Raw genomic sequence first — 72,089 nt, forward strand, 5'->3', positions numbered from 1 at the left:
ATCCCAGTAGGGCAAACCTTGAGACTGTTATCAAAAACAAAACCAATGTAATCTATTTTATGATGATTGTTTATGATGTTCTGTAACGACTGAAAATGCCTGATGTGGCTTTCTCGTCAGAAAATTATTTTAAAAACCTTATTAAATCAAAAATGAAAATCTTTCTTTAGTGTCAACTTTCTTTGATTTGCAATTAAGAATAATGACTCTGGATGCAAAACATAAGTTGATATATATGATATTTTGCTAAATTTCATGAAAACACATACCCTGTTTCCTGTGTTTGTTTCCAGGACTCAGCTCTTATATGAATATTTTAGGATAACAGAAAAATGTCTGAGGAACTGTGAGGTATGTCAATAAGAAATAAAACATAAATGATACATAATGTTTGCATATATGTGTGCACTATCTATGTGGCACTGTTGCTTTAACCAAACTGTACACAAAAATCTGGGCTTTGATTATTGGGTTGTTTTCTTTAGTGCTGTGTTCTGTTCTCTCCCAACTGGTTTACAAGGAATGATGTGGTTTCAAAGCAGCCTGCTATCATAACAGATTTTCAGAAGCCTTGTTTTTCCTCACTCTTCACTCCTCCGAGCAGCATTAAGAGAACTGAAACATCTCTAATGATAGCAGACCAAATCGATTTCAAGGTAACAGGAGGGAGGAGGATGGCGGAGATATAAGAGAAAGGAGCATGGATGTATTGCAGTGAAGGGCATTCTTCTCAGTCAAATTCAAGCTGCTCACTCACAGGATTTATGCAAAAAAAACAAAAACAAAACAGCTCTCCGTACTTCCTCAACCAAAGAATGTAACTATTTGTGAGTAACGTATAATCATTTAATGATAAAACATTTACATTAAACATTGAAACATGTACAGTATACATAAGAACATACAAATGTAGGAGCAAAAGCGATCATTAACTGAAGGTATTTCCAACGAACATGTAACATATACAGCACACCAGGTTTCAGCCCTTTGAAATATCCAAGTCTGTCACCTGCCAGCTTCCCAGCGGGCAATGTGCTCTGCAGCTGTGAAATACGCATGCACACACACACACACACACACACACATACACACACACACACACACACACACACACACACATAAATACATGTCATACTCAACATGTTGAATATAAAAACAAAGAAGTGTGATTTGTGTCATAAACCCCCAAGTAATCCTTCAGTTTTATTCAAACATGACTATGAAGAAATTGTTAATGATGTACAACATGACGGAAAACAGTCCATGTTCAAACACAAACATACACATGAATGCACGGACAGTACTCTGGAGAAGCATAGTTTAGTGTCTGCCTCAGGCTGTGTGAAATCCCCTTATCATTTTATTACCAATTAACACAACACAGCAATGAAGGCTGAAAATTACTCTGATGGGGCGGAGGGCTCTGCGTGCTTTTAATCAGCTGAATTTATGCATTTCAACACTTTGTTGCTTCAGTGAAATTTAGTCTTTTATTTAAAGAATATGGAACAATATTCACCATAAGTTTAACTGTATTACTGACCTCTATACAAACTACCTTTGACATGATCCAGTCCTCAAGCCCTATCTTAATTATGATTATTAATGAGTCCTGTTTTACACAAACTGCAAAGAGGGAGACATTAAGAGGTCTTCAAAAAGCAGGTTCTACAAAAGTCATCCTAGCAACACTGCCCCCATTCAGAGCAGATCACACATTCAGCTAAGAGTGATCAATACCAGATTACCTACCAGCCACTTGCAAAGACACACTTAACCGAGCAAAACTAAACATCTGCCACCATCCCATTCCTTACGATCAATGTAAGTGGTATGTGTGTGTCTAAACACTGTGGGCCTTTGTGGAGCTGACATGTATCGATCGCTCAAAGGCTCTTGATGGCGAGCTCTGAGTGCCATTGATTTAGACAGAGTGCCATGTTTAAATGTGTAGGCAGGATCACGAGGAGATTTCAGTGTTGTATGCACGTCATTAATGGACATACTGGATTAATGTTTTACCCTTCACCTCATGGTGGTTATCGGTGACAAGGGGGCTATGAAATAGCTCATGTCAATTGTCCGGACACAGTAGAGCTTGAGTACAGCAGTTACTCAAACAAGCAGCCAATAATGTATCTAAAAAAAGAGAAAACAACAATTCTACCAGCCAAACAAATACAAAATATTGTAAGTAATATTTTTTATTCTAACGTAAAATCAAGTCACTCTGCGTAAAGTGTGACTCGTTCTCATCAAAAACTAGAACTGTGAGCAGACATTTCCAGTAAGGACATATTCATATATTCATGCATGTTCTTCTCCAGGGTTGGTGGATTAAACCAGAGCGGCGCTGAATGAATATTAGACTTCCTTTCTCCAGTAGGATGCTGCTTATGTTTCTCTGTGTGTGCTGGCTGTGTAATCAGGCAATTGTTTTGCTAACAGGTTAGCCATAAAATCCAGACAACTCACTGGTATATAAAGGTTGTGTTTTTGTGAGATTGTTTGTCTTTCTGCCCACTTGTGGTCATTAAAGCTTTCAATAAGGTGCAGCATCTTTTTCTAACATCTTCTTTAATACATACTTTTATACAGTATAATTGTTTGACTCTCTCTCATTGTCTTGTTTGTTGAAGCAGCAGTTTGAGCTCCAAGATGTGAGATTTCCTCATCATTGGTCAAAAATAGAGTACTCCAGTCTACGGTTCAGACACCATCCAGAACTGGGACTACATTTAAGCAGGAAAAGGTTGATGCTTGATGCTGGAACAATAACATGACAAAAGGCAAGTAACAACCATTACCACCAGGCTCGGACATGGAGGTCAGCTACTTTCCTCTCTTGACAAATTTGTCATGAGACAAACATGAGCTGCATTCTGTTCTGCCGGATCACATTAGGTGGTCAGCCATATGAAAGACAACTTTGCCTTCATCCACCAACACTTTCATTGACCTTACCCGGAAGAAGCCTTACCATGCTGGCAGATGTATCGATTCCGTGTTTTGCAGCGCTGATCGTTCCAGTTAAAGGCACTTGATGCCTGCAGCTCTACACAGTTTCCAAAGCTAGAGAGAGAAAGAGAAGGAGTCGGTGACTTACATTCAGTTAGATTTCTATTCTTACTCTGACTAAAGTTGCCAATTTTTAAAGTTTTGTTTGTGTGAATTTTTGTCCAAGTGGTAATACGACCAGCACAGGACACGGTAAATTTAATAGTGATTCAAAGACGACAAACGCATATTTTTGCCAAGAGGACAAGATAGACTAAACAGATTTAGTTAGATTTGACCTCAGTGAGCTGTGCTGAAAGAGCAAGATAGATAGATAGATAGATAGACAGATAGACAGCACAGAGAAAAAGGAAATAGGACACAGAGCAAAAGAGAGAGACCTCTAGTGGTCAGGGTGCAGGTTGCAGGTCAGTCATCACTATCATTATGTGGTTACTCCATATATAAAAATAAATTTCTTTAAGAAAACTTCAGCTTCAACAAGTGGTTGATGTCATTTAAAGACTATTTAAAAGCTGGATTTAAAAGCTTGTAATTCAAATTATTGTAGATTTATAGACAGATAAATCTGCAGATTAAAAAACTTTAAGCTCTCACAGAGAAATTAATCTTCTACCTTTCAGGTAATCTCTACTGATATAGGCCCTCTCTGTTTCTGATGTACTCTGCAGTGGCTTATTTCTGTTAGTAAATGTGGCTCTTACCCATGGTTGTCAGGTTGCCCAAAGGCAAAGCTGCTGAATCTTGAGATCTCACCTGTGTCCCATCGAAATGAGTCTTTCAGAGGCTTATATGTCAAACCTGTGAAGCAAAAACATTGCTGTTATATCGGTGCAGCATCTCCACCACCTGCACCTGGTGGTACATTTGGTCGGTACGACAGCAGAGTCTGCCACCTAATCTAGTAGTGCTGCCGGGTGTTAGAACACATTCTGATATTTCAACATTTATTTGGATGACTAAGATGAAACATTGTACCTATCCAGAAGTTTCGTGTCTCAAAGTCAGCGTTGGTGACCTCATTGCTGGTCTCCAGGCGACTGAGATAAAATGCCAGGATGTCCTGAACCTTCTGATTGTGGATCTGAGCTAGAATACCTCCTTGGTCCTGTTGGTTTAAACAAAGAAAAGGCCACACTGAAAGTAGAATGAAAGTCTTTATATGATGTTTTATATGATGTACTATGGCTGTAAAAAGCTTGTCTCACCCTCTCAGTGGGCAACACACACCTGCCTCTCACCTGACAGTGTCTCTTGGCTCCATAGTAGGTGTCAGCTTGTGGAGACACTGTGAAGCAATCTCCATCTATCATGACATCACAGCGGTGAAAGGGAAACTGCACTTTCTCTGTTAGGACACAACATTGACCATCCATCATGGATCAAGTTCAATGAACATATTTCAATATATTGTACATTTTTTTGAACCATTACAACAGAAAACTAAATTTATTTCTTACTGAGCCAGAAGCCACAGCACAGATTTAAAATTGTGCCACTTCTACTTGATGTATACTGTAAATATCATAAACCACTCATGATAAAATATCTTTGACACCTTCAACAAGTCAGTATGCTGGCATTTTCACCGTGTTTTCACCATTTCACCAGACTTTGCATCCCTTAATTTTATACTAATTTCCTGGAAGGTTTCGGAGTAATTTGCAGGTATGAAATGGTTTTAAGACATTTTCCAGAAAGGGTGGTACAGTGTGGTACAAATTATAAGACAAAAAATGGAAAAATGTGTTAAGTACCCAACTATAATATTTACGCTCATACAAAATTGTTAATTTGAAAAAAAAAAAAAGTATGAATTAGGCATGAGAGCATTTCCCATATACTACCAAATTACATAACTGTTTCAAAGAAATGTCCTGATAATGAACAGTTACACGACAGCTACTTTTAGGAAATTCTTGAAAAAAAATTCTGCTGTAGTTGGAAAAGTGTTATTGAAGCGAAATTGTTGTTCAATTAAAGAATGGTTAATAATCTAATTTATCAAGATTTTTTGTAAATTAACAACTATATATGAACCTAAGTATAATAAGTGGGTACTTACCAACTAAACCAACTTGACACTTTTTTCCATTTTTGGAAACATAAAGAAGCATATATACTGAAAGCACACCACACTCACCTGCACACTCAGCACCACCATAGCCAATATCGCACAAGCAAGAGCATTCTTCTTCTTTGAAACGACCGTGCACACATTGCACACTGCACCGCACTGGAAAAAAGACATTTACATTTTTAATAGTACAGTGAAATCTGCCTCTTTAGTTTGAATATCAAACTAGAAATATGCAACAGACCAATATTAACGGGGCTTGACACCCTTTTATACGATGTTAATACACATGATGTTGACTCGTACCCTGGCAGAAGCGTCCAGTAAACCCCTGATCACACTCGCACTTGCAGGATGAGATGTTAAGATGGCCGTGCTGACCGCAGCTCATGCGGCATGGGTTCCTTGGAATCTCTAATAAAAGCATCCATGTACACAAAAAACATAAACATAATCACACACACACACACACACATATCGCAGCTGTGACTACTGTGATGCTACAGTAGTTGAATGATATGAGCAGATTACACTGAAAATATTTTCATTTCAAATTAATGAAAAACTCTGCATATAAAGTATGGTGGAAAACGTGCAGATTGGATTATGCAGATTCAACTGCTTGCCAACCACAGGAATATGCAGAAATGCCCTTGAAGAGCATATTGGATAACCTATACTTACCATAGTAGTTGGTGTAAAATTGAAAACTCAAGCTTTATCTTTCAAAAGTACTATGACTATGACATGCATTTTCATTTCAATGACTTATGTTTAATACCAAAGAAATTCTTTCATGAAACCTCTTAATTTTTACTGTGAATATCTCACTGAGTGCTCCCTCAGAGAGATATTCTGGATGTCCAGTGACAGCTCAATTTGCTTCTGTAGCAATTTGTTCTGGCAGCTTTGGGGTGTAAAATATTGTCTTACCACACAATCCACCCACATGGTCCCACAGTCTAAAGCAGCCAGACATGGACGAGGTGCAGAGAGAGCAGTACAACCCTGTCTTATAGGGTATCACCAGCTGACCATTCACCTCCCAGTTGCCCCTGCAGTAACACAAATATACAATATAGTGCAGAACACATGTTTATACAGACCCAGTTTCTCTAGTGTGATGATACAGTGGATACAATCATCTAATATATTTGTACAATCACATTAAACACAGATATCCTAACGTTTTGTTTATGTAAGGCTGCAACTAACAATTATTTTCATTATCGATTAATTATTTTGCTGATTAATCGATTAATTGCTTTGTCTATATAATGTCCGAAAATAGTGAATAATTTCCATTATAATTTCAGAGTCAAAGGTGACATCTTTAAATGTCTTTTTTTGTCTGACCGACAATCCAAAACCCAAAGCTGATCATTTTACTATAATAAATGATGGAGAAAATCATGAAATATTCATACTTGAGAAGCTGAAACCAGGTAATTTGCTTTAAAAAATAACTAAAATGATTATTTGATTATAAAAATGTTGACGATTAATTTTCTGTCGATCAGCTAATCAATTAATTGATTAACTGTTGCAGCTCTACATTTAAGTATTGATATTTTTTAGCAATGTGATTTGAAAGCTTCAGTGCAGATTCATGTGATTTATCTGCATTGTCTGTATCTATTTTGTTAAAAACTAATTTCCTGTTTTTGAACTGTGCTGTTTCCAGTTCAATACAATATTCTCATTTTGGGGGAAAAAGTATGTAACTGTTACCCGGGGTAATAAGCACAGACAAACATCTCCCAGGGGTCTCCTTCTCTCAGACACAGATGGCTGGCACAGCCCACGTGACTTGAAGTGGCCCACACCAGCTGCGCAACAACAGAAGCATTAGACACACTACATCTGCATTTTTAAAAGAAAAACACGAAACATCTGATTGGGAGATACCTGTGTGTAGTGCTGACAAGTGGCATTCTCTCTACATTGTCCATTGAAGAAGAGGAAATCTTTTTCCTCCTCAAACCAAATGTCAGTGATGTCAGAAAATGAGGTGACACCATATGGAGAGAAATGTGTATTCCAGCCAATATGAGTGAAAGATGAGGAGTGTTGAGGGGAGGGGTCTGTGTGGCAGGACGCTGCTCTCTCCTTCGCAAGTAAGGCCAACTTCTCATTCCACTCCTACAGAAAAAGACAGTTATGTAATTCAATAATATTACCACATTTTTGTCATACATAGGCCTACTTAAGCCTTCTCTAGCATTACCTCACATGCACACAGAGGAGATCTACTGTTAACCAGACTGCAGCAGAAGCTAACAGTTAGATTGCTTTATTATACATGTACGCTTCAGAAGATGTTTCTCTTTCCATGTTTTTCCTTTAATTGTTTAAATACAGAAAGACTTTAATTTATTCCCCTACCGTTTTCAGGATTGGGGTCAAACAAACCACTATTCATTTTCTTTCTTTTTTTTAAACCTTTTTTTGTGCAGGACTATACAACATTTGTATCAAAGACAGATACAATTGCCTTTGTTCCATCATGGAACAAAGACATGTATTTTAATAAAGAAGTGGGCACCAAACCTGCTTGACCCGGAACAATAACACACACGCACATACCAGCAGGGAAACAAGTATACTGGAAAACAATGAAAACACATAATAATGAGGATGTTCAACAGCACATTAAGGTTGTACCTCTACTCATTAAAACAATAATAAAACAAAAAGGGAAAAAAGGAACAAAAAAAACTCACATTGCCACACCTTACCCCTCTACAATTAATTTATTAGGTTGGAATATCTGAAAACTTGGAAGTTTTCAAAACTACTCTTGATGTGCTTGGTGCTCCAGACCTTGTCAAATTCACTGGACCTTCCTTGGAGAGACGTATTTTCTCCAACTTAAGAAAGTATAGCACGTCCCGAATCCAATGTGTATGAGACAGGGGTTCAGGATATTTCCACTTCATTAGGATCAGTCTCATAGCCAGCAAAGTGGTAAAGATGATTACATTCTTTTGAGATAAAGAGAAAGAGGGTAAAGAGGCTGACACCCCAAAGAGAGCACTGAAAGGCTTAGGGTCCAGCTTTCTGCCCGGTATTTCAGACAAAGTATTAAAAATCATTGTCCAGAAGTTAAACAAGGATGGACAGAGTCAGAGCATATGTATAAGGTTGGCAGGGGCCTGATGACATCTGGAGACATCTTTGTAAATTTTAGATAGGCGAGCCTTGGTAAAGTAAGTGCATCACTTTACATTGTTTAAACCATGCTTCACACAAATACAGAAACTGTGCACTCTTCACAGAATCTCTCCCAAACCTCACACGATATTTCCTCTCCCAAATCTGTCTCCCATAATAACTAAATCAAATCAATCAAAAATGGTCCAACAGCTGTGAAAGGACGCAAAAACATAGTTAATTTATTAATCATTAAAGGATTAAACACCTGCATTGGACCACACAAAAAATGCACCATCAACTAAGGAAGGGGAAAATACATGATTAGAAAGGGGGCATTAATAGAGAATAAATGTAAACCAAAGTAACGCCTAAACTAAAACCAGATCTTAAGGGCCTTGATGATTAGCAAGGTAGAGGAATATCAAAGCTCTCATATTGTAGCCAGTAATTCAAAGATCTAATATTAGCGGCCCAATAGTAAAACAGTAAGTTTGTCCCCCTAGTGACTTAGGTCTCTGTAAGTACTGCTTGCACAGCCGTGGAGTTTTCTGGTTACAAATAAATTCTAAAAGTAATACTCCAACACTGTCCAATTTTCAGAAAAAGGTTTGAGGGAGGAAGAGCAGGATACATTGAAAGAGGTAGGAGAAGCAGGGCGGGACATTTATTTTGATGGAATTAACCTTTGCAGCTACCGATGGCTTAAGCAAAGACCAACAAGTAAAATCATTACAAGTTTGTGACAGGAAAGGTGCAAGATTGTCCTTACAAAAGTTCTCCAGAAAAACACTGACTCACAGATGGGCAAACGCACTGCAACAAGTTTGAATGGTAAATCAGACAATGGGTAATCTTGGGCTACCTTATTAACAACAAATAGTTCACTCTTACTGAGGTTCAATTTGTACCCAGAAATTTCACCAAAGGTTTTAAGTATTTCTAGAGCAGTGGGGATAGACAGAGAGAGGTTGGAAAGAAATGAGAGTAAATCATCTGCGTACAAGGAGGCCTTTTATTTCCACTCCATTCCTATGTACGCCAGAGATGTTGGGGTTGGTCCTAAGTGCAATTGAGAGGGGCTCGACGGCAATATTAAATAACAAGGGACTAGGGGGCAGCCCTGCCTAATGGATCGATACAAATTAAAATACTCTGAATTTGTATTATTAACTCTGACTAAGGCTTGAGGAGAAGAATAAAGCAATTTAATCCATGAAATAAAATTCCCCCCCAAAACCAAATTTTTTTTTTAAGAGCAAAAAAAGGTAATCCCACTCCACTCTATTAAATGCCTTCTCGGTGTCTTACAGTATCAAGGTTTCTGGAAGGGCAGAAGGAGAAGGATTATAAATCACATTAAACACGCACCTAAGGTTGAAAAAAGAGTGCCTATTTCAAATGAACCCAGTCTGGTTTGGGGAAATGATAGAAGGGAGGACTGATTCCAACCGCTGTGCCAATAATTTAGATAATAATTTAAAGTCAGCATTTAAAAGACTAACTGGGTGGTATGATGTGCATGAAAAGGGGTCTTTGCCTTAGTTAAGAATTAAAGAAATGGAGCTTGGGTTAGTGTCTGCGGGACGCAGACTGAGTTAAAAGATTCACTAATCATCTAAATAAGAGGGGGAGCAAATTTGTGTCAAAATGTCCTGTAAAACTCTGAGGGATAGCCCAGGATATTTCCCACTTTGTAATGAAGACACAGCTATTTCGAGCTCTTTAGCTGATATTGTTTTTTCTAATTCCTCAGCTGTCCTCTGTTCAAGCGTGGGAAGATTGATTACATCAAAGAAACTATTAAAGTCAGTAAGGGTTGAGTGTTGTTCAGATGAATAAAGTGAAGTATAAAATTCCTTCAACGCCTTATTGATTTCCAGGGGGATCAGCTTTTATGTCTGAGTTGGTTTTGAGCTTTGAGATTAGATGAGAAGAACAGGTCTGACGTAGACGATGTGCCAGCAGCTTGCTAGCTCTATCTCCCTGTTCATGAAATTTGGATCTTGGACGAAGCAAAAGCTCAGCGGTATATTGCAACATAATGACATCATATTCAGCCTGTAGGGCAATACGTTCTTCATACTCCTGGAGTTTGACATTTCGAGTAAGCCAAGTCCAATTGAGTGAGTCCAGTTATCAAGCTTCTTCCTTCGTCATTTATTCTGATGTGCAGCATGTGATATTATTTCCCCTCTAAGAAATGCCTTCAATACCTGGGGTTTTATTAACACTCAAAAAGAAGTCTATTTGCTGAGAGACAAAGGTAACAAAGTTAAATCCATCACAAACTCTGGCTGGTTAAATTTGTGGGTTTGTCCACAGCAAAGTGATGTGAAGCACCGTGGGATAACGAAGCCCAAACTTGATGTTAACACAAATGCAGCTCCTTCTTCACTTTAGCGAATGTAGCGTGCTTCTTGGCCACTGCCGGGGTAAAATCTGATCCTCCTGCCTTGTATGACAGAAGGGAAGCTTCTCTGGCTTCTCTGGCTCAATGTAAGATGTAGTGTCTGACCTGAAATAGGTTTACTCTGATGACCATTGGGCAAGGTGTTTCTCCATTTCTCAGCTTGGTGCACAAAGTAGGTCTTGCAGTAGCTGGACTGTAAAATCTATGGGGCAAGGACCCTCCAATCCCTTGGACAGACCCCTCAAGTGAATGTTGTTCCATCTTGTATGCCCCTCCAGGTCCTCACACTTCTTGGAAAGGGAATTGACTGCAGCGTTTAAGTGTGCTAACTGTGGCTCGGAGATCTGCTACCTGGTTGTTGTGGTCAGTAGCTGACTCCTCAGGCTCTTTAATAGTCTCCAAACATGAAAACTGTTCATGTTCAAATGGCTCCAGACCAGTCATTGGGAGCACTCTGACTGTCTGGTATTTTCCTGACCTTGAAACTCGCTTTGCGCATCTGTGTGGTATTTAGTGACCAGCACAGAGTGCATGGTGCACAAGTGGAAGGAGAGGTGCAGATAGGTGGAAGGTTCATTCAAACGAAGCAATGGACAGACAGATGTATTTTGGCTAAAATTTGGTCCTAGACGTTGTGCTAAAAACAGACGTCTCAGAACCACATCTAATTGTGGCACAACATCAATCTGCTAATACTTTGGTGATTTTATCAACAAGATCAAACTAAATGCTTCCTTCAGACGTACAGAAAAAACAGATTAATGCTTAAAATATAAATAATTTATTTCAATAAAACACTCTACAACCAAAAAATGGCACCGAAAATAACATTTAATGTTGTTAAAGCAGGAAAGTCAATAGTCTAAATCATTCTGCATTGATCTATAAATGAACGTGGGTGATTCTTACAGTATCTGCTGTTTTATCTGCTGCTTTATACTGTATGAAAAGCTTCTCCTTCAGTTCATTAGATCCCTGCTGCATCTGAAGGCTGCAGGACAGATATGTTGATAAATCCGCAGCCTCTCCCAGAGCGAAGTGCCATAACACATGGATGTTCACTGTGTTTACGTTCACTAAATCACCCGATGTCACCAGTCTGCAACAGTATAACCATACACACCTCTACACACATCAGACTGGTTAGTTACAATGCAATATTCTCCTTTTTTATGGGTTAGCAGGGCTCATTAGCCTCTTTTCCAACTTTTGCACTTGTGTGGTTAAAATTGGGCCCATAATCTCTCTTCTAACTGTCTCTGAGATTACTGAGTTGAAATCATCGGCTATTTCTGCTTGTATGTCATCCATCATCTGCTTAATGCTACATAATATAGCCGCATTAGCATCCTGTGGGGATCAGGTTCAGGTGACTGCCGAGGCTGGGTGCAGCCTGCCTTGGAGGCCTCCAATTTAGTTCAAGAAGATGACATTTATGACAATAGAGGGCAAAAAACAAGGTTGTTTTCAAAAGTGAAACTACTAAAATACATTGTATCGGTTATTAATGAAAACAGAGACAGAAAATATATGTAAAAATTACATTCCTAGGGAGAGACTGTAACACATGTCTACAACCTCCACACCCGTTGTCGGCCTCCACTATTCATTTTCTTTCTATCAGTTTATCTCAGAATATATTGTCATGTACAGTTTTGTCAGATTTGACCATTAATATTTAAAGTTGACAGATGGCCTTGTCACAGCCAGGTCATCTGTCAGTTGCTTCAGGTCACTCAGAAGCACATAAAACTTTTCCATCACTTTTCCAGCAAACATATTACTTATTCTTTTGCAAATTCATGTATATGAAGGCATTCTGATTATGTTTAATATTTTAATGCATATTTAATAGTTAAAACAGAACAGTTAATTAGTAATAACATCAATAATTACCAACAGGAAATGTATCATCATCTCATTTAATTGTTAAAAACAGTATTGGGGTCTGTTAGACTTGGAGCTGCACCTTAAGTCTTATATAAAGGTCATATTGTACTTTGTAGATACTGATTAAGACTGGATGAAAGAAAAACTCTTTGGCATGAAGGTCACTCCTAATAGTGCATGAGTGATTTTCTTTGCCCACTTAATCCTTTTTCAGGGGTCAAAGCCAATCATAGAGTATAGTGGGCAACAGACAGGGAGACTCTTTGGGCAAGCTGCCAGTCCACAGCAGGGCCAACAAACGCAGACTGACTGACACACTGTGTGGTGCAGAGGTATAAACACTTCACTGAGTGGCACGTTTTCCAAGGTTTGCAGTGGCAAACACAAGCTTTCCACAATCACGTGAAGGTATGAACGTCCCTTCAGTAAACTCTCACTGCTGGGAAGGATAACAACAAGGGGGTTTCAGATTCAAGCATTGAAGAAAAAAATAATCAAAGAATGGAATTAAACAGGAAAGGAGTGACAATGAATGAATAAATATTGTTTTTACATTACCAAATCTTTAAAGGACTTGGATTACAATTTTCTATATTTTTCTATTGTTAACAAATCTCATGTGTAGAGCCAAACCAACAATGAACTCATCCTATTTACAAGTATTGTCTGTGTATCCAAAGTCTGATATATGGTATTCCTCTGTGCCGTAGACCTCTATTGTTGTCCAAAGTAGTAGTAGTAGTACAAAGTCAAGAGGTTGTGATATGTAGCACAAGCTAGCAAAGTTCTGTAGATGGAACTGTGTTCCTGTACATGCACAAAGGTCTGCCTTGCACCGAACTACTCTCCAAAGACTTAAAACATGATTGCTGTTATTACTCTTTGGAACCATTTCTAAACAAACTACCATAACCAAATTCTTTGAGGGTGAAGGAACATGTCACCGAGTGCAGCAGTGTAGCTCACTGACATGTTTTTCATAGTTTCTGCATAACAGCAGAGGTCTTAGTTCCAAGAAGAACAATTTTATTGTGCATAATAATTTTCTTAGTTCAACTGACTTTCTTTTATTATTAAAAAAGGGTGTCAGGTGTCCTGTTGGTATTTCTATTCCTATCTTCCCTGTCACTGCCCAGTCTGTACTATCTATTAAAAGGTGGAACATCAAAACAATCTATTAGAAAGTAAGGTCTGTCCAACAACTTTTTGTGTGTGGTTTGACAGATTAAGGACGATAGATGTCAGAGGTATATGACACTGATGTGTGTGAGGTGGAGAAAGGCTGAGCCCCCTAGAGTTCATTGTTCACTCTGCTCTCTGATGTCAGGCACCCAAAGTCATCGGCTCTCACTTTGATGCCACCAGAGGGGTATAAGGTCACCGGGCAATATTTCATCCAAGACATTTCATTTTAAAGCATGTCATGTTGGATCAACTGTGTGATTTGAATGTCTCACTAATCTCAAGAAAGATGTGTTTATATTCTGTTTTGCCTTCTTTGTAGCGCCATCACCAACTAGCTATACTGTTATATTGAATTAGGTAAATTAATGAAGCAGCGTATTTTGTCCTGAAGCTCTGCAAATCAGCTTTTTCTCGCGCAAACCACAATGAAATCAAGCGTTGGAGCTTTGGGAAGCAGGGAAGAGATTAATGAGATAAAATCTCCCAAACAGAGGCCATGATTTACATATCAAAAGTAAATACTGAACTTTAATTTCTGCCTCTGCGAGTGATGGTATGACCTCATAATACTCCTTAGCCTCAAGAGCTCAAGGAAAACTAACAGACGGGGCATTGGGTAAGAAAGGGAGGAGCATCATTTATTCCTAAAATTTTGGTATTTTATCTCATTCTGAAAGCAAAGCCTAAAGGGCTATATTATAATCATTTCAACACAATCTCAGCACAATGCTTGAGTGAGGGGAAAAAAAAACCCTTATTCAGATATTCACAAACACAGCCGAAGCCTTGAGCCTTTTAACGTTTATCAGTAAAGCTCTTTAATATGCCTCTTCAGCTCGGCAAAGCCTCCTCTGAGGGTTTTCACAGGGAAATTACCTGTAATACCGCAGTTGTGAATGCAGAATGATTATCCACATCCTCTTTTTCTCATTACGGCCTTATCAGTTGAGAACAGTTCTCCGAGGCTGAGGAGCAGTCGAAGAAAGGGGCTCAGTCTGTATGGGTGGCTTTGAGGATGTAATCTATGACAAAGTGACAGTTTGCCCTGGCACAAATCTCATATTAGGCCCGCAGGATATACGTATAGTGCATTGGGAGTTTCATAATCCATCGTTACCTCCTGGTCATAATCGCAAGCAGGCGAGACAGTTGTGCAAGTAAGTACTGTAAGGCGAAGCAATAGATGAAATAAGATAGGGAGGGAAATTAGCTCAGATGTTGTACAGAGAGTGGGATTAGAAAAAAACCTGAGTCAAAAATTAATATTAGGAATTGCTGCACATTCAGCAGCACCTTACCATGACCCTGCAAAACATGCACTCTGTCATATTTATAATGGACACTTTTTGAACAGTATGTTAATTATATGTATTAATGCAAAAGTATTAACAGACTAATAAATTAAATATGTTATTATGTTTAATTCTTATTCTGGTTTTAAAAATAAATTTAATTACTTGCCATCATTTCAATACTCTAAGCATGCTTAATTGATTTTGACTTGATTCAAACTGTCCACACTATCATCCCTCTGCCGGCAGAAGAGCAGAACGAATGGTGCACAGCGCTGCACTAACGCTACTATTTCACACTGCTGAGACGAGAAGAAGACAGCTTAACTGAAAACCTTTGTTATCCATGCTTTGTTTCATTATTTCAGTTTTGAAAAAGAAAAGCCACAAAGTAGCGTATACAATTACAGCAGATGTATTAGCAAGAAGACAGATACTGCTTCATCTTGATATAGTTTTGAAAAATAAATATTTTTTGTAAAAAAAAAAAAAAATGGCACAAAAATTTGCACAGGGTCAAATTAAATGTATCTCCTCAAGTGTGCTTCCTGGTTGTAGATGATCCACAACTGTGGACCATCAACATTTTAAGGATTATGAAGTGCAGTTACACAGACTGCAGTAAGACCATTGTGTTTTGCCTGTGACTATGTTGTTACCTGGCTATTATTATGATTGTCACCATCACCATCATCATTTTTCTCTGGGCCTTGTATTGGCAGCTAAAAGTTAGTTTGAATTCAAAAACATATTTTTTGCAACATGTGGCCAAATATCTTCCACTAAAGTAAAAAAACAGTAAGTCTTTATAAGAGACAAACGTTTTCTCCAGAGACAGTAAAGCACCAGCAGCATGGACAGTGCACCATCTACAGTTCTTAACAAGAGTGTTAACAAACAGATAGCCTAATGTTAGACTGTCTTAAACACACATTTAGATGTCAGCATTCATACCATTCACACAGACAGAAAGAATAAAACAGACAATAGATGCCACAAACCATTTTTTGCATGTTAGCTGCCATTGGTTTGACCCGGCTGCGCAGTCTATTGTGTTGGGCAACAATCTGCAAGTGCTCCTTCACCCCAAGCCCTAGAAGAAAACAGAAAAGCTCATTTACTATACCTCTACTGCCATTGCTATGGCAACGAAATGCAAATCTGTTAGGCGGGCAGTTTGAGTGTCTGTCAGAGATGGCTGGAGTATGAGCTGATACAGTTTCACTCACAATTCAACTCAGAAGTAATTGGGTGACGAAAGTTCAGCACAAAGTTTCAATCCAAACATGAAACAATATTCTTGTTTTTGAGTGAACAAGCATCCCAGAACAAAAATGCCTAACCATGTGTTGTTCTATAACACATCACATACACCAATATATAAACTCAGGATGCTTTGAAGTTATATTACTGAATGTTTTACTTACATTTTGTCTTTGAGACACACAAAATAAATCCTATACTGCATTAAACGGGGCCTGAACTAATTAGTGTGACTTAGGTTACATATTCATTCATTCCTGATATTTTGGACTTGTCTTTAGTCCATTAAGCATCAAATTCATTGTTGTTCTACTCCTTGAAGTTACTTGCTACATATCAGCACATTTCACTGAAAAGTCCAACCCTATAGGAATTCAGCTCCCCAGTGATGGGTTAATGCTGGCAAAACACCATCAAAATGGTAATTTGTTAAGCTGATGCCAAACGTCTGCAGTACAGCAGCCAGTGACGGAAAAGTTGAGCTGTTGGTCTTTTGCCAGATGGATTTAGACAGAACTATGAACAGTGAAAAAACAGTGAGTCTACAGCTTAAAGGATTGTCACCCGATTGCCAACATATGGATAAAAACTTCCAATATACGCTCAGAAATGCATTCCTTTATGTTTACTTACTTTAAACATGTTCGACTAACCACAATTACTGTAATATACAAAACCATCAAAATTAAATTTCACAGTTTAAAAACTGGGTAAACTGATGAAGCGAGTTCATCATCATCATAAGGCTACAACTCTCGTGGACACCTGACTCGTGCACAGTTTAAAGTGTGTTTACCGGTGGATTTGAGGTCCGGTGCGTCCGTGTTAATCCGGTTCGCGTTGATAAACGAGGACAGAAAAGTCAAAACGACAAACAGATCCAATCGGCGGGGGGCTCTTACAGACCCCATGATGAACTCCGCAAGTGTCTCCAACACCAGTGACCACTCGATTACGGATATTCTGCCTCCTGCTCTTCTCCTCCCTCTTTTCCCTCTTTTCTCCTCACCAGCTTTCATCTGCGCACAGCACATATCTGTCATCATCAAAACATCGCTATGGAGTGAATTAGTGTAGCCAATGTAGGACACTTAAGCTCAAATGCATCTTTCTCTTTTTCTACCATATGCTAATGAATAGGACTGCTGTCAAATTAAACCTGGAGAGTAACTGAAATCAAAATACTTCACACATGTGGTGTCATAGCTTGGGGCAGAGCAATCTTCCAACAGGAAGTACTTGCTGTGAAGTTCAGTCAAAGAAGTCACAAAGGATTTTCACTATTTTAATATTAAGGATATAAATTTGTCATAAATGAAGCAATGTTGCTAATTGTTATTATCAGACTGTTCATGATATATTAATGCCTCAAAATATGCTATAATGTGGTGAAAACATGTTTCATATTTTTTATTTCAGTCAGTTGGCCCTCTTTGAAAGATGTGGTTTGAAATGTGGGACAGTCATGTATGTTATTAAATTGGTAAAAATGTGTTTAAGTACATTAAATGTGCAATACCAATTGTTATTCAGGGGATTAGTCTTGTAATGCTTAATTTAACTTATTTGAGGCAGGCTGCATAATATCATACATTACTATACCATCTGTAACAGCAAAAACATTGTAATTACTGAAATGACCAAATGTGGTGTTACTGACCAGAGAAGTTAAGGTGATTTAGACCTTTCAGCCTCCTAGTGAGTGCCCCAGATTTCAGCCTGAACTGCCCCACATTAGGAAATGCACATAAACTTGGACATTTTAGCACAAGGAACACTTTTATATTTTCCATTTCTTCTCGTAGTGTAAAATTTGCAATCACTTTTCTGATATGATTAGAAAACACCTTGGGAATTTCAGAATAGTATTGGGTGCAGGTAAAATGTATTGGCTTCATATCAAAATATATTGCTGAAGTGCCAATTTCAGAAATTGTCCCACATTACTCTAATTCACCCTACCTACTGTGGTTAGTGTGTCTTTAACTTTTTAATATCCTGTTATATTAATGTTGCTGTAATCATTCTTTTTGGAAAGCAGGGCCACACTAAAAGATGTATTTGCTGTTGCAAGTGCCTGCCCCAAAGTTAGTCTAGTGCATTTTGCAGTGTGCATGAAATTGCGCCTTAAAGAGGGGGATCATTTATTTTCAATTTCAATAACCATTCCCCTTTTTCACATACTGTATATAGTTTTAAAATATAATTTTAGAAAGAGACACTTACTGTCTGCAGGTTCACATCATCCACATGCAGAATAATCTAAAACATTCAGACTGCCCTCTCCTTTTAAGAGTATACGAATGAATGTTTTAGGTTGTGATACCACCAGAATATGCAATTAAATGAAATAAAAACTAGTATGCTTTTCATAACTCTCTCTGAATACCTGGATTTTCTTTTTCATATATTTTATTCAGTCAACTGCGGTTTATGAGGCTTTTGAGCAATCATCAAGAGAAAAATAGTTTACACACTATTTTAATATCTCAGTAAACATAGTTAAGACAAAGATAAAAATATTATAAAATATATCATATGGCCTTAATGGCAGCAGGGAGTAATGAAAGAAGTATTAATACTTTTACTTAAATAAAAGTAGAAATACCACAATGTAAGAACGCTCCAATACAAGTAAAAGGCCTGCATTCAAAATTTCACTTGACTTAAAGTACAATAGTATATGTATTGAAGTATCAAAGCAACAATATCCATTATGCAGAATATCCCCTTGTTATTATTATTATTATTATTATTATTATTATTATTATTATTATTATTATTATTATTATTATTATTATTATTATTATATATGGTTATTATAAGTATAATGGAAATACTAGTTAAGTACAGAACTGGACCTAAGGACAGTACTTAAGTAAATTTACACAAAAATACTTAGTTTGCCTACTTTCCGCCACTGACAACAGGTGCCAGACAGTCACTGGGGACAAAAGCATATGGCTTAATCATATCTGTCGTCACTTCCCGATCTTGGCGACAGAGAGAAAGGTTTACTCTGACGCATGGTTGATCATGCGTGTTCATCATTGTTAAATGGGGGAAAGTTTGTTTTGAGGGAATGAGGATCATCATTCAGATGAATCAAGAGATGACGCTTCATACCGGAGCTAAGGACGGCCTGAGGTGCAGGAGGTCAATTTAATTTTTGAGTAAATTGTGTTTGCAGGTATTAAAATGTAGATAAACATGACATAGAAAAAACTAAAGTGGTACAAAAGTACTAGATATGTCTGGAAAGGTACAGGATGGTGCTGCTTCTGTTTAGACATGGTGACCGTGTTTTTCAATGGTCCCACTGTGGGAAGCATGAATCATAAATCTGCACATTGTGAGATGATTCAGTGTCTGCAGTCATCACAATAGCCTCAGACTCATTCTTCTGTGGGTTGAATGTGTTTTGCACTGAGGATTCAGTCCCCAGGCTGTCCAGTTATTTCTTATCTCTTTGATTTTGCTGCATCAGAAGGGACTGCCTGACCTCTGGTTGAGCCAAATGACAGCTGTGCACACAGTCTGTTCTGGGCTCAGACAGACATGGCCACCCACTAAGATGATTTCTCAGGTAAATCCAGCCTCCAAAGAAAATACTGTAAGCTCCTTCCTGCTTCAGCTCAAAGCAGTATTCAAGAGTCTGAACCTCCTCATCACTATTTTAACTGCAGAGGTGTTGGCTGCACACACGGAAGACAGAAGTCCATCTGAACAGTAGAGATTTTTCTGTGCAGCAGCGTGGTTCAGTTGCAGAAACATACTGAGACAAATCACTACCATTTGATTTAAATGATCAGATTCTGTCTCAACATGTCACACTTCAATATTCTCAAGAGCAGATTCAGGAAAGTGTCTTTGCCCACACAAAGACGCAGCTATGTTTCACTATATTCCACCCGACATATGATATAAAAACAACTTGGTATCTTATGCTGTATATACACTACTGCTATTAACATTTAAATTCAGCTCCCTTGCTGCGTTGGGGGGATATTTTGTGATTTAGTGATGGTATCAGATATCATAAAAAATTAAGGAATCTTTAAGTAACATCTATAAGTTGCCATTTTATCTGCCTAATGTATATAAAGGGAAATTAAACACCCTCTACCTGCCATCTCCACCCACCATGCTGTATTCCACACATTGTCATAATGTAGACATGCAGGGATGATCATTTGTTTGCAACCTGATAGTAATTTGTGTGGTTTTGTACAGTCTAATATACAGGTACAGTACTGAAATGCATATACATGCACACTATATATATTCCTGTAGAGGGTATAGCTTCTCTGTAGTTTCTCTCTGTCATTTGCAATGAGCATTATATTCATCACTGGCAGCCAATGCACCATACTGACTTTCAGATTGAGTTGGCAGATGTTGGTCAGATGAGTGGCTTTGAGTGTAAAAATATTTTTAAGAATAGAAATAAATGGGAAGAGGTATATTATCATCTTTCATAATGTTGGCTTGCTGCTGTAAACAAACCAACAGCATCAGAAAACATTAAAAGCTTGTGATAACAGATAATATAATCCTGTGTTCCAAATTTTGCTGCTGATACCCTTTTGTTTGCATTTTGCAAAGCACACAGCGTGGTCAAAGTATTATTTGTGTGTGCCCTTCAGATCCAGGACACGCCTCTTTATAAACAACATATAAACTAAGCTGCTTTCAGGGAGGAAGTTGAAGTACAGGGATAATAATGTGGTCACATTTTTCTTAACGTCTCTTTCTCTGATTGGCTCCTGAAGAGTAAACCCTACATTCCGCAGCAGTTTGCTGCAGCAGCTTTTCCACTGCCAAGTGTGGTCTTTCACTCACCTGGAGTCTTTGCTCACTCTGTGGGCTGCCCACTCCAAGTTCACACTGCTTCTCACTTCGCACATTTGATTGCCGGCTGCACATTGGATTGAGGTTTGTGGAAACATGTTTGCGTCAGCTGCAACTGTCATCACTTTGCTGAGTTTCTGTTCGCTGCATCCTACTTTTGGACAGGTGAGTGAGCGCACAGGACATTTTGTTATTGTCTAATGAGCGAATGAATGATAAGGGCTGAAGTAGGGTGCCTTGGTTTATATTGTATTTCAGTTTAAAGCTTTGAAATATGTTCACAAAACAGTTATATCTTTGATTACAATATGCCACATAATAACTATCATGCATGGCTTAAAAGGCAAAAAACTCAAAACCGAATAATGTCTCTCTCCTCTGAAGTACACAACAGGTCCTAATGTGAATGTCCTTTGGCATAACGCACCAAAATTTTGACAAAGCAAACCTTGAGTCACACTGACTTTGCACGCAAGCTACAGGAACAAGGCCCCAAAGGCTCCGATCTATGAATGCATTCAATATATCTGTGCTGTGCTTCAATGCAGTCTAGCTACAAAATTACAAAAAAATACTGCATCTGTCTATGAATGACTCTCAGTAGACCTTTGCATGCATGTCTGTATGTATTTGTTTCTGTGTTACTCAGAGTGTCTTATATGTAATGTGTGTTTGAGAGAAAGAGACGAAGATTGGTTAAAAGTGTCAGTAACATTTTAATAGAACTGTACTGTAACTTCAAGCTCCAACACTGCATGCCTCCTACATACTGTAGTAACGTGACCCAGCACCCAACATGAAGCCATGGGAAATGTCGCTTAGCACAGGCAGAAAGAGGTCTTTGACAACTACACTATAAACAGCAGACACCCCCTCGCCTGACTGAAGTCTCTCCAAACCTCAGTTCTGTCCAAATCAGAAAGGTGTTTTCAACAAATATTGACTCTTCTTACATAACTCTTGCTGGATGAAAACACTAATTGGTTGTCTGAAAACATGCATGAGAGGACAGAGGAGAATGACACTGTTGAATGAAGGAGAGTAATGAGGGAGAAAACATGGGTGGAAAACAAGTTACTGCCACACCCTCGCCCCTCCAGCCAATAGAAAGGGACGTTGTTGATGCAGGTGTTTATGCTGAGGGCGTTTTTATACCTGACTGACTGACCCCATACCTTAAATCTACCACATAATAAAGAACAAGTGATTATCCATTATGCAAGTTAAACAGCTTTTGCTGATTTCATGCACTTTCCTAAAATAACACATGGAAGTTACATAACTTTGTGTAATGAAGATTTTTAACCTCCTCACCAGGCCACACCCAAAAACCACATCACAAGAATAGTAAACTGGTAACTTTCAGAGTCGCTCTCTGTGTTTATGACTGAGTTACAGTATCTGGTTCGGAGAGGAGGAGGGTCCTGCATGCAAATATGAAGTGGCCAAACATACTCTGATCCTGCAGCATTTACTCCACCATCTAACAGCACCGCCTCTGTACTGCACAGGCCTTCAAGTGCACTCCTTCAGCAGACTTTCATTTGTTTACATGCAGCAGAGCTGACTCTGTGTTTGAGGTTTTGGTCAGTATGAGATATAACTCTACTTTTAATTAAAAGCACAATAAAGTAATAAAGCTGTAGATTTACTTAAGTAGAGTAACCTCTAACATTTATGGCCATCAGGATTTTTTCCTTACAAGCATAACGCTGATTATGCACACAGAAAAAAAACATGCAGGTGGATGTAGGGCTACAACTAATGATTAATAAATTAGTTGTTTGGTCTATAAAATGTCAGAAAATGGTGAAAATTTGTGCTCAGATGTCCTCCTTTGTCCCGACCGACAGTCCACAACCAACCAGTCCACAAAGATATTTAGTTTATTGTCACAGAAGAATAAAGAAACCAGAAAATCTACACATTTGAGAAGCTGGAACCAGAGAATTTTGATATTTTTTTCTTTAAAATGACTCAAAACAATTAATCGATTATCAAAATAGTTGATGAGTCATTTTCTGTTGTTCGACTAATCGATTAATTGACTATTATGGCTCACACGCTACTACTGTATATAACAATCTTTTCGTTGAGTCTGAATGAATGAATGGAAATGTTCAAATAAAAGGAAAATGAGCTGTCCAGTGAATACATCAGTGACATCACAGACTCATGATTCTGTGGGTTCTGTGTGTTCTCACTTTGGGAGAGTTTTCTGTGTTGACAAATATTTTTTTAGCTTACCTGAGCCAGAGGAGTAGCTTTTCTGTATTCATAAATTCAGCAGCATTCCTTTTTAAGAAAAAGGCACAAAAGGTGTTTCTGTAGCTTATAAGATCCAAATAGTAACTGCACCTTGCTTGTAAATGCTGCTAGGACTTAGAAGAACACAGTGTTAACAAAAATTATGATAAAATAAAGAAATATCACCTTATTTCAATATTATTGAATGACTTATGATTAGGCAGTGGCAATGAATGAAAATTCCGTATTTGATACACTGTAACATAGATTTTTTGTGATATTGCCGGTGAATTATGTCATCTTCAAACAAGTCGTTGTGAAATACTAAATCAACACTTAATAAAATTAGTTGTCCCATCTCTTTTATCCAGGACTGTCCTAGTAGACAGGAAATACAGGGATCTCTGAAGCAGGTCCAGAAGCTTCTCTCAGCCCATGAAGCTTCGTACATGCAGAGTTTACGCAACCTGAAGAAGAAAATAAACCTGCTGCAGAGCAGTGCAGCAAAGCAGACTACAAGAGTCATCAACAGTAAGCATAACCTTCAGAATTACTGATTTGTTGAAATATTAAATGTTAAAATATTTTCCATTCTGCTTTTTTACCACTCCTTAAAATTCCAACAGGTACCTGCCCAAAATTGGATGCACCCATCAATGGGAGGAAACTCGGCAGATCACACAGCATGGGCCATGAGGTTCACTTCCTGTGTGACCCCGGCTATGAACTGGTGGGATCAGAGAGCAGGGTTTGTCAGGAAAGCTTGACCTGGAGCGGGCAGCAGCCCACCTGCCGAGGTGAAAGACCAGTTTTGGTTCTATTTCCTGGATGGTCACTTTCTCCTTTCCTTCCTAATCATCCTCTTCCCTCCGGTCTCTCTCCTCTTCCTCACCCTGACCATCACTCATCCTGTTATCTAACCCACCGATCACTTGTACAACCCTGTCATCATCCTCTTTGTAACCTCCCCCACTCCTGCTCTCTATTGCCATTCCTCTTTTGTGCATCATTCATGTCACCAATGTATGTAGAGATACATTTCATATATTGACCCGTGATCATATTTCTTTTTTTATGTACTTTGGTCAATGTCCAGGGAGCTTATTGAATGCTATGACATGTGATATTCCGACCTGAATGTCCTCTGACAGCTTGCTAACTTTGAGATAGCAGCTCAAAGACTGTTTGATCAAGACAGGGCATCCCCTAAACTTTGGCTGCACCTAACATTAACCCATCTGCTCCATTCTTTCCTTATTCACTCTCTTACCACATATATGACATGATGTCATGTTCTCTGAAGTTTAAGCAGCAAAGATATTGGGTTGCCTATGTCCTTATACCACAGACAGGTTCAAACATTTCCTCAGTTCCAGCATTTCCTCGTTCTGCCTTTTCCCTTAGACATCAATGAGTGTGCGTCCTCCCCCTGCCTGAATGGTGGGACGTGTGTGGATGAAGTGAACCAGTTCTCTTGTGTCTGTGCCAAAGGCTGGGCTGGAGCCACCTGCCAGAGCCCCATGCCAACATGTAGGTATAATACACTACATACTCAGACCACACACACCTAATGGAGATCTTTTTTTTTACATCACTATCTTACTACTGTTCAAATTCAGATAAGTAAATTTAAGACTCACTGGATTGCATTAAATGGTTCCTTTTAATTTTGGGTCCTACATATAACAAATAAGTATTTAAGACAACATTTATCTGCAGAGCACATTTTTTTCCATCTAGTATCCAAATCCCTCTAGTCTGCTAAAGGAGATTACACTGGCCAGTGGTTTGGCTTGCCAATACAAGCGAACATACCACAAAGTGGTTTTATTGAATTCCAGCCCGAAGTCCAAGACGGTGCTGGTTGAGTGGCAGCGGTCTACTATGAATCTCTGGGGCCACGTTTGTTTTGTTTCCACAATATTTCCACACTAATGTAGAGTAGACAGACTGAACACCTGTGTGGGCTTTTTCTAGCCTTTCTGGCAACCCACAAATCATCATGTTACAGTCATGACTAGACTCACTCACCTGGTTGGTGCATGGTGACAAACCCGCAAAAGTAGAGACAAAGCTGTCTCTACTAAAAGTAACATGACACCATGTGCTATTTTTATGGATAAATCAAAGCTGATATCAGAATTTTTACATTGTGATTTTGACTTTTCTGTCACATTTCATCAATTAATAACTGAATGAATGAACATGCCCGACCCCCAAGGAAAGATACAGAGATACAGATACAGAGTCACAGCACTGAAAATATTATAGCAGGCGAGTTACGACCATTGCTTACCACTCCTCTTTTCTGTCTTCCTCGTTCAGTCTTTGTCACCATGACAAACACCTCTGCCGCCACCTCCCCAGCCACCGCTGCTGCTGCTACTTTACCAGCTGCCACCACTGGGCCCTTTGTTCGTCCATCACGTTGCACTATGGTTCAGGGGACCACCCACTGCACCTGTGAGCCAGGATACACCATCTCTGGCAGAGACAGCAACATCTGCACTGGTACGACTAATACCTGCCCTGTAACCAAACCTAAAATACAAATTTATAGTTCCACACAGGAACCATGTTAAGTGCATGTGTGTGTTGTGCATTTCAGATATAGATGAATGTGAGCTGTTCCATAACGGACAGGCTGGGAGGCTATGTTTACATGCTTGTATTAACACCCCTGGAGGATACCGCTGTTCCTGTCCTGTTGGATACAATGTGACCCGTGATGGGCGCAGCTGCAAAGGTGTTCTGCTGTGTTTTGTTTTGCTATAACCTCATTTTTTAGTTTACAAAATCTGTTCCCAACATTACATAAAGCATTCCACAAGATAGTTTCTGGAAACTGTGCAGTGGAATTGCCGGTATTCTACTTGTACTCAAGTTTCTTCAAAAGTAGCGCCTTCATTTCCAGTTCACTACAAATAAAACTGAGATGTAAATTCTCATACAGTATGAGTGATTTCCCAACTAACTTTTTTGTTCAAATCAATGTTTCTCTTTGTTTCTGTTTGTGTCATAGACATTGATGAGTGTGCCACCAGACAAAACAACTGCACAAAGGACCAGACGTGCATTAACACATACGGTGGTTTCCAGTGTGTCCGCGTGGACTGCCCCAAAATCCCTAATGCTACATATGTCAAAACATCACCTATGTAAGAATTATCCTTAATCTTTTTTTTTTAAGTTGAATGTCACTCCCCATTGTCCAAATATGGGTGATTTTTCATTTGAGATGTACAGTAACAAATAGATACAGGGATCAAATTTTACACCAAATTAAAACTTTGACAGTATCACTAGTGTTTCCTGAAACTGATCCTTGGATTAAGACTGTTTCAGCTATCTTCCTCAGCTTTCACTTGTTATTCTTTTTTTCAGGCGCTGTGAACGTAACCCCTGCCCTGTGGACAACAAGGCATGTCCTCAGACCCCAAACTCCTTTTCCTACCATTACCTGGCTGTTGTATCCAACCTGTCAGCTCCCCGCGTCATGTTCCGGGTTTCAGCGTTGCGTCCCATGGGTGACACGCTTCGCTTCTCCCTGCTGGGGGGAAGGCAAGCTCGGCGCCACTTCACAGTCCAGCGTTCAGACCGTCTGACAGGTCAGCTGATGTTGGTGAGCCCCGTGCAGGGCCCTGCCACTCTTGAGGCTGAAGTGGAGATGAGCGAGCTGGAGAAACGAGTCCAGCTGGGGAGGTACATCACCAAAGTCACCATGTTTGTTTCCCCATATGAGTTTTAAAAAAAAAAGAAGAATGAGAGGGAACACACTTAGGGCCAAAGAGCACAAGGGTCAAACAAACGGCTGGTATGGATTTAGCTAAGGACTCTACACTTGGTCATTGATGTGTGATAATCTGATGTAACATGGTGATCATATTTAAAGTCACCTGTACTTTTACTAAAGGAGCTGCTGCAGCCAGATGTCAAAAGTGTATTAAAGTAAGCATAAACCAGCATATTGACTCTCAGGTGATGGTGGAACAACACCACTGTTTTAAACAGCTGTATGCAAGAAATGTTATAGAATATGGGTTCTTCAGAGGTATTGGTATAGAAATGCAAATTGAGTGATGTATTTTTGGGTGACTTAACAGGAGTTTTGTATGGATTAACCAAAACATATTTATTGCAGAAAGATAGAAATGAGTGCAGGAGGAATAACAAGTAAATTACATGATGTAGCAGACTGTAAACTAGCAGTTGATTGAAGGATACTTGAAGTAAGCTGAACCAGAAAAGATGTAGACAGTCCACCCTCAAAGCAAGTGCTATTTTTTTAAATGACAAGTCCTGCCATCAGCGGACATTTATGTTATGTGTACTATACATGTAATCATGATGTGTGAAAATTTTGTAATCCTCTTTAATATCATGTTTTATCTATATTCTGGTGCAACTATGATATTCTTGCTTCTTAAACAATCATTAAAACATCATTTAAACCATAAAAACTTTGGCCTTTTATTTGAAAGAATGTTTGGTACAGTTTGAAGGTTCAGATTTGTTCTGTCCACCCTCTGAAATATACTGTAAGAGCAGTCAGATACATGAGCAGCAATATATGTGAGCAGTGGCTGTTTGGGAAACACTTGAGTTCTCGCAGTACAGAGCAGTGCTGTTCAGCAGACAAACAGCCAAAGACAGGCTGCTCAAAGAGCCACTCTGTTCTTACAGTGCATGAATAACTTTAACTTTTAAATTCACAAAACAAGTAAGCACAGCAAAATGTACCTTTCACATTCATTAAGCCGGAAATATGCGTGACTATTTGGTGCTTAGCTTTTCATGAGGAGGTGTATATATTTGATTGAAGAGATGAAATGTGCTGCACCAGCTTTCTATCTACTCCTTGGTGTTGCACAACTTTCTGAACAAGAAAACCCTCAAGACCACCACACACATGTGCATATGCGGATAGTGAGGCAATGTGTAGGTTCACTGGAGACAAACAGGATGTCTTCAGTTACAGACGGGGCTCCATACTGTGGCTCACCGATGACACCACTGAAGGGGCGGGGGAGTTGTAGCTATGGGATCCCGAAATGAGATTGCACGCTGAGTGAAGAAAAAAGATGTATATAGATAGGGAGGCAGCCAGAGAGTGATGGCTGAATAGAGAAGCCTGAATAAAAGACGATTCACGCTAGCTAGTCAGTCACTGGCTGAGGGATGCAGACTGAATTAAAAACTGGTGTCTTTATTACCACTGCAGAATAGACCTCTCACTGTTCCTCACTGTTTCTCATCTCTGTCTTAATGGAAAAGTAAGCAAAAGGAGTGTTGAATGGGAGGCTGTCCTTTCGTCTGTCCCTCAGGGATTCACTAGAAGTAATGATTCAGTATCCAAAGTTCAGTCAGTGCCTCAACAACTACCAATCCAGCACCCAAATAAAACCCTCTTCTCCTCATCTACAACTCTCCTTGTGCTTTCTGTATTTCACTCCCTGCTTTGCTTCTGCAAGGTCCAGTCTGGCGCAAAACAGCCACACAAAATCACACAATCTGGGTTCTGAGAGAGTCTGTGTCTGTGGGAGCACCTGGTCTGGGGTCTGGTATTTTGGCTGTTCTGTTCACTCCTCACTGTCCTCTCTTTTCCTCCCGACCTCTACCTTATCATATTACATCCACTTTCTCATCTTTCTATCCCCGCTCTTCCATTTCCACCACCCCTTCTCTATGGCTCTCTCCAACGTGGCTGAGTCATACCGTACAGATAAAAAGCTCTCCTAATGAGTGCTGGCAGTGTGTACGGGACTGAAATCAATATCCTGATCTCAGTCTGGGTGTGCGCGGTAGAGTCACAAGAAACCACCACACTCTCTTTGACAGCAGGTTGGGTTATCACTGGTACTTACTTTTGAAAGGAAATACCTTGGTTTTGTCTGAAGTTTAATGGAACAAAAGAGAGTGTGACTTGGTCTGCTGAGCTCCAGAGAGTGCAAACAGGACTCAGTTTTGGCTCAGAGTCATTCAATGTGGGCCTGCAGGGGAGGAGAAGGGGAGAGAGACCGGATAACATGCATGGCAGAAGTGCCTATAGTTGTTGTTAGAGGGAGTTGTAGTTGTAAGGGAGGCTAAATTTCCCTGTGCTTCAGGTCAGCAGGATGTTAGTCTGTTAGACACCTAAATTGCACCTGTACCTAAATTAGACACTTGATCTGCTCTTCCACCAATTGAGTGCTGGTGTTGTCTGTTTCTCCCTGCACTGCCTCCTCTATTATTTCATATTATATTATTGTCAAGTCAAACATAGTTCATTAATGTTGTACCTGTGTCTTGAATTAGTCAGTGCAAAAGAAAACTTCATGTACATTTTTAAACTATGATGTTACACTACCCCCTGCTGCCCATAGAGGAGACGTGCTGCACACTCAAAGTCTGTTCACAAGTGATATTTATTCTCCAGAAGCTGCAAATGTATTGGACTGCTTATTTACTTAAACAGTATGGCAACTGGCAAACAGTTGGTGTACATGAAATTTATTTTAAGAATAAGACACCAGGCTCTAGGTTACAGGTTGCACTAATTGAGGTTAGAGATGCCCATCAAGCAGCATATATTGTACAATTTTACCATAATAATAAGACAAAAAGTCTATCTGATGGCAACCCAATTAAAACAAACAATCCCTGCTCTTTCAGTTCAGAGCATAAGCTTTTCACTGAAAAATTTCCAGTCACATATGGTTTTGACTAGCTTGACTGAATTGCCTTTTTTTCTGGACTATTTTAATTTTAAGAAGACACAGGCAGTCATTTACAGGTCCTGGACAAGGCTAGGCTTGGACCTTGAGGTCCTGGAATGAAAAGTTCTACATTCTACTACACAAGCAATAAGTTGGTTTTCAATGCTGTAATGTACTTGATGAAATTAGGATAAATAGGTCTACACAAATGTAAATTATGCCCATAGTAACCATCACAAACTGGAATACTGTGGGATTTGAAACATCTGTTGGCATCTTCAAACTGATGCAACAGACAGCCTTATAGCTAGGAATATGAAAATCCTTGAGAATGGAGGCTTACCAAAGATGCTTAATTTAACATACAGCGAAGATTGCATCAGCTCTGTAGAAGTAACAAGGACCAAGTTTGTTGGCTGAAACTGACCAGGCTACAATCGTTGTTTTTTTAATTACAGAACAACAGAAGATGGTATGTAACAGTGTTCAATTTTTAGTCCACAACTCACTGATGGCACTGAGAGCATGATGTCAAATTGGTTACATTTACTTTTACAGGTGCATTTAGGAGAAGAGAGAGCAAACAATCAGGCAAAGCAATGAGGAGAAACGGCTCACTTCCTGTTTTTGGCTCATTGGTGCCAAAAGTTGAATGTTTTTTTCTTGTGTCACTGGCAAATTTAACTATCAAAATTCTGTTGATAAGCCATTATAAAGGCATTGAGAAGAACTGCTCATAGTGCAGTTAAAATGTATTCGGAGAGTGATATATTTTAATGGTTTTGGTTTTACTTCAGCTTTGCTTAAAGCAAAATGTTATAATCCCTACACCGTTCATCTAATCTGGATTTAAACACTCAAATTAAAAGTTGAGAATCAGCATTTACTTACCCTCAAAGTCAGATTTTCATTTCAAATCCAATGAAGTAAAGCGCCTACTTTTCCTACTATACCAAGTCAAAATGTCTGCTGTGAAAAAAAAAGACTTACTGAGGAAGCTTTATAACATGTGAAAAGGTCTGTAGGGATTGGAGGTAAACTCAGACACAAGAGCACACAGTTGTAACCAACTAATTATTGAGGTGTAAGCTGTAAATGCAATCCTGGCAAAGAAAGGTGTGGTCACAGCTAAATCACAGCTTCTCATTCATATCAGTGAGAAAGCTGGCGAGATATATTTGCTTCTTGTCATGAGTTGATTCTACTGTGTTCACCTTGTTCAATCTTATTGAACAGCTGGCCACAAATTTATGATTATTTGTGGCTTGGAATGTAAAACAGTAATGTGTATACCAAATCACATTTCCAAAAATCTTTCTTACAGCATTTTCTGTGGGACCTGTTTGCATGAACACTGATTTGGTCCAACAATGAGACCCTAAGATGAGCCGTTCATGTCCATGATTATGTCATTTTCCTTCATATTTAACTGTAAATGAAGGTCTAGTTTGAGTGTTTTTGAACAGGTTGACTCTCTTCTCTCCGTAAACATAATCTACAAGTTGTGTGCTCTTTCATTTTTATCTTTGAGCCCATTTTGAGAGCATAAAACATTTTGACTTTTTTAAAAATATCAACATGTTGCCTGTTCACAAATAAGAAACCTTTGTTCATGGGTCTCAATGCCGCTATAGAGGAAAATCAGTCTGTTTTAATGGGTGTTGTGTGACTGTATTGCATGTACACCATGTGTTCTTATTGACTGATGACCTCAGTCTCTTATATTACTGTTCACTTTTCTATCAAATCTCTATTTATGGTTTTAGGAACTACTTGATGGTTATCATAGATATAGCTGTCATCACTGATTAAATCCTTTATATTTTTCATCATATTTTATCATATTACATCATTGCCTAATAAACTGTGCTATGCAGTAATTCACACCAAACAACAGATCTTAACTTTTTGGTTTAGGATCACATCACAGCCCTTACACTATTACTCTTGTCAGGATGGTAAGTCTGTCTAGACAAAGCCCTGATAATGACACAAAGCCACACCAAGAGTTTAATAAGACACCTAATGGTTGAACCCTGCTGTGACTCTGATTAACAGTGTCTTTTATCAGATGTCTGGCTTCAATTTCTAGTTTCACAGTCTGCAGCATGAAGGTACAGTATGTGACAAGTACTCGTGCCTTTGTGTCAGAACATGCCCACCCACGAAGCAAAAGTTAGGTGATGATTGATAGGGGCAAATCAATAGTTAGGTGTGAACTTTTGTAGTTCCTCTGTTGCTAGCAGAGTTTGTGAGAAGTGACACATTGTGATAAAATAAGAAATCAGACTTGAATCAAACAAAGTAATAATTATAAGCAACAGGCGCTCATCAATGAGGACAGCATTTAATCAAAAACATAGGCTTGTTCATAAAAACTGAATACGGATATATGTAAAGTACGTAATGACAGAGAACAAAGGCATTGATCAGTAAGGACACCCAACTGTCAAACAATAGCAGACAATCTGACACCCATTAAAATTGACCGATTTATTACACAAGGACAATGTAACTGAAACTGACATGATTTCCCACATACTGTATTGCAGCATGTGGGGCTCTTTGACGTTGCTGGTGGGTCACTTGTCACTGAGCAGCTGCTCTATAAAGGACACAACACCAGTAGATGACTGACAGATAGCTACTACAGACAGAGGAACAGGTAGATCAAACCAAAAATTATCCAATGAATTTCACACCTGCAGGAAATGCACAGAAACTGAATATAGGTAAGTGAAATATAATATTGTGTGTTTGTGTGTATGTGACAGATAGGGAGAGAGATCAACAGGGTAGCATAGGCTTTACAAGACAGTGATTTTCTAATTTATGGAACAGGGCTGTAAATTCCATGTATATTTCTCCTAATTTTACATAATTTTTAAAATAACTGTGCTCCAGGTACTTGTCAGGAGCACTCCACAAGGGAAACAATCAAAAGTCAAAAAAGCTTTTGTACTCTGAAAGATGTCTCTGAAATCTCTCTTTTTATTAAATTATATGCCATTCCTCTGTGCTCAGCCGTATAAGTTAATAAAAAAAACTATTTAAACCAATAGTATTTGCCAAAGCCTTTCAATTCTATCAATCTGAATGAAAGAGTGTCATTTGCAAATTATTGACTTTATTCATGTTTCTGTTACTAGGTAGGTTTGTCCAGACCAGGTGGATTTCAGCACCACAGCAACAGACAGTAGGACCTGCTCAATTTATTTGTAGGATGTGAAAATTGTTTTATTTTGATTGTAACATACTGAAATATCAGCAGGATATATCAGCAGGAGGCTCTCTAACTATTCTGTGTAAAGGGCATCTGGATTTAGAGCCTTATGACATTGAGTCTTATATTTCAAACCAGTTGTATAAGTTCAATGAATGACTTTTTGTGTGTTTTGTGGTATGCCGAGAGGAATAATGTTACATAATCAAATGAATTATTACTGTGTTAACATTTTGTTCCTTTTTTCTCTTTTCCAAGGGATGAAACAATGTTTTAAAAGAGCTAACATCAATCCTATTGTTTTGAATGCTTTGGAAGACTACTGGTTTTGTTGTTGTAAATACACTCAGACAACAAACCACAGTCTGCCTTAATATTCAAAATGTACAACTCAGTAAATAACACGCTGGAAACTTTGCATGGATACTTACACAAGGGACTGCTTCTTGAACATAGACTGACTTACTATGTTGCTAATATTCATTAAAAGTTCTTGTTATTAACCTCAGTTATTTTGCCATTATAACAGAAATAATACTGCTGCGTCTTTGTGAAGATTAAAGAACTTAACCTGTGAAAGAAGTGTCAAAATATATATTTCTAAGATGAAAATGTCTCAGAAATGAATTTGTTTGCAGCCACAAATTGTGAACATGCAGTTTTATCATATTTAACAGTTGATTATTGCCCAAATGTTTGTAATGAGTTTAAGGATGAAAAATTTATGTCAGAACCTAAATATTAAGCTACCTAAGTATTGAAGGTGGGAATGATGAGAGTGGATGCTGTCATAATCTCTCAAGTGTTGTCAGTTATCCAGGTTGAGGACATCTACAGTAGAAATAGTCTGCTAAAGGCAACTGAACTTACTGTGCGGGTGCAACAGAAGGTCAGTGGCCTTTGACATACTTCTTCTAGAGACATCTGTGTTTCTATGGTCACAGTTACATACTGATGTTCAGTATTAAAAACAGTAAATCCAGAGAAACTGAAAATGAAAACCTGACAATAGATACTGGGAATAATAGGAACTGAAATCTGAAAAAACAGCACCTGATAAGTTGCTGTTTTTAATCTTGTGTGTATCAGTTGTTTGGTATTTTCCATTTTGAATTAATGTTTTACTCATAACACTTGTTGATTGTAGATATTTTGCCCCTAAAATATGATGTTGTTGTGATGATGAAATTTAATACTCTTCTAGGGGATCCACACAATAAGCCTTTTGGCTTTTTTGGCTCTGCCAGCACATCTCTCATGATTGTATGAATATTTCCTAGTGTTTTTCATTTTTACTTGACTTTTTTATATTTTATCTTCTATTTCAATACTGTGCAAATCAATAAACAAACAAATCCATAACACATTACTTAATATTTGGAAGGATATCCTGTATACAAGTAGCTAAGAGGGCTGTAGCATGTATGAATGATTTCAGAGCAGCGGCTCTTACATCCGATGTAGTGAAGGTTTATGAGATGCCAGATGCCGTTTATGGATGCACACATTTAGTTCTGACAAACTGGTTATATATAGGAGCCATTAAAGAACATTTACTCCACTTCAAATGTGTAAGTGGTGCTCATTCTGTTAGAATACTGTATTATGGTTTTAGCTCTGTGTTTCATAAGATTCAATTACATGTTATTTTTCAGAAGTTATTAAATATTCCCCCAGCACATTTGTTCACATTGTTTATTATGTGACCAATAAATCTCAGAACTATGTTAAATTCTGCTGCAGTATTGAATAAAATTGTACAACTTTCTTCCAAGAAACTGGCCTCTAAACCTCATTGTCTCAATGTTTAAAGTGTGCTTTATCAAGTAAATTTATTGAAGACACAGCTTTGATAAGATTAACTGTCAAACAAAAAAAGTTATGCTGTTAAAATCAGAACAGGCAAAAAAAAAAATGATTTCACTTAAAATGACACTCATTAAGATTTTAGTCATATACAATATTATAATAAAACTATTGAGGTACTTTTTTTCTTCTGATAAACAGTTACAAGTTCCTCTTCCACAAATGATCATATACATAAAACTAAATTAAAACTAAAAACTAAAAAAATACAAAAACAAACTAACACGGAGCTAGGGGGAGTTACAGTTCATGTGGAGATTTTAAACAAAAAACAGGCATTCATAGTTTTTACAGCCTTTGGATTAAAAGAAAATCCAACTGAATCAATAAACTGTTTGACCTCCTTTGTGAAAACCAAGAAGTTAGACTTTTTACCTGTAAGTTTGATTTTATGAATATGAAATTTAGCTAATAAAATTAAAAGATTTGCAATATATAGCTGGTAATTCAATATAGAGTTACAGTATCTTGTAGTAAAGTACGTCTTTTCATGTCAAGGACCCCTAAATTAACACAAATTAGACTGCAGACCCCCATCTGATATGATTTTTGCTTTTAGATGTTTTATTACAGAGAGGGTATGAAACCCATGACCAAAATAGTCATAAATTCTGTCATTGTGTTACTTATGGATGGAATTATAGTGAACATAAATTATTCCCCTTTTTACTGAGGACCCCCTGGGACCTTCTCAAGGACCCCTGAGGGTAGCAATACCACAGTGTAAAAATACTCCATTACAAGTAAAAGTCTTGCATTTAAAATCCTTCTCAAGTAAAAGTATTAGCAGCAAAATGTACTTAAAGTATTAAAGTAAAAGTACTTGTTTTGCAGAAAATCAGGCTGTAATATTTTACATATATTGAACAAAGTACATTAATACTGATGAGTCAGTTGCAGCTGCTCGAGGTGGAGCTAGTTTGAAATACTCTGTGAGGGTCACAGATAAATGTGAGGGGTGGTGAGATGATAGATTAGAAAAGTTCTGCTACATCACATTGGACTACTATTGTTTTCTTTTCTTTAATCTTTGCATTTTTTTTTTACTTTTGGCCTTGAACAGTTATTATAACAGTTATGTGAGGGGAAATGTCTCTCTGGTGGAACTGCAAACAACTCAGAGACATCTGAAACATGACAAAGAGACACAAATACACTCTGATTCTTTATAAAGGGCCACAAGCCAATCATTTTGGGAACCACTGGTTTAATCTTTAATAATGCAGTGTGATTTATAAGCTTATTATTATGTTATTTCGTGTCAAATCTTCATCTGAAAAGCAACTAAAGCTGTCAAATGCAGTGTAGAAATTACAATATCTCCCTCTGAAATGTAGTGGAGTGGAAGAATTAAGTAGCATCAAATGGAAATACTCCAGTAAAGTACAAGTACCTCAAAACTGTACTTAAGTACAGTACTTGAGTAAATGTTCTTGGTTACTTCCCACCACTGGTTTTAGGTTTTACTTGTCGTGATGCGTTCAAGAGGCCAAACCCAAAATTCAGCCCAAACTTTCGGGCTCCTCCTCTGGACTGCCCCTAAACTTCCATTCTCCAAAAAAAACCTCCAGCGTTATCCTCAATCCATGGTGTAATTTCTACAACATCAAAGTAGGTGAAGTTAAGTGTTTACAAGGACTCACCTAATCAACGCCTGCTGTTTAACGCGACCTGTTTCTTACAGGATAATGTAGTATAAATCCCAGGTAGAGAGATCCAGCTTCATCCTCATGTTTTGGTTTTGTTGTTCGGACTGCTGGTGGCTAACTCGCTAACTTTAGCTTAGCTAAGGTTATCTGGGAAACAGGCAACTCCACTAGCGTGTAAAACTTTGGGAAGCTATTTGACATTACAGCATTCTTAGAAAAAAGCACACGTACGAGGGTTTTTTTCATGGATATACGGTACCCGAACACGTTTAGCTAAGTTACTATGAATGTTTAACAGTTCTAACGGTGCCCAACTTGGTCAACGTAACGTTAACTAGCGTAGAAACATCACCGTGTTTTTAAAGTGCTATCATGAATGAAAACGTAGCTTACTTACTCAAAACCAACCAGTTTACTTGAAGAAGAAGGAGCATCGTGTTGATCGAGTTAAATAACTTAAACGAAGTCGATCTAACTTTGTTAACTAATTTAAGTGAACGGTAACTTTACAGACAAAAGTGATGTCAACAGTTTACGCTAAAGCACTAACAGTTAGGTTAGCGTTAACACCAACTTTAACTACAGGTCTAAAACTTCATATTTGATGAGAAGTTAGATCCTAAATCCAGTTATAGCTAACTGGAGTAACTTTAGTGGGGAACTGTGATTGTAACATGAAAATAACTTTGGGTAGAAGACGACGAGAGTTTATTAAAGGACGGTTTACCATTTTTCAAATCTTAAAGGCTTAGTCTGTCTTAAAACAACAGTCAGGTGCCCAAATAAACATTGAAACATGTTTTTCATGCCATGATCAGTCCTCCTGTTCATACTGACCATTAGAAGATCCCTTCATAACGCGCCTACAATGTAAGTGATGGGGGGCAAAAATCCACAAGTCTCCTTCTGTGCACAAATGTATTTAAAAGCAGAGATTTACCAATACTGATATTAAATAGCTGGACTGGGTATCAGTGACAATGGGCTGATACCATTATTTTGATATATAACTATTCAGATAATTTATATCTATGTATTTATTTGTCACATTTTGTTTTACAAAGTTAGGAAAACAGTGTTTAAGTCAAAGTCAAGTGCCAAAGTCCTTCTTTTTGTTGCTACACTTCCACTGCAGCTCAACAGGGGAAACACTGTCCTAAGAAACACAAAGAGGCAATTTGATGCCATAAAGACTGTAAATGTGTCAGATATCCACTTGATATGACTAACTCAGACTGCTGACTCCTCATACGAGCTTCACCTAAACTTTTAAATGCTTTTTATTTCACAAAATGACTGTGAAATTTAACTTTAACACATTGTGGATTTTGGCGCACCATCACTTACATTGAAAGCACATTTGAAGCTGATATTTTAACAGCCAGTGTGAACAGGAGGAATGATTACAGCAAGGAAAACCTCTTTCAGTGTTCATATGGACACCTGACTGTTGTTTTAAGAATACAAATTCTGAACCTATCCTTTAACGTACAACTAGAGAAGCGCTGCTATTTCTCTGAATAATGTGGAAAAAATGGAGACATGTTACATTTACCAACCTATTACTTGAGACCCTTTTTTGTCAAATATGAACTAAAAGTTTGTTCATATTTTTAAAGTATATCTGAGATGTAGCCTAGCTTATGCATGTGTCTAGCTTAATATAATTTAAATGTATATGGTATTAACATGATAAATATTAAAACCTTTTATTTCTGACAGCTGTTGTCTAGTATTTATGTTTTTAACAGTACCTATGCTTTGTGCTTGGCAGAAAAAAAGGAACACATAGACAACCTGCTTTAAGTCTAAATTTGCTTGCAAAAAGCCCTTTAAAGTGTAAACATGCTCAACTGAGAGAAACAATGGCAAGAGGAAACATTATATATTGTAGCTTAAGGGAGAACGATATCATAATATATACTGTGAGATGATATAAATTTGTTGTTTGTCTGAGATTTTGCAATACCGTTCATACACCGTTCACTCTTGGTCTTATTGTATCCTTCAGCCAGATGACTCGATGCACTAAAAAAATCTTCTTTCTCTCTTCTTTCCCTTCTAGTGGCCCAAAGATGATCCGTACATAGCGGAGGAACACGGAAGAGCTCCAACGGAGTAGCAGAAATGTCTCCCAAATTGCCTGGTGGCCAGGGCAAAGGGGATTATTCTGCGGTGCAAGTAGCTGTTCGAGTGCGTCCTCTGCTGCCTAAAGAGGTCCTGCACTGCCATGAGAGCTGCATCACTGTGGACTCTGAACTTTGTCGGGTTACTCTGGGCCATGACCGACACTTCCTTTGTGACTTTGTATTTGAAGAAACCTGCTGTCAGGAGGAAGTTTATTCTGTGTCTGTCCAGCCACTCATAGATGCCTTCTTCCAAGGTTTCAATGCTACAGTCTTTGCCTACGGTCAGACGGGCTCAGGCAAGACTTACACCATTGGAGAAGCTAATATTTGTAAGTTAGTTATTTTATCGTTTCTTGCATTGTCCACTTCACTTGTTGTTAGCCCAATTTATTCTGTATTAATATGAACTAGGCTCAAGTAGCCTTTTACTACCACTACCACCACTATAACACCATTCAAAATGAGGAAAGGACTGGAAAGAAAGTATCATCAGTTGTCAAACAAAGTATGGACTGTGCTCTAATCCAGTTTTACCTAAAACTAAAACCGCTGCATGAAATTATGTGTGTTTAATGTGTGTTTTGTAGGTTCGTTCAGAGATGAGGAGCAGGGTATCATCCCCAGAGCTGTTGCAGATGTCTTCAAGCTGCTAGATGAAAATGACCTCACAGACTTCTCAGTCCGAGTCTCCTATTTGGAGGTCTACAAAGAGGAATTCAAGGACTTACTGGAGGTGGAGACAGCAAGCAAGGACATCCACATCCGGGAGGATAAGGGCAACATCGGTATGAAATATCAATCTCTTCATTTTGCCATTACATATTTATTAAATGTTATCTGTAAGCATATTTTGTGTTTGTAATATGAATTATGACTCTGTATTTAATGGGTTTTTTTATATGATTATTTACGTTACATTTTGTATGTGACTTCCTAGTTTTGTGTGGTGTAAAGGAGTGCGAAGTGGAGGGTCTCGATGAGGTGCTGAGTTTACTAGAATCAGGAAACACAGCGAGGCACACTGGTGCAACCCAGATGAATCCAAACTCAAGCCGGTCTCACACCATTTTTACCTTGTACATGGATCAGCGTCGGGGAAGTTCACGCCTTTACGGGACTGCTACAAGTGCTGGACCACAAATGTTGTCTTCCAAGTTCCACTTTGTGGATCTGGCAGGCTCAGAGCGCATCTTAAGGACAGGCAACACTGGAGAGAGACTGAAAGAAAGCATCCAGATTAACAGCGGTCTTCTGGCGCTGGGAAATGTTATAGGGGCACTGGGAGACCCCAAGAGGAAAGGCTCTCACATACCATACAGAGATTCTAAAATCACAAGGTACATTTTTAATAAGTTGACAAAATATTTTAGTATACTATTTCAACAGAAATTGGTATAGAATATCAGTTTGATTTAATTTTTTATTATTCCTGTTTCACTTAGGATCCTAAAAGACTCTTTAGGAGGAAATTCCAAAACACTGATGATTGCCTGCATCAGCCCATCTTCCTCAGACTTTGATGAGAGTCTAAATACACTAAACTATGCCACACGGGCCCGAAACATTCAAAACCGGGCGACAGTCAACTGCAAGCGAGAGCCAGATCGGGTGGAAGGGCTGGAGCAGCAAATCAAGGCCCTTCGTAGAGCCCTCGAAAACCGCCAGCGTTCAGAGACCCGCATCATTGCTCACGCTGATCCAAACAGGAGACCTCGACTTGGCGAGGGAGAAATCAGCAGACTGCAAGCCCAGAGTGCCCATTATAGGACTTGCACAGACACTGCATACAGGTTAAAGCATATTAATTTATTAAGTTGAATTTAGTCTGCCTGATTTAATCTGTGCTTTTTTATCTTTACAAAATTATTAGTATTAGTATTGTGTGTGTATACAGGACAACTTATTTAGCATGTGTGCTGCATTTCCTTAGCCATTGAGTAGTACTTTTATTTGTGAATTAATGTTCATATATAAGACGAAGTTAGGATATTAAAATATGGCATTTCATTGTTCTACTTGGTGGCACACAGTCAATCTTCTTTCTGTCCCTTTGTCATCAACACTTCATATTTATGCATGCAAACCTCAAACCATGATAAAAACTGTCCTAATTCCAAGTGAGCCAAATGGATGCCATATTTTAAAGTGAACCAGAGGAAGTTCAAATAGCACTGGTATGATTTTTACAAATCCCTAAAGAAATCAAAACCCACAAAGAATTTACAAACATTATCTAGAGCCCAATAAAGTTTATACAACTCTATTGTTGTCCAAAAAAATATTAAAACCAAATAAAAGAGCCATACCTTCCCACTGACAGATTCCTGAATTGCAGTTGACATGGCCAGTGTTGTTTTTTTTTTTTGTTTTTTTTTAAACAATCTGCAACTTAATTTTTGATTTTCAAAAGGGAGCAGTTCTCTTTTGGAAAGGCGTCTGGTTACACTGGTTTGTTAGTTTGCAGAGCTCAAAGAAATCCATGACACACTTTAGGGACAGTAATTGAGGTTGTTTGCTTTGAGGCATAAAGCAGAATCAGCTGTATCAGACTTCACTGAAGTGAGTGTCTCTCTGGCTGAATCACTCCACAATTGTCCTCAGTGTGAAATATGTTTTTCTCACATTTTTATACATTAAAGAAGAATTAGTGATTGTATATGGCTGAAATATCACAGGTTGCTGCGGGAGCTGCAGAGTGAAGGGGCACTGACTGCAGAGCAGAGCCTGAGAGTAAAGGAGTGGCTGTGCTCAGTGGAGGAGGAACGGAGTGGGCTGACCACTGCTTCTGGACCAGACAGCGGTATCGAGAACAGCTCCACTGAGGACAGTGTTGCATTAAGGAGGGGAAGACCTTCTGTAAGCAACCAGGTATATCTCTCACTCTCACAAATAACATTAAAATTGGTTTAGTAAAATGTTATGAATTTAGGGATCCAGTACTGATATGTCTGTAAATGTGATTCTTTTTGTTGTTGTTGTTGTTTTTTTTTACCCAGGATCCAGAGGCTGTGGAGGAGAGGTGGAGCCATGAGCATGAAAGTGAGAAAGATGGAGAGAAAGAGGACAGTATTGTCCAGCTTCAAGCCCAGATCCAGCGGTTAGAGAGTGAGAACACAGACTTCTTAGCGGCTCTGGAGGACGCTATGGAGCAATACAAGCAGCAGGTCAGACTCAGGGGAATTCTAATATTGTTTTTCCATTAGTGTGGTGTGTCACAGTTAAGTCACGACATGCCGCATTTATTGATATTTCATCAGCAGAGTCACAGCAGTCCTGATGTAATATGGTCCAAGTACAGGTCCAGTTTTATAAATTCTGTTGTTGTTACTAGGAGTTTGTTACAGTCCTTATTCTCACCGTGATAATAGTTAGGATATAATTTGATTGGTTTTCTCTTTCAGAGTGATAAGCTGCAGGAGCAACAGGACCTGATAGCGGAGCTGCAGTGTCTGCTGTCTACTCCAGGGCTGCTGGGCCTGGGCCTTAATCTGAGGCCACGGCCACACACTGCTCCTATGGGCTCCATGCAACACAGCCAAAATGGAGGCTCACACAGACAGGTAACCATCAGCAGAGCTAGTTTCTCTGCCTGTGATGTCATATGGACTAAAGCAGTGATTCAAGTGTGTCCTCCCAAGAGGAATCAGCACTTTAAAAGGTTTTCAGTGGTAGGAATTGTAGGTGCATGCTGATTATGGCCTGTAGAGCCACGACACCAGATGCAGCTTTATATTATCAGTTTGCAAGGCTTTGATATTAACTAAACGTATTAAACCTGACTCTCGATATATATAGTGATTATAACTATTACTTAACCAGTTTAACATAAAGTACAATATTATATGAATGTATCTCTTAAATTTTGTTCACCAGAAAATACCAAAGTAGGCTTGTTTGTGGTTACAGGTCAGTCCAGTGGGATATCTTGTTAATGCACCCTGTGGTGATCAGGATGTCGACCTCCATGAGGAGCAGGAGATCCTTGGAGGAGCAGAAACGCAGGACACAGAAGAAGAGGGCAGTCACTCCAACCTCCTTCGTGAGAGACGCAGGTATGTTTGTAGGAATCATAGCTTGCAGTTTACACTATAAATTGAAAACAGTACAGACTGATCATTCACCAACAGTGTTCATCTCATTGCACCTGTGCTCATGTTACATATGAGATATATAGAATATAATGCCTATGCTTTTCTCAGGCTGGTGAACTTGACCTGGACCAAGAGGGACATGCTCTCAGGAGGACTAGCAGCTGGTGGTAAAGTGCTCATGTCTCAGCTGCTTGAGCCAGACCAGCACCCCAGTTTAGCCAGAAAAGCATGTAAGTCTAAGCTGCCTCAGATGCACCTTCTGTATGTGTTTATAACAGATTTGATGGAGCACTGAGGGTGAAGCCAAATCAAAATAAAATGATCCACTGGATTTTTATTGTGTCTGTACTCAGATACTCAGTGTTTCTTTCTATTTGCATAACGTCACTGTTGACATTCTTTGCGCACAAATGCCATTTACGCATCCACAAAATGTAGCCTCTGTTTGTTAATATGGTCTCTGCTCTATGGTCAGAGGTTCAGATTACACCCAATCTATGCTCAAGTGGAGGGTGAGACCCAAACAGGGCGTGCTCATCTGTGTTGGGTACTTCAGAAAAATCTCACAAGAGAGCTTAAATATGGGCTATCGCCTTGAACCACTGCCCCCTTCATTACACCACTCTGCTGACCCCTCATATTACTCTCCAATCTCTGTGCAGCCAACTCCAGTGCTGGAGAGACATCTGTACGTGAAAGTATGAAAGGTTTTGAAGGCGTTTCTGAGTGGGGTCTTCTTCAGGCACAGCAGAAAATTAGAGAACTGTCTGTCACCATCCGCATCAAAGAAGAACTCATCAAGGAGCTGGTCAAAACAGGTAGGCATTCAAATATCCCGCTCAGTAGAAGTGCTTAGTTAGAGTTAGAGGGTTTCTTTTATGTTTTTGTACATCTATTTTGTGTGTGTGTGTGTGTGTGTGTGTGTGTGTGTGTGTGTGTGTGTGTGTGTGTGTGTGTGTGTGTGTGTGTGTGTGTGTGTGTGTGTGTGTGTGTGTGTGTGTGTGTGTGTGTGTGTGTGTGTGTGTGTGTGTGTGTGTGTGTGTGTGTGGTTTTCTAGGTAAGGATGCTCAGGCCCTGAACAAACAGTACAGCCATAAGATCACAGCCCTGGAGAATGAAGCTGTGCAGGCGCGACAGGAGCTGCAGGAGGCCCAACGGCAGCTGCAGGATCTGGAGAGGCAGGAGAGAGAGATCAGTGCGACAGACAGGACCAGAGCACAGGAATGTCGCAGAAAGATCGCTGCTGCTCAGAGCAAAGTTCAGGTTCGACTGTCACACTTCTGTATTTCTGCCATAAAAGCACATATACAAGCACATATATGAATTGTGTTCTTGTTTGATGACTTTCCCTGATATGTAATTAACAAAAGACCTGATTCTAAATTCTTATACATTAGCTCTTTGGACCTGTACCTTTGAACTTCTGAATGGGAAAATGTTTTTGTTTGTTTATTAGGTTCTCAGTCAGCGTCAGAGGGATACTGCTCGTCTAGCTAATCTGCCCGCGCAGAGTGAACGCCGTGTTTTAGAGCTGGAGCGCAGTGTTTGGTCCATGAGGCAGCAGCAGGAGCAGCTGCAAAGGCGGCTGCGTCAGGAAAGTCAGCAGAAACGACGTCTGGAGACCGAGATGCAACGACGAACTCACAGAGTCAAGGTACCAATTAGGAGAACTTGTGGTCCCATTATTCCTATAACCTTAGGTCAATCCAGCAGAGTCACACCAGTCATCAACTTCATTACTTCAACTTTCATTGAACAAATTGAAATCAATAATCACACCTGTCACCGCATTTTTAGTAGAGAATCAATCTTTTTGACACTCATGTAGCAATTAATCAAATGGGAAATGTATTAGTGGTGATGGGACAGACTGTAATCCCATATGAGTTTCACTATGAATTTATATCAGAGGTCTCTGGTTATAATCATTGCTTCTTCTTCTGAATGAGTGAATTTACAACCAAACTGGTCTCAGTTTATCACATGCGGAACAACAAATGTCCAACTTTGAATAGGCTGAATGAATGACTAAACTAATGTTTTCTCTGTTGAGTGGTAAATGCATTTGTTTACTTTTGATAGATGTAGTTTCCTTCTGAACTTGTCCTGTAATCCACCTTCATCTTCTCCACCTTTCATATCTTCTGCAGGAACTTGAGATAAAGAATGAGCAGCAGCAAAAGATCCTGAAGATCAAGACTGAGGAGATCGCTGCCTTCCAGAGGCAGAGACGCAGTGGCAGTAACGGCTCTGTCATCTCATTGGAAGAACAACAGGTGGGAAAATAACCAGTTCTCAATGCAGTCATTTTGTTTTATCTGTTACTGTAACATATGCTGTACCTCAATAAGAGTAATTTGGATATGGATGAGTGGAATTGAAATAAATTGCAATATATGCATACCACCTGTGGTGGTGGTTTAAATTGAATACTCCATTCTAACTGCTCCACTCTTTTTTTGTGTGTTGGATGTTTATGTGTGTTTTTGTGTCTTGTCTTCCTGTGAGCAGAAGATTGAGGAACAGAAACGCTGGCTGGACGAGGAGATGGAGCGTGTGCTGGAACAGAGGAGAGGGCTGGAAGATCTGGAAGGAGAGCTCACTAAACGAGAGGAAATCCTAGCCAAGAAAGAAGCCCTGCTACAGGAACGCAGCGGACTGGAGACTAAGAGACTCCGCTCCAGTCAGGTACTAGCAAACACAAACAAATCACTTCAATGGCATAGTAAATAAGCAAATTCTGACATTTTTTTTTGTTGGTTCATCTTTCCTCCAGGCCCTGAGTAAAGATCTGATGATGCTAACGGGGCGTATCGAATCACTTGAGCAAGAGCTGAGTGAGAGGAACGGTCTCCTTCGCAGCAGCAGTGCTCAGGACTCCCAACAGATTCGCCAAGAAATCTCCAACCTGCGTCAAGAGAAAGATTCACTGCTTAAACAAAGAGTGGAGCTGGACGATAAGTTGCGGCAGGGAAACCTGCTCTCGCCAGAGGTCAGACTCTACTCTGGGGTTCATGCAATGAAATAAATAATGTGTTTTCATAGCACTGACAGCTGATGACATTTTAATTGCTTGGCAGAGAATTATACAAATATTTAAACACGTATTGAGTGGTCACATTGCAAAAGCAGGAATGCTGACTAGCAAACATGTGGCAAGCACTGACTAGTCCTCACCGGAAGATGTAATATAAACTGTGAAAGAATTTTTATACATAGGGTTATGAAAATTAAACAGACAGAGAAAAGGCAGACCAGCTGTCCTTTCTTGGGTCAAATCTCTCTCAGTCTCTCCACAAGGCTGTTGCCAGGGGGAGTGGACGTTAAAGTATGGCAAGGGTTCTACGTGTTGTGACTTGGGCCAAGGCTGTCTGCTATGCAGGAATCCTTATCTAGACGGGCTGAGAGGTTTAACTAGGCATGCAGACAACTCTCCTTCAGACTTGATGTGGCATTTCACTGTGTCAACACCGGCACTTTGATATGTAACTGTTGTCTCCTGATAAATCAAGTTTGTGTTTGTCTTTTTGCATGAGACATCCATATCTACTGGAGTTTTTGAATTCAGGATTTCTATGACGTGACCTGTTTGGGATTGATCATCATAACCCCCGTCTGTTCTTTCTGATGTCACTAGGAGGAGCGAACCCTTTTCCAGCTGGACGAGGCGATTGAGGCTCTGGATGCAGCTATTGAATACAAGAATGAGGCTATCACTCAGAGACAGAGGCAGCTGAGGGCTTCTGCCAGCATGCTCTCACAGTGGGAGATGAATCTCATGGCCAAACTCAGCTACCTGTCTGCCTCCGAGACCAGAGCTCTGCTGTGCAAGTACTTCGACAAGGTACGTGCTATCCACAGCCTGAGATTCAGTTTTATTTACTGTCTTCTTACCAATATGTATGTTGAAAAGTGTTAATATGAATGTTTTCTGTAGGTGGTGTCTCTGCGTGAGGAAGAGCGTAAGCTACAACTTGCCCTTGCTGAGCTGGAAATGCAACTAGATGAGCAGCAGAGGCTGGTGCAGTGGCTGGAAAACGCTCTTGATCGCACACAACTCGACACAGATCGCAGGCTCACACAACAGCAGAAGGAACATGAAAGGAGTGTGCAGCTCTTACTGCAGCAGTGCCGAGGTGTGTGTTTCATGGACCAGTTACAAAAATCAGTTCAATATCTCTTGCTAAAAGAAGTTGCATGCATGTGTTTATGAATAGGAGGAATTCCTATATAGGAGGTATTCACTTGTTTGGTGTTTAAAAATGTATTCTGTAAATAGAGGGCAAGTGAAGGTATTGACTGATTTCTGCCAACATATCTTGTACATTTTTATATTTTTTCCACAGTCGGCCATTAAAATTGGTAGTATTTACATGTCTTTGTGTGTATGGCTTCTTCTCCCTCCAGAGCAAATAGATGAGGGCCTGGCAGGACGGTTGCGGCAGTATGAGGGATGGATTCATAACCTCAGCAAGGAGTTAAACCACTACAAGGCGGCAAATCTGGACCTAAGCAACAAACTGAGGGAGTTCTGTGGTCCAGTCACCCAGCCAAAGGAGTATGCTAAAGGTAAATGTCTTATTAGATCAAAGTGATCTGTCTGTTTCATATTTATGCTTATGATAATCATTGTGTTCACATCTTGAAGAAAGAGGGCTTTAAATATACAAGTCAAGTCATATTTAACTTTTTGCCATATAAAATGACTTAAAGTGCAAATATCCTTCCAAATATCTTCAGGCAAATCCACTTTTCTAAGATCATTACACATATTCCCAGGAACTACTGTATCTCCATTCTCCTCCTGCATTTTGTGCCACATTGACAACAGCACTATGCTATTACTATTGCCTCCTTAACATATTTTGTGATGCATCAATCACAGGATTTCATCTGCAGGAACACACAGTACGTCCAATTTAAATTCCTGGGCAGTAGTTCATCTCTGAGCATGTTTTGAATTTTCCCTGTCAGGCAGCAGTAAATTACAAAGAACATTGTGATGAGCCTGTGTTGTTGTTGTTGTCTTGTCACATACAGAAAAGACATTTCAAACTCACAGTCATTTTATAATCCCCTATTGGTATAAATTTCCAAAGTGGTGAAATGTGCTGCAGTTAGTTTCTGACCTTTTAATTACTCTGTCTTGAACATTCCTTGTACTATTTTGTTTGAGGCTGAGCTAAACTGCTCCACCCAAACTCCAGCAGATGGGACTATCGGCTTTATAGTAATGACATACTGTGTGTGCTAAGTTGCTTTAGACAAAAGTGCCTGCCATATGGATGTAATGTAATATAAAGTAAATGTGTACCTTAATTCCTCTAAGAACTATTTTCCTGCAGCTTAATCTAAAAAAAACTGTAACTAATTCTGATTAGATCAAGAAATATCTGAGTCTGGATCCACCTTTACTTTTCTGTTCAGGTTTTTATTGTCAATAGAATAGGTTATCTAACATTATATTTCTTTTAATTTCTATCCAGCTGTTTATTTTGATATTTAATAAGACGTAGCACTCAACTCTGTTGGGTAGTAATTACTGTTCAGAATCTATTATCTAAAGTCACGTGATGTGCCGTCTTTCAGTCGTGCAGTCTGATGGTAAATCAGTAGGCGTCGGCAGTACGGAGAAGCTGAGCCGCTGCTCTGAGGACAGCCAAGGAGGCAGAGGGGCGGCACAGCCTGACAAACCTCCAAGGTCCAGGGAGGAAATGCGAGAGCTGGTGAACACCCCTCTCCCATCCACGTGGCGACGCTCTTCTCTCCCCACAGAGGAACCTGCTGTCATGGAGGAGCTGTGGCTTGGAGCGACTGGGGACGTTCCTGTTAACCGTGTCATTCAAACAGGGATGGGGTCCTGGGGTGTGCCGACATCCCTGCCTGTGGTTAAATCTCGCAGAGAGTCCCGCCGCTCCAGCCTCAACATCGGACCACTGATTTCAAACAACGCATTAATTGACGTGCGGAAGAATCCTGTCTGAAAATAAATGTAGTTAGTGTTACGGAAAAACTTTTACATAGTTTTTCTCTGTGGTTTCAAAAATGTCTTTGTCGTGTAATCCATTTTTAGTTTTTGTTTTTCTTTTCTTGTGCTTGTATATAAAGTTTTTTTGTAATGAATAAGGACACCCACTGATTTTTATACAAAATACTTTCACTAAAGTAAAGTTTGTTTCCATTTCATACAGTAATAAATGTAGAAGGTAAATGGTCCCAAACGTGAAAGTCAATAAGACATGAATCATTTGCATTATTATAAAATGAGGTTCTTGCTTTCTAATCATGTAGTCTTTTGACCTTCTACAATATTTTATATTAAAATGTTTTTGCCTTCTACACTCATCTGTGTTCATTCATATCTACAGTATGTTTTTATCTTAAATACTAATTTACAACTGTCTTACAACACATATCAAGAAAGTATTTCTGCTGATGGTCAGGTTGGATATTATCACAGCTGATGTAGACAAGGCATGAAAGCTTGTCAAACAGCATCTAAAAGCTAATACTATGGTCATTTTAAGCTTGCAACTTTTCATCTGAAAATGATCAGTATTACCACCTGTAGCATCAAAAACATCTGTTGTAAACATCCTTAATTACCACTAAAAGCCAACATCTCAGCTAATCTGATGATAGCAGACAAAAAACCTAAACCTGAGGTAACATTAAGCTTAAAACTGGTTTTAGGCTTTAGCCAGAAGATGAACAATAGAGAGAGCAACAAATCTTTTTTTGTTGTTTTGTTTTGTTTACAGTAATCAACCAGGGCCTCCATAAATAGACAAACACTAAACAGGATTTGAATGTGACTTGAGTTTGAAGATCAGTGGGTTTAGTGTGTCAAATTACAAGAGAGACTATTTCTGGTGTTTTCATACAACTTACTAGCATTTACCCAAAGTGTCAACTATTGACCTTATGTAACAATAACACCTAAATGTGCTTTTTGTACTAACAAGTTGTTTGGTTATACATACTGTATTTTAGGCTTTCTAATCTACATTTACATGGAGTGTCATTTGTTGACATCAGAGATATTCCTCCATATTCCTTATCAAAAATAATCCCGGTGCTCTTCTTTTTAAATCAGAGCTCAGTAAAGACTAATCAGTAAGGAAAAGACAAGATATGTCTTTAATAAGTCATCTCACTGTGGAGGACCGAGCAATTCACACCTGTAATAGTGTAGGTATGAGGACACTGTGTGAGCACTAGAGGGCGGTGTAACCTCAGTGCTTCACATGAGTCTGTTGAGAGTCCAGTGACAGTTTTTTTCCCTCTGGATTCATACTGGAGTGTCATGAAAATCTCTGGCCTGTCATTAAGTAGGCCAGAGAAGAAGTTATTAGTCATTTCAGCCTGTTTAAAAAGACTATATTCAAAAGACCAAGTACGAACACATCAATGCCTGACAAGCAGGAGGTTTGGTGGTACGAAAAAATCACAACTGACCTTTAGTTATTCACCCCTTCAGCACATATTTACCAGTTGATTTATTCAAGTGCATCTGTTTTTTAAGCTCAATAGGCCTTTGAGACAATTGCTCAAGTAAGATTTTCTTTTTTTCTTTTTTAAAAAGAACACTGACACACACTAAACTCTGACTGGACTGAGGTCATATTATTTTGAGGAATCTAAGAAACACACACACACACAAAACACATTCACATCAGTCTCACTCCATAAGGAGCTTGGTGGTATTCGGGGAGGCAGTGGGCAGAGAAGCTTGGAGGATGAAAGAGGCCTAACTAACTTGTTTAAACAGGAGAGCAGCGTGGAATCCTGGGGTGCAAAGATGATCCAACTTTTCTGTGGGGGGATGGCTGGCTTCAGATAGAGAGGCCCAGTTTATCTTTTCAGACTCAGCAGGATGCAAGAAGAACTCTAACTGCTTTATAATGTATCCCATCCTCACAGAAAACCAAATAATTGCTAATCTGTCATCTCACTAACGCTCAAATAAATCATGGTCAGGCCTGAGAAAACACTGTAGCACTGTGAAGAACTAGGATTAAATCCAAGTTTTACTCCAAATCCAGGTTTACAAGAGATGTATAAATTCATTCCATATAGAGGAGGTGCAGTAAGAAAACTGAGGATTTTGTCTTTATTTTGCAGATACAGTGTTGGAATGTAATAAAGTACATTTACTCAAGTTCAATTTATTTATTTCTATTTACTTTGTACTTCCACTCCACTACATTTGTTTCATAGCTATAGTTTCTCTGCAGATCTATATTTTATGAGTAAAAGAGATGATATATTTTGAGCCTTTTATATTTATAATTAATTTAAATCATTTTTAACCAGTTTTAACTTTGACATCAAACGGTCTCTTTCTCTGTTGATCAGTGTCAAAAATCTGATTAAATCCCCTTTAATTCAGTGTTGTAAACATGAAAATATGAAAATATGAGTATGGGGAAACTTTTTACAGGCTCTTTGTGTCTGTATCTGGAGCTGTTTGCAGTAAAACTACAGTGGCTGTAGTTTTACTTAAGTAAGATTTTAAATGCAAGACCTTTACTTGTAATTGAATAGTTTTATACTGTTGCTTTACTTCTTCCACCACTGAGGGGATAATAAGCAGACATACAGTACCTGGTGAGATGTTATGTTGGGCATGTTAAAGTCAAGATGAAATGAAAAATGCCTCTTTAACCCTTTTAGGTCATATTGTGCACCTATTTAACAATATATACCAAAAAAATACCAAAAAAAAAATCAATTTCTTTGTATTCTTAAATCAAAATCCAATCATGTTTCCTTCTTGTAAAACAAAATACGACGTGTGCTTACATAGGCTTGAACCAACCAATTTCAACCAATAATATCATGATGTCCACCCATCAATCAATCTTCAACTTTTAGTGGCACAGAATTAAGATTCATTATGACACACCCACTTTTCAACATTCAAATCAAATTCCTCCCAATGTTATGTCCTGCCTGTCCATCCTGCTTCACTCAGAGATACATCATGATACGGAGGTTACATACTTTCAAAATGTTGTTTCATCTGGACTTCAAGAAAAATCAGAGGCATTTGATTGTGGTGCGAGTTAGTGGTTTATATATTAGGAGGATATATATATATATATATATATATATATATATATATATATAGGAGGATCACTTCAATATCAGCAATATCAGAAGCCCTCAGGTAAATTCAGGTGGGCTCTGCTGATGTTTGATAGGAAAAGCATTCAACATGTTTAGTAGGTCTTGGAGATACACATAATACTGAATCTAATTGTGGGTTGATGTTTGCCACGGTGCCGTTTTTGATAGTAGCACTGGAGGGCACCAAATTCAGACATTTTCAAATTCTATATAGTGGCTTTAAGTGAGGAGTTAACAGAAAACACCTCTTTATCAACACCTTTTGGTAACAGGTAAGACAGGCATGCATGGTGCCTTACTGCCTGTACAAATTAAATCAGCAGTAATTTTTATCACTGTCTTCATCACTACAACATACCTGTACTGATAATGTCTGCTCTTTCACAAACATAACTTTATGTGGCATCTAAAAGTGATGGTGATGCAGCAGCTCATTACAAAAGTGTAACATTAATTGATTGTCTAAATTAAATGAATATAGTGCAAGCATTTAAAAGACGATGGCCCAAAAACGGCACGCACACACACACACACACACACACACACACACACACACACGGGGAGACCATTTGCGATTGGTTATTCAGCAACTTGCCCGTGTGACGTCAGTGCAGCCGGGAGGAGGAAGCATTTAGAAAAAAAGGCTGAGAGGAGGTGAGAGGAGAGCACTGGAGGCTCCGGCGGGGGACACGGTGCAGCCTCAGGACCGCGGACAGCATCGTCTGACGGGAGCCGGTCCCTGGACCTGCAAACCTCCTGATCACGGATACAAAACACACAATCCAGCGAGGACCACACACACCACTCTTCAACGGCCCGCCGTGGACACACGCGCTCCGGCAGCTGATGGTGTGGGATTTATCGATCCGATCCACGCGCTCACCTGTTTGCCAAACCGAGGCTGCGCAGAAACTCGTGCACATCTGGAGCCTGAACGATGCTACCGACCGTCGATGACACCACATGTGGATGTTTTGGTCTCCGTGGATGCAGGATGGACGATGGAAAGTAAGAGTCTTTTGGATTCAGTGGTCTTGACCTCGTGTAAGTTTCCGCGGATCAGACCTGCTCATATCATCATAATGAATGCATCTTATTCTCTTGTGCATGATGTAGTGGCCTGATATTACACACATGCAGGAACAAATGTTGTAGACCTTCTGCATGCATTGAACCGCCTTATATTCAATTCTGATTATTCAATTATTGGCTGAGAACAAACAAATTCAATTTCCTCGCATTAAAATCGCACCTGAAGTAAATCTATAAGATATGGTTTAACATATCTGACAAAGACACCGTTTGGCTATTTATTCTAATAATATTTCCGTGATATAGAGGCCTACAGGCTTGTTCTGTTTTACCAAGAGACATTCACAAACCCTCCAGTGTATTGAGCCAATAATGGCAACTTCACACCTTGTAGTTTAAGGTTTATTAATCTGCTTGTTCGAAATCAACCAGTTTGCACACAATGGAGGTCGCATCAAGTCTGTTGTCTTTTAAATATCTTCATTTATTAAAGGTTATAATTATTTTTATTGTATTAATGTTTGTGAGACTTTTCTCCTTGATATACAAAGAAAGTGACGCATGCCTTGTCACCACATTTATTTCCCAATTAAAACGACTGACGTCAGACGTAATGACAAAGAGGAGCGTGAGTTCAGTATAAGGTTATTTTGAGATTAACGTCTATTATACCTTAAATATCAAGCGGTAACCTGGCATTTTAAGAATTATTGGCTGTTTTTTCCAAGTATAACAAAAATTTATTTGGGGAAAAAATATTCATACTTGTAGAAAAGTGATCCTTAAGGTTCAGGCTTCACTAAACCAATGACAGCATGACAATAGAATCATAATAATAATCGTAATGCAGCAATGTATAGTTGTAAAATCAACAAAGGAAACTGATGAAAAATGTCATGTTCAATAAATTACAACGAGGCATAAGCTCTTAGGCCTACATGCTACCTGACAGTGTCCACATCCACAAGATTTGTCGAGCTTTATACATTTATTAATTGTAAAGGTAGTTAATCCTAAACAAAACCCAACATTTACAGTATAGTAAAATATCGTATGGAGTTGATTAAAATGTTAAAGCTGTGTTTCCTTATAGGAGCAAAGCAGAGTGAGTTTTCTTGGGGAAGATCTGTGAAGGTCTGTTTGTGGGAACCAGGATGTATTGAGCTCAAAAAACAAGAACACAGGCATGAAGGCATTAGACTACCTGTTATTTCTGATAATTCATTCATTACGCTGTAACATGACAGTTTGACCTGCAATTAAAGTTTCCACAATGCTTGTAAGCAGCCACATCTGTCACCACATGTCACTTATTTCAGTAGTTAGTTACTGTGTTTGCTATAGAGTTTGAATTAATTACTATTAGTCCATATAGAGTTTGGGTGTGAATGCCAGAGAGAGCAATATATTTTTGAAGTTATTTTGTGAATTGTGTAAATTTAGATGAAAGAACTATTTACAAGTGTAATTAAAAAGCTAACAAAGCTGTTTGATTTTTGGAAGAGTGTGGAAAGAAATTTGTAGGTTGTAGGTATCAATTTTTTACAATACACATTCGACTGATGACAGTTAAAGTCATTTGTTCCTTTCAGCTAAATGAGGCTTGTTATCAGGAATGTATTTTAACTCCATAATATTTTTCTTTGTTCTCAGGGAGCCACAGACTTACCTTTTGCTGTTATAGCAAACATCGGAGCCTGTTCCTGTCTTTGGTTATCTAGCTGTATGAGTGTTAATCATCCATCATAAAGCTAGATAACCGAAAGTAGGAATGACCTCCACACCTTCAGCTCCCTGCGTTTATGAGATGAAACAAAAAGAAAACACAAACACAAGAGGATTTGCTGTCTATTCAGGTAGGTCTGCATTAGAGTTTTCTGAGTTTTCTGAACACGCCAATTGATTTGATCTTTTGCCAGAGGCTATGGCTTTTTGTCACACTAAGGCAGATAAACACATCTTTTTATTTCATTCACATTTCTGAATTTTGTCTGTGTACAACTACATTAAACACTTGTCCCTTTATGCTGCTGATTCAGCTCTTTGCAAGTTTAATTCTCTTAAAAAACACAGAAAAAAATAACATTTTCTGACATCTCTGTTGACTTTTTTCCTGTAAGATTTGACACATCAAAAGACAGAAATACCTTTTCTGAAGGATTATTTTGTCATCTGTGACGATGGCAGACATGAGGATAATTATTTACACAAAAAGTAAAAATCAGAAATGTTCTCCTTTATAAAGAAAACATATTTGAAGATTAAAAATCCACAACCCGTTGTACGAATTTACTCAAACACCCATGAATGATACCTTTAGATACGGACTTACCGACCTGATACAATTTCTTTTCCTGGTACTGATTTTTTCCTTCACTAAAGTTTCTGTTCTGTCGCTGCAGAAAAAAACTAAAACATTTACAAACCAAATCAAGTAACTTCTGCTTAGTCGGCCTGCTACTTTAAGCTATAAAGCTTTATACAGTATAACTTCATTTTAATTGAACCTACTTTTAAAATGAATAATGTGTCTTTAATTTCATATTTCTTAAAATGTCAAATCAGGTGTAACTTCTGCTCCATTTAAACCATGGTACTGAAAATATGTGCTGTAGATATAAGATGTGTATAACTTCCTATAAGTTTTATGTGCTCACTCAGATCTAGATTTTATAGAAACCTCTTCAATGTCTGCATATTTTAAACATCAAAGCATTAAATTATATTTTTCTGCTGTTTTATGAAGATAAAAATTAACTACAGACAGCCTAATGAATCTTGCATATTAACACTAAATTAGAATATCTGAGCAAAAAATGTAGGCTGCTGAAAACTGTTTAACAATTAAGAACAAAAAAGACACCTTCAAAAGGCTCAGATGAACCAAAGCAATGGCCTTCGGATTAGTTTTTTATTATCACTTTTTTTCTAAAAATAAAAAAATATATATAATTGAATGAGACATAGTTAATTTTCAAAATGCAGATTATACAGGAGTATTATATTTCCAACATTTTTGCAAATGCAAAGAAACAATAAAATATTTTCCTGAATCTAAATGACCACTGGACCATCTTTACTCTGCAGAAAGGCCTCGTTCAGTGATTTAAGCACATGCAGGTTAGAGCTCACCCCGCTTCACTGACAACATCATGTTGTCTGTATGGAAGCCATCTTGACGGAGTCTCTCTGCTGCCTAAAATGGTTGTGTTGGCACAAAGCAGGGCCGCATTAATTTGTCCATCGTTAGCTGTCTGTCTGACTCTAATCACCACCGTCTTTAAGGCCTCCTGTCTTAAGTCTCCTCTCCGGGTGTGATCTCACTATGAGATGTAGGTAATTAGTTAGGTCACATTACTGAGGCCCTTCAAAGGTCAATCAGTGAGTCAGTGTAACTGCTGCTGAATGAATGAATGAATGAAATCAGTGAAGCAGTGGTAGATATGACATTAGGTTACATTAAAGCTGTGGGCTGGTGCAGTACGAGATTCTAGATGTTAAAGAAATTGTAGCCTAACATCATTCACCAGATATACAGTAACACACATGACAAATAAACAAACCAGCAAATACAGTCAAAGATATTTGTTTAGCCACATGACATTTTCCAATCTTAAGTAATAGAGACCGCGAAGAACAACCTGTCAATCACCTTTCAGAGACACAGTGACCACACCCCTTTGAGTAGACCCCACCCACACATAAATGACAAAAAAACATTCTGAAATATAATAGAATTTAAAATAAAATTTGTAATCTCAAAAATATAACAATAAAACCCACTTTTATACTTTTAAAAGCATTTCAAATGTATTTATTTATTTATTCAGTTATATATTAATTGTTTATTATTGTTTTTTATTTTTACTCTCAATTGTCACATTGCACTCTCAGTCTAAATAAAATAGTCCAAAATAACATCTTACATTTAAAGAAATTATCAAGTTTTTTTTAAATAATAATAACAATTTAAACATAAAATAGGTTAGTCGGCCTAAACCGTATGAAACTTTTTCCTTTGAGCTGCTTTTCTCAGGCAGTGAGTTTAAGGCCACAACAACAGTCTGAAATCTATAGGCAACATCATAGACTGCTGTTATACTTGTATACTAATAATGCCTATTATCCAGTGTTAATTAATGTTCATTATTAATCAGAATTTTATGGCCAACATGAGTTTGTCCCATAAACAATGAAGGTAAGAATAAATCTCAATTTATTTTTTCAACAAAATCTCAAATCAAAGCGATAAGATTAATATGTTATTTCAGCCTGAAACGCGTTTTTGTGAATTAATAAACATGAACTGTAGTGAAGAAGTCAGGACAAAGGCAAAGTTAAATGGATGCAATACAAGATGTTATAGTATTGCATACAAAAACATCAGCATGGACAAATGCCAGTAGATCTATCTAAGAAAAGAGAAGCATTATGGCCTTTTTCCCTACACAGGCCGTACAGCAGGGGCTTATTTAGGCCCAATTAATTGCGATTTGTATCAGGGTAAAAATGCTGCTCATACATCCATTTTCTGTAATTTCCTCACATTTACAAACACTGCACACTCTGCAAAAGACTGCAATGTAAAAACAACCTCCTTAATCTTGCTTTCAGCCTTTAAATATTTCTAAATGTTGGTCTGTGTCGCTTCCTCTGGCATGACCTTCTGCTCCTGAGAATCGTGATGTTGTTGAACAGAGATAATAGACATATGGACAGGTTAATATTGAGGTGCATTAGCAGGCAGAATATAGGCCACACAGTTCAATACAATGAAGTATATTATATCATGAAAAAGAAAAACAGCATGGTTATGTGACACAGAATAAACAGTCTATAGAAAATAGGCTATACTCACTTATAGGTAGGTCTGTTTTCTCCGTCTGTGTTGAAACTGAGAGCGTGACCCTCACACACACACACACACACACACACACAGACAGGACGACGTGCTGCAAGCATGAAACACATCTTGCAGATTGCAGAAAGTCTTTATCCGACATTAGCACTCTCTATTGGCCTCCCCGCCAGACCATCGCTGCTGTGGGATAAAGCAGGCCTCCCAAAAAAACCAAGAGTGGCTTTACAAAGGTGGGAAATAAAGGAAACAATCAGGCAACTCCGACCGATAATGAATAGCAGCCAGACAAGCTCTGCATATTAACATAATTGCATAGAAACGAGGGGAGCAGAGAGAGTATTTAAAGGCGCAGCAACACCCAGCATGTCCCCCACCCACTGTGATCTGCTGAACAAGATGTAGGCCTACATGAAGATTTAAAATATGGACGGGTTATGTGACGAGAGAGACAGTTTTATTCTTTCAGCATTGAATAACTGGTTGCTATAGACGTTATTTAAAGGTGCAGAACGTATTTCTGTCTATTAGGCCAATGATTGATCCTTAAATGAAACCTAACCTGAACTTACAGTATATTTAAAATAATGCATAGGACTAGGAAATTGAAATCTTAAATAGTTTCATACTGACTGATAGCTAACTGTAAATATATCAGCCAATTAAATTGTCCAAGACAGGATTTTAGAGATACTGGGTCCAGGTCCCCCAAGCCCACCCCGAACATTTGGACCACACACCCAAGAAAATCTTTTATTATAAACTGTTTATTATTTTAAAATTTTCAAGGGGGTTTGTTTTGTTTTTGCAACATAAAGGAAAATGTTTTAAAACCTTCAATCAAAGGATTTAGTTCTGCTGGAGGGATGCTGATTTATTTTATATGTTTTATTTCATTTTATGAATTAGATTTTTTTATAATCCCAAAGAAAAATCCTCAATGTTTCCAGATGAGTCAAAATGGTCATGAGTAAAGTAAATGATAATACAATGCAGCTATTGATATAAGAGCGTTGAGTTAAAAGCAGTCAAAGAATCTCGACTCCGTCATATGTTTTATATTCTGACTATTAATGTTGTCAGACTGCTGAACACATGCCACCTGCATTAGATGTTAAAAAAAATCATTGTTTAAATGTTATTCTGTCTTTACCATGACAAAGATAAGCGTTGGTTTGAAGAGCCAATGCGGTGGCTTGATAAATAAAAGGGGAACTGTTCCTTTATTAGACACCATGCTGTAATTAGACAAGCAACGTGGGGGAGGGGCCAGTGTGAAGCTGAGCTATAATAGGAGCTCATATTGTAAAGCACAATACTGTACAACTACCAACACAGAGCACATGTGTAAATCACCTTTATTAGGTCATTTAAAAATGCCTTTTATTTGCAGATTCAAATATTTGTGTGTGTGTACGTGTGTGTGGATGACTCAGAGTGATTTATAGATTTTAATTAATATTATCCTATAAGATTTAAGCCTGGTTGCTGAAGATTAAAGTCTGTTGAAAATGTATTTGGATGTTATTTGGTATCTGATAGTGAAAAATATTTGCTTGTTGGAGAAATAACACCAGTTTTTTTTTTAGATTTATCCCTCTGTTAATTATGATGAGTGTTTGAATTGAGTCTTATTACACTTAATATTCACCTGTACACATGGAAAGCGTACTTATCTTCTTCACGGCCCTCTCAGAGGCTGCAGGTCGGTGCTTTGCGCTGCAGCTGCAGGCGACCTGTTGGTAAACAGCAGCCAGAGTCCACATTATCATTCTGATCCTGGCTTCGCTCCACAATGGCTGCTTTGTGAAAGGGGCACTTGACAAAGGTCCGCCACGTCTTTTTCCCAACGTTGTATATGTGAGAGAGTAGCTGCAGTAAACCCTGGGCCATGAGGTGGGAACAACGCTGCAGACCAGACAGTGGCAGATGCTTGCATTAGCGCTGCAGCCATAAGAGTGCCTCCTGGAAAAGTTGGTCCTTTGTCTTCCTGCCTCTTTATATCTGCGAGGGTCTCTCTCACAGAGGGTGTGTATGAGTGTGTGTGTGTGTATGAGTATGTGTGCTCATGCCAGAATTAATGTTAAGATTAATTCAATGCCAAAACTAAACAATTCTGTTATTTGCAAAGATGTAGACCCCCCTAATTGGTTGAAGTCCTGGATATCTGAATTCCCAATACCACTTGAAAGCAGCATTATAGCTGTAGTTAAAAAAAAAAAGTTAACTGCTAGAAATCCACGTAATATAAAATCCAAGGAATATATATGTATCAAATTTCACAGAAATTCATTTGGTCTGTTAGAAAGACACACAGAAGAGATATAATCTTTTTCCAGCCTTGTTAATAGAGATAAAATATTGAATGGACACTTCCTTTATTGCAGACACTAGTATTGACAACTCTATTAAATCTGTACCAGTCATACAAAAGATAAAGAGAAGCAGGTTTCATAACTGTGAGGACTTCAAAACCTAATACACATCACAAATTCTGTACCCAAACTGACAGTATCAGCAAAAGAATAAAACATGTGATATCTGAGTGTGTCTAAGTGTGTTTTGGGGGGTTAGATGATCTCTCTCTGTTGCCATGTGTCAGAGGCTGAAACTGGCATTTTAACAAAGGAGATTTCAGACACAATACAAAACACAGATAACAGATGCAAGTAAGACTGCATTGGTAAAGTGTGCTGGCTGGTTAGAGAGGACTAGACATAGATGGCTGTGAGAGTGATGCTTTCATTACCAGGTCTCATTTATTATAAGAGTCATTTTGTTTTCTCTCCATGGATCTTCCTTGTGCCAGAAGACAAACTACTGTAAGCCTTAATTTTATAGTAATGACACAGGCCAGGCTTTGCTGGTCTCAGGTCTCAGTACCAGAACCTGAGCAGGAACCACTGAGCTCTCCTGAAGGCAGGACATTGTATGTTTTACGTCCCTGCAGCCCTCTTTCTCCCCATAAGGACACCGCAGCTGCAATCCTGTCTTATTCTGGGGATAAACACGATTATCCTGCTATGGCTTGTTCTTGGCTTTGTAACAGCGACAGGGGACCTTTCACAGCTCCTTTTTTCCCATGGTCGAGTGGGTCTGAGCAGCTAAGACCCCTGATGTGGACCAGTCGCCATTCATCGGCTTTAGGTCAGAGCAAATAAGCACGTCACACTGACCCTGAGGCAGAGAGATGGAGATATAAACACGGAATGTTGAAAATGTTAACCACGTCAGTACTGAGCTGCAGCTCCTTATAGTTCTCATTTCGACTGTCTCAAAAGATCTTTCTGTAACTCATTTGTTCACCATAGATACTGCGTGACTGAATTATAACAGAAATCAAGATTGTTTTCTGTGAAAAAACAGAAAAATGAATACTAAGTAAAATATTTTGTGCACACCTGTGTGTATATACACTTGACTACAGTACATAGTATTATACATGTGATAATATAATAATGAAAATAAGATACAGGAAATACTTTTACTGTTAAATCATTATTATTATGTATTATACAGTCAAAAGTTTGGACACACTTTCTCATTCAGTGTTTGGGAGGGTGTGTCCAAACTTTTAACTTGTAATGTACATAATTAGCAGCATTATTATTATTAATGGCAGAATTTATATATATACATATACATGAGTATTTATTTTATCCTAACAATTATGGTATTTGATTTATTTTGAGGATAATTAACTCAAGGTTCACTTTTGAGCTTTTTCATGAAATTTCAGTCACTTTTCAAGAGAAAGCTCTATTCTCATCTTCACTGAAAGCTCCAGAAAAAAACTAGTAAGTAGACCTTGAGTTAAGATATTTTTCTGTCAAACTCCCGTTTCCGAAGTCAAAACTGAACTCTCACATTCAGGTATTAGTGTAACTATTATTATTATCTAATCGTAATTTAAATGATCCTAGACAAGCTGTTAATCAGAATACATTTACAAAGAAATATTTGTTCATTCATGATTTACGCACCAGTTTCAAATAATCAAAACATATGAAAGTGTGTATTTTAGCACAGAACAAAATCTCTAAGGAATGAATTTCCATTCTCCCCCGCCAGTCGCTCAGACTGCCAGTCAAGTTCAAGTTCACAGGGGTAGAAATGTCTGGACTCTTCATTCACTGCTGTTCCTCCCCCTTAGCCCTCCTCCTCCTTCTCCTCCCCCTCCTCTTCCCTCTCTCCCCGTGCTCTGTGGTGACTGCATGGCGTTACTATGACAGAGGGGCTGTGGCGTTGTTATGGCAGCGGGCTGGACGGCCTGGCTATGTGCTGGTGAAAAGGACAGCCTGTCAGAGAGAGAGGGAGAGAGGGGAGACTCAGGTTCCCCCAACAGCTGGGCACAGGCAGCCCCTCCCCTGCAGCCGCCCCCCCTCAGGCTTTTCAAACACCACCCAGAGCCTGGGAACACCAAGAACTTCACATTCATCATCCTCACACACCCTGCACACCCCTTTCTCCCTGCTCCTGCTCTTCCTCCCCAGCCTAACTTTTGCCTCCATCCACCGCTTAACATCATTCTTCTCCTACATTTCCAGCATCCTTCCCAACACACACAAACACACACACACACACACACACACAGACACACACACACACAGTCTCGCTCTCCTCTCAGAGCCTATGCTGCACCTTACTTCATCATGTTAACATCTACCTTGTGTAATCAAGTAAAGGATTTCAAATCACAAATTGAAGACGGAAATTAAAAAAGAACGATGGCAAAGACGACGCCTGGGTACATTTTCAAACTGAGTCACCGTGTGTGTGCGTGCGTGTGTGTGTGTGTAAGAGAGAGAGACAGAGAGATTTTGTTGAGGTCTCATTCAACTTTGAGCATGAAAGACCGATCATTTGCATAAACTGCATGCTGTCTGAGGGGCTTGGGGGGTGGCAGCCATACTGAGAAAAGATATGAGAAGGGAAAAAAAGCACGATTCTGCATTGTGGGGCTGCAGGAAGAAAGAGGAGGTTTGAATAAGAGAGAGGGTGAAAATTGGCAAAGAAAGGGTCTTACCATGTCTCCCAGTGGGATTAAATTGTCCAGGAACCTCTTTATATATAATTTGGTGAATTTGGCAGCAGCATGGCTGCAGCGCTGAACTCAGCCTGATCTCACATCGAGCTCCCGCCTGAACTTTGTTAGACATGAGTTATTATAGATGCCGAGATGATGCAACCAGTGAAAGAACAGTGGAAATGTTCATAATTGTCCACTTGACATGATTTTATCTGCACACACAGAATGTTCTGTGTACATGTTGAATTACACAGTTGGTTCAGATTTCTTATGTTTTGTTGTTTTTGTCTCTCTTTTTTCTTTCTTTTTAGAAAAGAACCATCATGATGCTGATGCCACCATGTGTTGGATGGATGATCTTCATAGCTTTCATCAGTGTGTTCATGACGGGGTCTTGGGGTCTTGTCACTGTGTAATTAGGCTGCAGTAATGATGTGACAGCATATGAGAAAATGTTCTCTGCGCAGAAAACTCTATACAGAAAACCAACAAGTCCGAAAATGATGTTAGACTTCAAAATATATTGAAATATATTCTTCAGATTTACTGATACTCAAATGTTGTTGTTTTTAAATACTGTATGTACAGTAAATTTCTTAGAATCATTTCTTAAAGATGAACAGAAATGTGGATGCATTTAGACTAAAACGTGTTTTTTATTTTTTGTTCCAGATGGTTTTTATGTATGTGATTTCTTCCTGTGCGATATTGTTGGTATTTGAATGATTTGTCGGTAAATTAGCACCATACATAAACATTTTAAGTGTTTTTCAGCCCATTAAGTTTAAAGGTTGTTTAATTTATTCATATGGCATTTGAGAATTATCACGGCCATGCAGTTTGTGTTTTTGTGTTTGTGCTTTACTCAATAAAATAAATGTTGAAGAAATGTTGATGACTGTGTCATTGTGTTATTTTATTGTGTTGAAGAGGTTTCTGTCAGCACCTTGGACAGAGACAGCCGACTGAAATCCAGTCAGTAATATAATAGCTCATTAGTTGCATTGTGTTTTATTAACCGGAGGCTCACAGCACAAATTAAGTAAAACACCAGAAAATAGAGGGAGAAATAAGAGAATTTGTGTCTTTCCTCTGACAAGATTCATAACATCCAATAAAATGAATCTTTCTCTACAATATCAAAAAAAGAAAAAAACTAAAGGAACAAATCAGTGAGACGTTAACAGGGAAAAATAAAGAAAAGTCTAGAAGGCCTCAGCTTCAATTAATACCAAAGAGGAAAACTGAGTGCTAATTGAGAGAGTAAATGATGGTAAATGACTGAACAATTACTTTACTGCATCCCTACATTTAAAAAAAACACAAGTGCGTTTAGATGTTTTCATTTTCAAGCTTCATCGTGGACAAACAGTAAAAGTCTCACTGTGTCGCATTAATTTGCTCTTTTCAGTTGCTTTTAGTCTCGTTACAAATCATCCGACGAGATGTGTAATGATATATTTTTTTCTGTGTATCTGTAAACATTTTAGCTTTATAATAAATAAATAATAAACTCGCTAGCAAAAATAATATGTCTTTAGTCACTCATCTCACCTCAAAACATGCCTACCTGACAAAAATATGCAGCTATTTTTAATGATTTCTATCATGTTATCTGACTTATAATTATATAGGGTTATATAATTATATATTGTGGCATCGTAAACCAACTGTTGAGCTTTATATGCAATAACATGCCAGAAATCAGACTCACAGACTGTCACCGCGTCGTCTCACATCTCTCTGTTGTTTTGCTGACACCCACAATGTGAAGACCTGATGTCCGAAGCGCCTCAGTCTGCCGGACAGAGAGAGTCATGACCTTTCAACCTCCTGAGACACAGCCTGACCCGACACAAGCCGCCACACACGTGTCTGGTTTCCCTCATGTGTCCTGTGTCTGTGACCCGTCAGATTCACTGACTATAGAGGGATTTCAGTTGCTTCGTTTTCTTCGTCACGTCAAGATTGTATTTTGTTACATAAAACATCGAGTATTTAATCTGTTCGTCTTCTCTGATGTCGAAATGTTGGTGTTACACCTGATCCAAATAAAATCCTCATAGCATGTACTGTATATACTCTAAAAGGGTGTAAAAGAGTAAGAAGAACGTTGCTTCAATCTTACTTATGATTTTGAGAGGGGGGCAGGTATTATAAGATTTGTTCTTCTCCCATTGAATGTGTATCATGTAAAGTGTGTCCCGGGGCCTTTTAGAGGAGTCATAGGTCATGTTCAGTTTCTCTCTCTTTAATTATAAACAGTAATATACATAAATTAACTACAGAAATGTATTCACTATCAATATTCCTTCAAATACATGAAGGAATATTTCTTGGTGAAAACAGATAATAACTTTTTTTAAAATCAAAGTATTCTCTCTATTAATTTAGTTTTGATCAAAACAGACTATAATGGCAAAAAGTATGTGGACACCTCTGTCCAACAACTTGTGGTTATTTTTTGGTTGTTTTTAATGGTTTGGTCCCTGTAGTTCCAGTGCAGGGACACCTGAATGCGAAAACATGCAACAATATTTCAGACAACAGTGTGTTTCCAACTTTGTGGCAACAGTTTGGGGAAGACGTGTTCCTGTTTCAGCATGACAATGTGCCCCTGCACATAGTGAGAACCATGAAGATATGTTTTCTTTTTTGAGTTTGGTGTTGATGTCCTGACTTCTTCCACTCTTCCAACATCGGTGGTCGACCTCACTGATGCTTTTGTGGCTGAATGGGAGAAAAGTCCTGCAGCCAGGCTACTTCTACAAAATCTTTTACAAGGACTTGAAATGGTTGATATGGCTGCATATTAATGCTCACAGTTTAGTAATTAAATGTTCAACAATTACATATAGGTATAATGTGCTGGTGTCCAATTATCTTTGGCCATTTACATATGTTTCTTTTTCATGATTTTATCACATTTGAGAATGAAAGCCTGACTTATCTTTCTTATTTTATTTATGACTATATCTTAAAACTGTTGTTTTTGCACTGCACACAATCAGTGAAATATCTGTCCTCATGTCATACTTACAAGATGTTAAAAATATACTGGAAAAAGACATTTTGGGATAAAATAATGACACCTTTCCCTGGCAGTGTAGGTTTGAATGATGCATGTGAAACTGTGTCAGACAGAGCTGACCACAGGAACTCATGAGCTGCTGGCTGCAGGTGTTCTCTCTCACGGCACTCAGTGTGTATTCATTCAGTTATTCTGCTCAGATTTTCTACTTGTCAACAGATAGAGATCGATGTTTTCTATTGTGTTAGGAGTCACTGGAGGTCACATTACTCTCCGAAGCTGAGAAATTAATTTTCAGGCTTTGCTGCAGAGAACAAAGCACACTTTTATGTGCTGGTACATAAACTAGTATTTAGCATGGCATCCCATTTATTAAACTGCTTCACAACAAAATCTGGAGTATAGATGACATTTCCCATGAGCCAGAGCTGAATTTGATACTTAATTGTTTATCAAGGCTGTCATCTGAAATGACCAAAATGTGGCACTCAGCAATCAACATGTAATCTCGCTCTGCAGCAGGAAGTGAGATGCTCAGAGTGGATTCAGACGTGGTGACGGCTCAACCTCATGAATGACGAGTAGGCAGCTGTAGACCAGGTTTGTGTCTGTGGAGGGCTGCAGATGATTGTCCCGTCATTTATATCTTCCAACTCAGTGAGCTTTAGGTCTTGCATTCTGCGTTTGCATGAGAATAGAATCAGGTCCTGTGAACTTCCCCAACCTATTGACCCAGCTCCCTAAACATGAATAGCACTGCTTTGAGGCTCCCCAGTCTCTCAAACAGGCTTTAACCATGCCTTAAGTCCCAATCATGGTAATTTAATATATCTTAAGCCTCTGGCTGTTTTGCTGGAGACCCTCTGCAGTTTGTTTTAGGCATTCACTGCTTCTCACCTCATCAGAGCTACTCCTTATTTGGCAAATTTAAGGGGCTGCTGTGGCACTACAAGTTCCCCTTTCAGCAGCTAAATAAGCCACAATTCCATATAATTAGAAAAAGGTTTTTTTTCTTTTCCTGATATTATGCAGTCTTTTGATTTAGAAGAAAGAACCTCAGTAAAACAGACTGCGGCTGTCTCAGAAGTGGCAGGGTCCAATAATAAATGCTTCCAATAGTGACAGCAGCTTGAGAGTCAATAAGTGTTTCTTATTTTAAATTATCTCCTCCTCTGCCTCGCTTGCAATTTATCCCAGACAAACCTCTACACTCAAGGTTTATGCATTTTTTCACAGGACTTTAAATATAAACTCTTCGTCTCTGAGTATGACACACATAGAGGCACCTGTGCTGCTCACTCTGTTACTGCAGGTATCCCAGATGCACAGGAGCTGCAGTGATCTCTTCACAATAAAACAAGACTGTAACTGTGACTATAAACATGTATTTGGGGTCACAAGATGGATCTAATGGTTCATGAAATCATTGCCCAAACAAGAAAGAAGAAAAAAATTTTAAAAAATCTCATGCACAAAATTATGTTTATTTTTTTTCTACAATTGTTGCTTCTTCTTTGTGAAGGTAGTTTTGTCCTTTCAGGCTTAAAAGATTATTCTTATGAAATATTTTTTTCTCGCATCTTATTGACATGCAGTTTGTAACCAGGGGTCACAGGGAGGTATTGCATCATATAAAGGAGTCAGAAGCAAAAAATGTTGGGAACCACTGCTGAAGATGCATACTGTAGGTAGTGCTTGTATCGTGTACAATAATGAAGGCAAAAACAGAGTAAAACACATCTTTAAAAAGGTTTTAATACTAAATAATTTATAGGTTTTACATACAAAAGGAATTTTCCCTTCAGTTTAGTGGTTTCTGTACAACTGGCTGAATGGTGTGAGTTTCAGGAAGTGATACTCTCAGATATGTTTAACCACAGAACCAAACACATGTCTAGACCTGCAACATGACAGTGCAGTCAGTCACTGTGATAATTGATGTGCAAATTGAAATGTCATTTAACTGACTTATGATTGACTAAAACAGTTAATTAAAGATATTAGTGGACTCCTAATACTGGACTCCTAAAGCCTCATTTCCTATTGTGAAATGTAGAAACTATAAAGTAACATGTAAACCCCTGACAAACATTAACATTGTGCTCTTTTATATGATTTATTTGTAACTTCTGACAATCACTTTTAAAGGTCATTCAGCTTGAAGACGTCTGTGTGACATCTGTGTGTCTTAAGCAATCAGGCTGCAGATATTCCCACTCCAAATGATGTTTACACTTGATTCTCCACTAGTTCAGCTTCTTCATGGTTGTCATCTGACACACAGGAGGGAAAGTATTTTATCAGACTTAGATTTTGTTGTTATTTCATTGGGGAATATTTAAACCAAGAAGCAAGAAATCTGTTCATTAACAGTTTCTATTCTGTGTAACTAGACCTGTCTTTGTTTTAAATTAACACAAAATACAGTTTGTTTCATTTTCTCTGTTAGAGGACAAGACCACATGTTTTAGGACATAGTTATTATTTATTATTATTATATCTTTCTGAATTCATAATGAGTAACTTTTTTCAACTCAATAAACATATAATTAATTCATAAGATGTGTTCTGATGTGAATCTGTTCTAATTCAAAATGGTTTGTTTCCATCATAGGGAGAGTTACAGCTGTAAATTTCTTCAATGTGTATTTGTTCTTATAAGTTAAATGTGATCTTTTTATTACAATGTGAATATTTCCTCTTTTTGATCTATGGATTGAGTAACATTCGAAGTAAAATAATAGATACCTCATTAATTTATTTCTTGTCGAAATTAGGCCAAATTGTACATTCGAGTAAATTATGAAATATTTTTTCCTGGCAGGTTGTTAAAGTTAAAGAAAATACTGAAAACCATGGAAGACCAAAGGTTTTATATTTCCACCAGTGTAACAAGTGAGTTTGGAAATGCAGGTGACCTAAAAGTCTCATATTTGAACATAAGATCTGCTGGAAAAATTGTGGGCAGGAAACCTGGATTCTGATTCTTTTGCAACAATTTGCCATGTTGTTAACACTTAAGGTTGAGCTGCTTCAGTCGAGTCAATGTAACTACATGTGTGAAGTGTGAACTTTAACTTCAATATCTACATCAACAAAAGGGGAATTGCACTCACTGTTACTTCCCACATATATACTGAATAAGTAAAATTGAAGAAAATGAATTTTTCTTAAGGAAACGTGGTTCACAGCATGGCTGACCAGCCTGCCTCATTGTTACTGTAGCACCATCTGCTGGAAATAAAGCTCAACGTGGCATGCCTTCACCTCATCAGGTTCCTTCATTGCCTTCTCACCTGCATCTGTCTTTTCACACATCAACACAGTGATTAGACACACACACACACAACCAACACCACAACCAATTACATCTTATCTTAAACTTATGTTCTTCCCTGATACTGGAGCCACAGAACAGAAAGGAGTTTGTGAAGGATTTTGCTTCTATGCTGATCTTCATCTAAACAATATTGACATATCTTTAAGATAAAAATGTAAACTCATTATTACCAATTACTGTTTAGAATAAAGGTATTTAACTTGATAGTTAAATGTTTGGTTCCACTTGTATGAAGTGATTAGGAAAGAGGTTTGCAGTTTGGGGAACAGGTTCAAAATCTTTTTTATCGTACACAAGATGGACTTTTTTTTTTCCTTTTTTGTTCAGATAGTTGAAATAATCATTGAGGATTCTGGAAATATTTACAAAACAATTGCTTTGTGTTTTAAAAACAGGCCTGTTTTTTTTGAAAGAATGTATTTTCAAACCCCTTTTGAAAACTAAATGATGCATCTAATGGAGCATACCATGCAAGCAATAAACTAGACTTATAAGTAAAGGTCTTCCATTTGTCCATCTCATGTGTTCAATGCAGGGCATTGTTTTAGTTCACAGGGATGGCTGATGAGCTTGGACGATGGGACACACACAAGGATATTTTCCCAAAGACAGAGATGAGATGAGACTGTAACAAGGACCTCATCAAAGTTTTGGGACACAAAAACCTTCCAGCTCTGCAGATACATAAACCCTGAGAGGAGAGATTTGTACATGACAACAAAGCACACATTTGTTTCCCTTCTCTTCACGTCCCAATCAGAGCCTCTAATTAACACGGTTTCTTTTCAGATAGTGGAGATCAAATAGTAGCAATTATCTGTGCAAACTTTGATGAGGTGGAATCCCATGCATTCATGGCTGCACATTCGACAACAATCTCAGTCCCCGGCCTGGTTCACTGCACAACCAGAGCTTAGTGAGGCCCACTCTGCAGAAAAAATCATTAATGATCCCTAATGAAGGTCCATACAATGATCCATGCCGTGCCAAAAATTGCATGACACAGAGCTGACACACACACACTAGCATTCACACACATTTACATACACGCAGGCACGCACACACATCTTTGCTTTGTTTCTTAAATTTGCAGATTCAGTAATCACACTATATGTTGACCCTACTTTAATTTAATATAATTTTAGGTGTAAATAGCAAAGTTAACTTTCTAGTTACATCACAGGATGTTTAGTAAGCAGGCTGAGAGTTTGGACAGTGGAGTTTTACAACTGAAATGCAGAATTGCTCCATTCTCTCCTCACCCGTCTTAACAATCAAACCACGTCTCTGCTGTTTCAGCCGAACCAGAAAGAAAGCTGACAAGGATTCATCTCCGTGCTTCAGCTTTGAATCTTTTGCATATTTAATTCTATTAAACATCCACAGCGGCACTTAAATGTAACTATATGCAAACTGCAGCAGGCATTGTTCACTTGTGAAATTGATGGTTTTCATGTGAATATGACTTATAAATCAGATTTTTGTCCCTTTGGGCTGCCAACAATGTTTCCAGTTCAAGTTTATTTGTCATTTCAAAAGTTAGTCCAATGTGTAGGATCAGTGCTCACCAAATAGAGGCTTGTTGGAGGTTGTGGAGCTGAGATTCAATGTAAAAAAAATGTAAAAGTAACCACACACTACATCCATTATCTATACCCGTTTCTCCTTCCCAGGGTCGCAGAGGCCTGGTGACTATCCCAACTCATATTGGGTGAGAGGCAAGGTACACACCGTCTCCCCGGTCCCCAGTCTGTCACACATACAGACAGACAACTGCTCTCACTCACAGGAAATTTAGAGTCACCAATGAACTTGACCTGTGGGGTGAAAACCAGAGCACTTGGAGGAAACCTACACAGACATGGGGAGAACATACAAACTCTACAGAGAGAGGCCCCGTCTGGCTTGTGAGGTGACAGCGCTAACCACAGCACCACCGTGCCACCCCTCTGTACATGTGCATATTTATTTTAACTTAAGAAAATCCCATTTGTTTTTCTCAATAGAATTTCTTCAGAAACAGAATATAAAAGTGACAAAATGTCAGGTACAATAGCAGCTTCAAGGCAAAAACATAAAACATCTAAAGTTGCCCAAGTGTATGAAAATCTGAGTGCAATAAAGGGTCTGAGTATGTTCAAATAACTATATAATCATATTGCAAAGATAATAATATAGATATATAGTGTATACAGTATACTGATACAAATACAGCATGTACAAAGTGTTACTGGCGAGAGCGGTGTTGGATGTCACACTTATTTTTTTCCTGATTGTCAGATTGCAAACATGAAAAATCCAACATGAGCCGAATGTGGCGTTACAGGCTAAAATTAAGGTTTAACTGTACTTACTTTACTTTATTATTGCTTACTTTTATCATTTTATTTAAACTTGACAGACTTTCTGACTAGCGCTCTTTCTCATCGCACTTGTACCTGGTCAGCTACTTGAAAGTTTGTCCCACGCTTCTTCTGAGTCACCGTCCTCTAATGCTCGATTGTCTTGCCTCGCTTGTAAGTCGCTTTGGATAAAAGTGTCTGCCAAATGACAAAATGTAAATGTAAATGTAACCCAACTTAAGTTCTACTTTTACATCTAACAATAATCACTAAATTAAGCCAG

At 38.5% G+C, this 72,089-nt stretch overlaps 3 protein-coding genes across 10 annotated transcripts; 2 read left to right on the plus strand and 1 right to left on the minus strand.

Annotated features, from left to right (window-relative positions):
- Positions 1–873: 873 nt before the first annotated feature.
- On the minus strand, positions 874–26,935 carry LOC121895521 (C-type lectin domain family 18 member A-like). Of its 6 annotated transcripts, none has more exons than XR_006095792.1 (13): positions 25,686–25,765; positions 17,088–17,310; positions 16,030–16,121; positions 7,004–7,237; positions 6,827–6,924; positions 6,029–6,150; positions 5,402–5,509; positions 5,162–5,254; positions 4,260–4,366; positions 3,997–4,126; positions 3,775–3,819; positions 2,981–3,072; positions 874–1,043 (listed from the first exon to the last, which is right to left on the minus strand). XR_006095792.1 is itself a non-coding variant. In XM_042408737.1 (13 exons), exons 1-13 carry the CDS (start codon positions 25,725–25,727, stop codon positions 1,006–1,008), a joined length of 1,476 nt encoding a protein of 491 aa, XP_042264671.1. In that variant the 5' UTR covers positions 25,728–25,765; the 3' UTR covers positions 874–1,005. The 6 variants fall into 6 exon arrangements, 5 of the variants coding, with proteins under 5 accessions (XP_042264671.1, XP_042264692.1, XP_042264682.1 ...); XM_042408737.1 differs by having other exon boundaries at positions 3,723–3,819; XM_042408758.1 differs by lacking the exon at positions 25,686–25,765 and adding an exon at positions 17,477–17,509 and having other exon boundaries at positions 3,723–3,819.
- On the plus strand, positions 21,028–27,737 carry LOC121895539 (fibulin-7). The gene is made up of 8 exons (XM_042408784.1): positions 21,028–21,307; positions 23,761–23,920; positions 24,016–24,186; positions 24,794–24,919; positions 25,715–25,900; positions 25,998–26,135; positions 26,412–26,547; positions 26,774–27,737. The coding sequence occupies exons 1-8, from the start codon at positions 21,239–21,241 to the stop codon at positions 27,135–27,137; spliced, it is 1,350 nt and encodes a 449-aa protein (XP_042264718.1). The 5' UTR covers positions 21,028–21,238; the 3' UTR covers positions 27,138–27,737.
- Positions 27,738–36,658: 8,921 nt separating this feature from the next.
- Positions 36,659–49,381, plus strand: kif7 (kinesin family member 7). Of its 3 annotated transcripts, none has more exons than XM_042408706.1 (20): positions 36,659–36,784; positions 38,888–39,280; positions 39,539–39,736; positions 39,889–40,288; positions 40,394–40,741; positions 41,627–41,819; positions 41,948–42,115; positions 42,353–42,511; positions 42,858–43,003; positions 43,151–43,272; positions 43,705–43,860; positions 44,100–44,305; positions 44,499–44,696; positions 45,193–45,318; positions 45,554–45,730; positions 45,819–46,034; positions 46,680–46,886; positions 46,980–47,178; positions 47,450–47,611; positions 48,632–49,381. In XM_042408706.1, the coding sequence occupies exons 2-20, from the start codon at positions 38,950–38,952 to the stop codon at positions 49,024–49,026; spliced, it is 4,107 nt and encodes a 1,368-aa protein (XP_042264640.1). In that variant the 5' UTR covers positions 36,659–36,784; positions 38,888–38,949; the 3' UTR covers positions 49,027–49,381. The 3 variants fall into 3 exon arrangements, with proteins under 3 accessions (XP_042264640.1, XP_042264648.1, XP_042264658.1); XM_042408714.1 differs by lacking the exon at positions 36,659–36,784 and adding an exon at positions 36,792–36,879; XM_042408724.1 differs by lacking the exon at positions 36,659–36,784 and adding an exon at positions 36,913–37,077.
- The last annotated feature ends 22,708 nt before the right edge of the window (positions 49,382–72,089 follow it).

Source organism: Thunnus maccoyii, chromosome 1, assembly GCF_910596095.1.
Source record: "Thunnus maccoyii chromosome 1, fThuMac1.1, whole genome shotgun sequence".
Lineage (NCBI taxonomy): Eukaryota > Metazoa > Chordata > Actinopteri > Scombriformes > Scombridae > Thunnus > Thunnus maccoyii.

What these genes read in the sequence shown, in the direction of transcription:
- LOC121895521 (XM_042408737.1), bottom strand. Translation starts at nt 25,727, where the DNA reads ATGGTGACAAAGACTGAACGAGGAAGACAGAAAAGAGGAGTG. An exon ending in CAGCTAACATGCAAAAAATG is followed by an intron (nt 7,238 to 16,029) that starts GTTTGTGGCATC and finishes CTTTTTCTGTAG; the next exon opens with GAGTGGAATGAGAAGTTGGC. An exon ending in TCGATACATCTGCCAGCATG is followed by an intron (nt 1,044 to 2,980) that starts GTAAGGCTTCTT and finishes CGTATTTCACAG; the next exon opens with CTGCAGAGCACATTGCCCGC.
- kif7 (XM_042408706.1), top strand. Translation starts at nt 38,950, where the DNA reads ATGTCTCCCAAATTGCCTGGTGGCCAGGGCAAAGGGGATTATTCTGCG. An exon ending in CATTGGAGAAGCTAATATTT is followed by an intron (nt 39,281 to 39,538) that starts GTAAGTTAGTTA and finishes TGTGTTTTGTAG; the next exon opens with GTTCGTTCAGAGATGAGGAG. An exon ending in TGGAGCAATACAAGCAGCAG is followed by an intron (nt 42,116 to 42,352) that starts GTCAGACTCAGG and finishes TTTCTCTTTCAG; the next exon opens with AGTGATAAGCTGCAGGAGCA.
- LOC121895539 (XM_042408784.1), top strand. Translation starts at nt 21,239, where the DNA reads ATGTTTGCGTCAGCTGCAACTGTCATCACTTTGCTGAGTTTCTGTTCG. An exon ending in CCAGAGCCCCATGCCAACAT is followed by an intron (nt 24,920 to 25,714) that starts GTAGGTATAATA and finishes TTCCTCGTTCAG; the next exon opens with TCTTTGTCACCATGACAAAC. An exon ending in AGACAGCAACATCTGCACTG is followed by an intron (nt 25,901 to 25,997) that starts GTACGACTAATA and finishes TGTGCATTTCAG; the next exon opens with ATATAGATGAATGTGAGCTG.